Source organism: Sorghum bicolor, chromosome 8 (genome assembly GCF_000003195.3).
Source record: "Sorghum bicolor cultivar BTx623 chromosome 8, Sorghum_bicolor_NCBIv3, whole genome shotgun sequence".
In the NCBI taxonomy this organism is placed as follows: domain Eukaryota; kingdom Viridiplantae; phylum Streptophyta; class Magnoliopsida; order Poales; family Poaceae; genus Sorghum; species Sorghum bicolor.
This window is the reverse complement of record NC_012877.2, coordinates 11,579,006-11,651,094: the sequence shown is the minus strand read 5'-3', so window position 1 is coordinate 11,651,094 and position 72,089 is coordinate 11,579,006. Positions and strand designations below refer to the sequence as shown.

The following is a 72,089-nucleotide window of genomic DNA, read 5'->3' as shown; positions in this document are numbered from 1 at the left end:
GTGCTTTGATCAATCAAGCTGGTGTGCTGTCCAATACGGTTTTCAATGCCATGGCTAGAACTTTTAAGGAAGGACAATTGCCACCAAATTATGTGGGCCCTTCTCATCATCAGCCAGGATCACCGGTGGTCACAGCTCCATCGGCTGCTACAGCCGCTGCGGGCACAGAAACTGCTGTTCCTCCAAGCACGTTAGGAGTCACTAATGCACAATCTACGCCGATGACGACTAATCCACCGACTTCAGATGAGCAGATTAAGCTTACTACAGATCTATTGGCATCGGCAATGTCAAGACCAGTCCCTCCTCCTAACTGGTGGGGTTTTGGTATGCCCCCGGAGTTCACGTTGAAGACACCTGGTACGTCTCAGGCGGCTGATATGAGAGGCAAGGCTCCTATGGCATCGGCACCTCCAAATATGCCGATGAATCAGAGTCCCCAGTATACTACAACCACTACTGCAAGGCCTTACACTGGAAATTCTCAAGCTCCAATGTTCCAAATGCCTAATGCATCGGCAGACTCAATGCTGATGCAACAGAGATTTATGACTCAGCCAGGGTATGTCAATTCAATGATGATGCCCAATTACCAGTCATCGGCAGGACCTATGCCGATGAATGCTAATAGTGGATGGCTTGGACAGCAAGTCTTTCCGCAAACGCGCCAACATAATCATCAGGCTACAGGGTTTCAGCAAGGCCAGACCTACCCCGGGTTCCAGAATCAGGGATTGCCCAACCAGCCAATGAATCTTGGACAGCAAATCGGCGGACAGCAGATTGGCTGGCAACAGTTTGGCGGTCAACAGGTCGGTGGTCAGCAAATGGGTGGCCAAATGATTAACCCAATGTTCCATGCAGATCGTGCGCCGCACAGACATGTGGAAGCTTACCAGCAGGTGCCGGATCCGCAACCGCCTCATCGGCAAGATGCCGATGCTTATTGGGCCGATTAAATTGCTGAAGTGATGAGAGATCAATTTGGGATAAAACCCAAAGTCAACACTTACTCTTATCGGACACCATATCCTCCCGCATATGATTTAATCCCGCTTCCAAATCGGTACAAAGTGCCGGATTTTACCAAGTTTTCTGGGCGGGATGACACGTCAACCATGGAGCACGTCAACAGGTTTATCATCCAATGCGGGGAGCACGTCAAGCATGTATATATGGCTGTGGTAGGAATTTAAACTCTCATCATACAGGAACTCATCATGCAACATTTTAAAGATTTTCAAAGATAAAATTCTCCAGAATTCTAGCAACTCTAGGAACAAATAAACAGCAGCTCAACCTTCCCATATCGTATCCGTTAACAACTTAGACTTCAAATCAAGTTTTCATCCCACAAGTTTAGGTCTAGAGCAAGCTTTAAATTATAACAGTTATGTCTAAACTAGTGAGAGAACTTCAAATGTGCAAATTAGGCAGAGCAACTATTCATCATATCCATGCTAGAGTTTTATTTAGATACAGATTAGCATAGCCACTTTATTTATTTATTAAACACACTAAGCAAAAGATATATATATATAAGCATAAAATTTTTATTTGGTTTTCCATAGTTATGTATATGTAAATTCTAATATAATATAAGTATAAAGATAGATAGATAGAAATACTTATCGAGATAAATGGGGGTGCTCTCCCCCAAGCTGAATTTTGATGTAATTTCTCTTGATGTAGCTAGCAGGTGGTAGAGGTGTATTTGGAAGTCAGCAGTATTCTGACAGAGATTAGAATGTCCTCCGTCTGCTAGTCTTCTTGATTCTTGATTTCTGTGGAGCTCAAATAGACAACAAAGCTTGTGGAACTGATTAAGTGTTAGCATAAATATCTAGCCTTTATCATGTTGAGACTCCTTAATAATTATTACTCCCTATTTTTATATTTTCATTTTTATAGAGCAGAAAAGAAATATTTTTTTTATTTTTATGCCATCACAGTGAATGTACTTATGGGTTTCATGCCACTCGTATCCTCACATGGGGCTTACTATTTTTAACATTTTTATTTTCTTTTTAGGATAGTATTAACATAATTAACTAAGCAAACTATTTAAAATAATTAAAAGGGAAAGGATAACTACCAAGTTTACCTCTTGGCAAGGCGTTCGGTGTTTTTAAGTCCTCCGAACGGGACTTTCTATTTTCTCAGTTGTCCTGGGATTCGTTGGGTGGCGGAGTCGGTACTTCCGGCGGTGCCTCCTCTTCATGTATAGTTATCTTCTCTTTCCATACCTAACTCGGTACTTCGGTCTCCTCTGGATAATTCTGTTTAAACTGTACGGCTTCTGACCTTACAACTTCTCCTTCATAGTCTGCCCATCCGTCCTTGATGATCTGCCTCCTCTGGTTGCGGTTGCGTCTCTTTCTGACATGCTTAGATTCTTCAAAGATGTAGTCAGGGTTAATAAAATAACGGCGTACCTTCTCTCAGGGGAAGTGCATATGGACATCTCCGGTTCCAATGTGGATAATTGCTTTGACGGTGCTGAGGAACGGTCTTCCAAGGATGATGGGTGGATCGTACTCGTCTTCTCCCATGTCAATAACTTGAAAGTCTGTGTAGACAAAATGATCATCTATTTTGACTGGCACATCAGTTACTGTTCCTTTAACTTCTCGAAATGTCTGATCTGCCATCTGGAGCTGAATGTATGTTGGTCTTAGTGGCATGGTTCCGAACAAGAGCCGATAGGTGACTGCGGCCATTATGTTGACGCCCGATCCGGTGTCACAAAACGTCTTGTAGAAGCTGTATCCATTTATGGAGCAATAGATGCTTGGCATTCCTAGGTCGTCCTTCTTGGTCAAAAATGGTGACTTGAGTTGATGATCTTGGCCTCCATAAACTGCAGTGACCATCTTAGCTAACTCGGTCCATACTTGCTTTTTCCTGTTCCTCCTGTTGGTCCTCTTCCTTGATTCACGTCTGGATTGATCTGGGATTTGTGTAGTCTTGTTCTTGAAGAAAAACGTCTCCTTCCTCCCTTTGATGTAGAAACTGATCTTGGAAGCACTGGCGTAAATGACAGCTCCCGAGGTGTTTAAGAATGGCCTCCCTAAGATGATGGGTGCCCTCTCATCATTACCGGTCTCTATCACCACGAAGTCTGCTGGAGCATATAAGGTACCAACTCGGACACAAAGGTTCTTCAATATTCCTTTTGGAAAACTTAACGCCTGATCTGCAAACTGCAAACACATGGTTGTTTCTAATAAAGGATATGTAAAGAATTTTTCATAGAGTACCCTGGGCATAATGTTGACGCTGGAGCCAAAGTCACAGAGTGCTTCTCGAACGTCCACCATGCCGATGGAGATCGGGATGACGGGGTGTCCTGGATTGCCTCTCTTGATCGGCAGAAGGTCAGTAGTGAATTCAGTGACGGGGTTACTCCAATTACCTGCATCAAACATGTCTACAAGATTTGCAGATTCTAATCCTTCCAGTTGTGATGGTATATCGGGGTTAGTAGTAGGAACAGTAGCAGCTATTTGATTTAACTGAGATTCAATCATTTTATTAAAGCTAATTTGATTCTTGATGGCAGTAGAGAAATTATCCATTCTGTTATTTATATTTTCTAGCATTTTATCATTAGATGCCAATTTCTTAGATAGATTATCCATTAGCTTTCCTTGATTAGACACTAACTCTCTCAGAGGTGGAAAATTATTATTATTGTTGTAAGAATTGTTACCTTGATAATTACCTGAGTAGTTAGGCCTCTGTTGATTCCAACTTTGATTTTGTTGAGGACGGTTGTAGTAGTAGTAGTTGTTGTTGTTGATGTAGTTCACATCCTCAAGCATCTCAGGGCAGTGATTGCCTGAGTGTCCAGTATCTCCACACTCCTCACAAGTCATGTGAGAGTCATAGATGTGCATAGCTTCTTTCTTATCTCCAGCTCTATCATCGAGCTTCTTCATGAGCAGGTCTAGCTTTGCAGACAGCATGTCTACATCCTTGAGCTGATGCATACCTCCACCTCTCTTGCGTGTCTGGGTCCTCTCTTCATTCCAACCTTGATTGGACGCCATCTTCTCCACAAGAGCTATGGCTTGTGGTATGGTAAGTGATAAGAATGTTCCTCCAGCTGCAGCATCCATGGTCTCTCGGGCACTGTTGCCGAGCCCATGATAAAACGTCTGCATTAGTAGCCAGCTCTCCATTCCATGATGGGGACATTCTAGGATGTAGTCTTGGAAGCGCTCCCATGCTTCTGGAACAGATTCATCATTTTGTTGCTGAAAACTTGTAATTTTCCCACGGAGAGCATTGGTCTTGCCTATGGGAAAGAACTTAGCCAGGAAGTTTGTTGAGCAGAGTGCCCATGTAGTATTCTTCTCCTTTGTAGCGCAAAACCACTGCTTCACTCTTCCTAACAGTGAGAATGGGAAGAGGCGAAGTAGTATAGCATCTCTGGAAACTCCTGATATGGTGAATGTGTTGCATATCTCCAGGAAGTGTTGTAGATGAGCACTAGCATCTTTATGTGCCTTCCCATAGAAATGGTTGGATTGCACCATGTTGATAAGTCCAGGCTTGAGCTCAAAGTTGCCATCGATCTCTGCAGCAGGTCCAGTGCAGATGTTATCCGTAGTGGGAGCTGAGAACTCGCGGATTGATTTGTTCGTCATGGCTTCGAACTCTGAAGACAAGTTCCGGTGATCTTCTTGATTGGATGAAGCTTCTTGCTGAAGTGTTGATGATCTCTTCTTGAGCTTGGCTCTTGTTTTTCTGAATAACGCTTCGGGATTGTCAACAAATATTCCTGAAAGATGTCTTCTATTCATACATTCCCCTGCATAAGATAAAATAGAAAATATCGGGGTAAAACTGTATGAGAGAATAGATAAGCTCAATCATATTGGTGATGCGAATGATAACTCAAAATTCTTTATTCCATTCCTGATTAGTAATCAACCTTCCCCGGCAACGGCGCCAAAAATGTTTGTTGGGTATTCTTAACATCATTACCAAAAGTAGACAGTTTTCTAAATCTAGTAATGGTGCCAAAAACGCCAAACCTATCCCTCATACCACTTAAGCCAAGTTGTCATCCCCAGCATGACATGAGAGATGCGGTATTGAAATATGCAATTGCTCTTCTAAATAAATAATGAATGGGATCTGCAAGCGCACAGATTAATACCGATGCAGTATTTTAACCGGGAAGTATTCCAAGTATCGTTATTTATATTTTTACCACTGGGAAGGGATTAGCAATCATCAATATTGATTACAGAATAGAATATGAGATTGAGTATCTATCATTGCATGTATAATTGAGAACATTGTATCTAACTCTTTCATACAGGGGTAAGTGTCACATAAAAGATATATGAAATAATGAATAGTGACAAAGATAATTAATCTGATCATAACTAGCCAAATAATAAATATGATAAGCACCTCAATTAGATACTCTAGAAAGTCATTAGCATAGAATTAGAATGAACTACAAGAATATTCCCTAAGTTATTCTCAACTATATAGCCTAGCATTATCATAATTAGTGCAAGCATACTTAGCAATCATTGCTAGACAAGACTACGCCCATGCATAGTGATATTAGCAAGGTAAATGAGAAACATAGAAATCACTCCCCTGTAATAATATGGCTCTGCCAACCCAATACACGAGAGGGGGACTATATAAGAATCAATGAAGCTGTCACTATCACGAACTACCCCACGATCTCGCATATTGGGTACAATCGCAGATAAATACGGTGTAAGCACGACGCCTACACAATATCTATCATTTACCCATGGATCCGATGGATAAACGCTATACGATCCTAAGCATGTATATAGATCCAATCTAACTAAGCCAAGTACATAACTATGATAACCTAAGAACAATATAATCTTGAATATAAACAAGTAGAGCAAAGTCATAAGCAATATATTGAAGTAGAACAAAGTCATATTCATAATATTGAAGAACAAAGATGATTAGAAGACAATTAGAAGCACAATTAGAGATTTACCAAGAATCCTCTTGACAGATCCAGAAACCAATCAAAGATTGACTCCTTCTAGTTCTAATCCTATGTAGCTATGCTAATCTAGATATCTAATTGATGTGGTGGCTCTAATCTTGATCAGAGGCTTCTTCTCCCTTGAGAATAATGAATTAGGGTTGAGAGGCTCTCTCCTCCAGGGGCCAGGGGGTCTGGTTTTTTAGTCCCTTCAAGTGAATATGGGCCGTTGGATCAAACCGACATAGATTGAACGGTTATCCTTGATCCTTTAGGTCGGTGGAGATCTCCCATGAAACAGAGTCCTGATTGGCCTCCAAGTCAGGGCGGGCGCCCAGGGCAGGAGGGCGGGCGCCTTGCCTCTGGCCCCGTTCGGCCTCCGCTTTCTTCCCGTGGCTTCTGGAGTCTTCTAGATGTAAGATAATTGCGCGGCACATTAATATCTCTATGTAATCCCGACATGTGGGCCTTTCTTCCATATTTCCTTATAACCCCATGCAGAAATAGACAAACACCAAAACTCATGGAATTCTATCAGATAAAACCCTAAGTCTAGATGTTGATTTCATTTGGATCCTTTTCTTTGTTTATTTAATAATTAAATTTGATACTTAAACACCATCAACAACGTCTTTGTACGCTTGGTAGTGACTTTCTTCAGGCGCACACCTCAATGCATTATGGCAGCCAAAGTGGGAGCGTTGTTGCCGATTGAAGAGATTGGACCTGATGGGAAAAGATCAATCGGCTTGCTACTCCTGCTGACCGATGGGGGAACATTGTCAACCTGCAATATAATACAGAAAGTGAGTTACCGATGGAAATAGAATTGAAAGAATTGAGACATCGGTTTGGAAATACTTACAGTATTATCAGGAACTTTGTACTGGGGATCGATCATGCCGCGATACGTAAGAGCCGATTTGCAGAACAAATGCTCCTTCCATTCCTCCCACCATTGTTTGTACGCCTGAGTATTGAAGGCGGCCGGGATCCACTCTGATAAATCTGCATCTGTATCGGCACTCGGTGGCAGTTGGGCTACTCGAATCCACTCGAGGAGGTTAGTGATGGCTTCCCTGGGTTTTATCACGTCGGCATAACAGAGTGCAATCGGCAGCTGGCCGAAAGCTAATTGACGGGCTAGTGCCGATGGGTTGTAAAACTCATAGGTTTGGTTGGAGGTTTTCCCACTGCCAAAGAAGTTTACTGGTATAGCTCTGGGAGTGATCAGTGCCATCATCACTTCATGATCCTTGTTGAGAGCATCGTTGAACGGATGGAAGACCAAAGGAAACATGGTGTCTAGATCTTCATAAGGCATCCATGCTCGCTGTTCTCTGGTCAGGCCTTCATACAGGGTTTCGAAGAATCGGCTGACCTGGTCTGCATTGCCCCCTGTACCGGGCAGAGCTATGACAGCCTCGCCAAAGTTTAGAGGAGGGCGAGTTGGCGATTCTTCTTCATCCAGTTCATAATCCTCAGCTATATCCCTGGGGAAGCGCTGTGCGAAATGGTCAAACTCAAGACGCTTGTGCATGTGGAGGCTAAGCCACATATTGATAAATCACCAGGGACCCCCCAAGTTGCCGATGGACTGGCCGAGCAGGAGTTTCCTGGTTACTTGATGAAGGAGGTGGTAAGCCGCGCCAAGCAGGTATCGACCGAGGGGAAATCGGACACCATTGGCTAATCTTTCTGCTGCTGCTAAGTAGACGGAAGTTGGTCCTGCCGATCGACCACAAAATACGAATTTGTCCAACCACGTGTTCAGTGGTCTGTTCCTTTATGTTAACAGGGCCTGGTCGTTTGTATTTTTGGATGTACCCTGACCAACTGCCGATGGAGCGAGTTTCTACCTTAGCATTGGGTTTGGTATCGAAAAAGTGAGTGCTATCGGCAGAAGATACATCTAGGCCGGTGAGCATAACCACATCGGCAAGTGTAGGGGAAGCAGGGCCATGGACAAAGATGAAGGCATTGAGTGTGTCTGACCAGAAATATGATGCCGCTATCAGCAGTGACTCATTCCTATGCATATCGGCAATGGACAACCTGATGCATTGGTCTAGTTTCTCTCGCCCCACTGGACTTCATTTGAGTGGCTGACTCTCAAAAACCAATCCTTCCATCCCACGGTAGGACTGGGCCAGGAACAGAAGGTATCTTTCCATAGATCCAGAGAGAAATTTTTGGTTCTAAAGGGGATTCTATTTGTTTCTGCGTTAATAAGATCGGTGGGATCTGGATCCCCTAACGGACCAAGACATTGGAGGTGTGGCTGATCGGTAGGGATGACAATTTTATTGGACAGGTCCTAATGGTTTTGAAGGTAAAAAGAAGAACAAAGAAAGAAAAAGAAAAATGTTCAGTAAAATAAATTGCGGATGAACATTGATACGGTAAAAGTACAAGAGGTAGGGTGATGAACTGACCTCGGGGACAGCGAAGTTGATGGCCATCTCCTCGCAAGGAAGATGATCGAAGACTTTGAGTTTGGTGAAGAGAAGTCTTCGTTGGAGTTCTGGGAGCTCTCGAACAGCGCCGCCGCCAGGAAAATGGAGTTGGGGCTGTAGAATGATGTGATGGGGAAGGAGTACCCGAGAAGGAACTATTTATAGGACAAAACAGGCAGGGGCAAATCTGACTTATCTCTTCGCTGTATCCGTGAAATCCAAGGGTACTCAGGTAGATATGGTAACTGTTCGCATGGTAATCAAGGGATTGTGCAGGTGATTTGACAGGAAGCGGTCATAATCCAAAGATATTTCACTGTGCGGGATCTCCTGGTCGGTCCATCGGCAGCGCCTTGTAACGGTAATATTGCTGATGGGCGAATAAAGTGAAGATGTCCGTTTGGGAGGCTGAGATATTTCACTGTGCAGGACTTCCTGATCGGTCCATCGGTAGCTCCTTGTAACGGTAATATTGCCGATGGGCGATTAATGTGGAGATGTCCATTTGGGAAGTTGAGGAATTCGAGGAATCTGCGGAAGAATTGGACCAAGGTTGTTCAAATTTAGGTTGTCGGTTACCAAATTGGGAGAATTAACTACGGAAAGGCATCATTACTGCAGAGAATTTTGGAGCATTAATTTCATACTCCGAAATTGGAGGGCTGTTGGGTATTCTTAACATCATTACCAAAAGTAGACTAAGTTCTCTAAATCTAGTAATGGTGCCAAAAATGCCAAACCTATCCCTCACACCACTTAAGCCAAGTTGTCATCCCCAGCATGATATAAGAGACGCGGTATTGAAATATGCAATTGCTCTTCTAAATAAATAATGAATGGGATCTGCAAGCGCACAGATTAATACCGATGCAGCATTTTAACCGGGAAGTATTTCAGGTATCGTTATTTATATTTTTACCACTGGGAAGGGATTAGCAATCATCACTATTGATTACAGAATAGAATATGAGATTGAGCATCTATCATTGCATGTATAATTGAGAACATTATATCTAACTCTTCATACAGGGATAAGTGTCACATAAAAGATATATGAAATAATAATAGTGACAAGGATAATTAATCTGATCTAGCCACATAATAAATATGATAAGCACCTCAATTAGATACTCTAGAAAGTCATTAGCATGGTATTAGAGCGAACTACAAGAATATTCCCTAAGTTATTCTCAACTATATAGTCTAGGATATCATAGTTAGTGCAAGCATACTTAGCAATCATTGTGAGACAAGACTACGCCCATGCATAGTGATATTAGCAAGGAATATGAGAAACATAGCAATCACTCCCCTGTAATAATGTTGCTTTGCCAGCCCAATACACGAGAGGGGGACTATATAAGAATCAATGAAGCTGTCACCATCACGAACCACCCCACGATCTGGCATATTGGGTACAATCGCAGATAAATACGGTATAAGCACCACGCCTACACAATATCTATCATTTACCCATGGATCCGATGGATAAACGCTATACGATCCTAAGCATGTATATAGATCCAATCTAACTAAGCCAAGTACATAACTATGACAAACTAAGAACAATATAATCTTGAATATAAGCAAGTAGAGCAAAGTCATAAGCAATATATTGAAATAGAACAAAGTCATATTCATAATATTAAAGAACAAAGATAATTAGAAAGTAATTAGAAGCACAATTAGAGAATTACCAAAAATCCTCTTGACAGATTCGGAAACCAATCGAAGATTGACTCCTTCTAGTTCTAATCCTATGTAGCTATGCTAGTCTAGATATCTAATTGATGTGGTGGCTCTAATCTTGATCAGGGGCTTCTTCTCCCTTGAGGAACAATGAATTAGGGTTGAGAGGCTCTCTCCTCCAGTGGCTAGGGGGTCTGGTTTTATAGTCCCTTCAAGTGAATATGGGCCGTTGGATCAAACCGACATAGATTGTATGGTTTAGATTCATCCTTTAGGTCGGTGGAGATCTCCCACGAAGCAGAGTCCTGATTGGACTCAGGGAGGGGGCGGGCGCCCAGGGCAGGAGGGCGGGCGCCCTGCCTCTGGCCCCGTTTCGCCTCCGCTTCGGTCTCGTGACTTCTGGAGTCTTCTAGATGTAAGATAATTGCGCGGCACGTTAATATCTCTATGTAATCCCGACGTGTGGGCCTTTCTTCCATATTTCCTGATAACCCCCTGCAGAAATAGACAAACACCAAAACTCGTGGAATTCTGTCAGATAAAACCCTAAGTCTAGATGTTGATTTCATTTGGATCCTTTTATTTATTTATTTGATAATTAAATTTGATACTTAAGGACCGTCAACAAACTCCCCCAAGCTTACCTCTTGCTCGTCCCTGAGCAAGGATAGACTCAGCTATGGATCATAAGTTGTTGCAATATTTTTTTAAAAAAATTTGACGGTACACATGCTTTTTAAATAAGATCTCATCTCTGAGTTAGAGTAAACTGTCAAGACTTAAAACTTACTTACTTTACCTTCACCATGGGACTTGTAACCGTCACTTCTGTCTTGAGTAGTTAAAAGATAGAACAGTCTAGTCAAGTGCCATGTCTCTTATTCTTGATCAGCTATAGCTCTAGGGTTTTTGCAGATTTTCAAATAAAACTCAGAGATTCCTTGTATGATTCTCTCAGATCTCTCTTTTGTGGTATTTCTGGATCCTTACCAAGGCAGTAATGGTATATGCCTTCTCTCAAGATATGTAGTATTTGTGGTATAAAGCATAGTGACATTGTCTTCTCTCTCGCCCTACTCTAATAAGGCTTTAATATCTGGAGCTCATAGGTGGGAGATAAAGTATACATACTTACAAGACATTTATTGCATAGTCAAACCATGGATCCAAAGAAACAAATCAATAAGCCAAATCAAGATGTGCATGTGTGGCGAATGAATGGTGTATGGTGATGATGGTGATAACAATGGTGGAAGTCTAATTCTACTTTTGCTCTTTGAGGGGATACATACCTTTCTTGCTTTTTGAAATTTTATGAGGAGAATGAGATGCTCTTATATTTTTTTTCTCTCAGGTGGGTTTCTTGTACCCCTAATTCTACTGTCGGACACTTGTCCATTTTTTACCTCTCATCTCACTTTTTCTTTTCTTTCGAGGTTTCGAGCACTTGCTCCTTTTTATTTCCTTGTTTTTTTAGAGCACTCATCTCTTGAGATAATATAGCAAGTGGTAGTAACAAGATAACTTCAGCATTTATTTCACAAGGGAAAAACAGAAATATTTTTGGTTATTCTCTCCCGGATTAGGAGTAGAATATTTTTTTGGTGATTCTGGAGATGGAAATGGATGGATATATGTGGATGGTACTTCCGGAGTAGAAGTAGCATATATGAGTGAACGTGCAAGTGAAATCTTGATTTAACTACATGACAAGCTCCTAAGGGTCTACACAGCTTGACCACACTCAATGCTCATAAGCAGTAAATATTAAATATGTGGCTCAAAGTCTAGCAAGCATGTATATATGGCTGTGGTAGGAATTTAAACTCTCATCATACAAGAACTCATCATGCAACATTTTAAAAGATTTTCAAAGATAAAATTCTCCAGAATTATAGCATCTCTAGGAACAGATTAACAACAGCTCAACCTTCCCATATCGTATCCGTTAACAACTTAGACTTCAGATCAAGTTTTCATCCCACAAGTTTAGGTTTAGAGCAAGATTTAAATTATAACAGTTATATCTAAACTTGAGAGAGAACTTAAAATGTGCAAATTAGGCAGAGCAACTATTCATCATATCCATGCTTAAGTTTTATTTAGATACAGATTAGCATAGCCACTTTATTTATTTATTAATCACACTAAGCAAAAGGCAAATATATAAGTACGAAATCTTTATTTGATTTTTTCATAGTTATGTATATTTATATTCTAAAATAATATAAGTATAAAGATAGATAGAAATACTTATCGGGATAAATGGGGGTGCTCTCCCCAAGCTGAATTTTGACGTAATTTCTCTTGATGTAGCTAGCAGGTGGCAGAGGTATATTTGAAAGTCAGCAGTATTCTGACAGCGATTAGAATGTCCTCCGTCTGCTAGTCTTCTTGATTCTTAAATTCTGTGGAGCTCAAATAGACAACAAAGCTTGTGGAACTGATTAAGTGTTAGCATAAATATCTAGCCTTTATCATGTTGAGACTCCTTAATAATTATTACTCCCTGTTTTTATATATTTTTTTATTTTATAAAGCAGAAAAGAAATATTTATTTTATTTTTATGCCACCACAGTGAATGTACTTATGGGTTTTATGCCACTCGTATACTCACATGGGGCTTACTGTTTTTCGCATTTTTATTTTCTTTTATTTTTAAGATAGTATGAATATGATTAACTAAGTAAACTAGTTGAAATAATTGAAAGAGAAAGGATAACTACCAAGTTTACCTCTTGGAAAGGCGTTCGGTGTTTTTAAGTCCTCCGAACGGGACTCTCCATTTTTTCAATTGTCCTGAGGTTCGTTGGGTGGCGTAGTCAGTACTTCTGGCAGCGTCTCCTCTTCGTGTATAGTTATCTTCATTTTCCACACCTGACTTGGTGCTTCAGTCTCCTCTAGATAATTCTGTTTAAACTCTATGTCTTCTGACCTTACAACTTCTCCTTCGTAGTCTGCCCATCCGTCCTTGATGATCTGCCTCCTCTGGTTACGGTTGCGTCTTTTCCTTACCTGCTTAGATTCTTCAACGATATAGTTAGGGTCAGTAAAATAACGGCGTACCTTCTCTGAGGGGAAGTGCATATGGACTTCTCCGGTTCCAATGTAGATAATTGCTTTAACGTTGCTGAGAAACGGTCTTCCAAGGATGATGGGTGGATCATACTCGTCTTCTCCCATGTCAATGACTTGAAAGTTTGTGTAGACAAAGTGATCGTCTATTTTGACTGTGACATCAGTTACTATTCCTTTAACTTCTCGAAATGTCTGATCTACCATCTGGAGCTGAATGTATGTTGGTCTTAGGGGCATGGTTCTGAACAAGAGCCGATAGGTGACTGCGGCCATTATGTTGACGCCCGATCCGGTGTCACAAATTGCCTTGTAGAAGTTGTATCCATTGATGGAGCAGTAGATGCTTGGCATTCCTGGGTCGTCCTTCTTGGTTAAAAGCGGTGACTTAAGTTGGTGATCTTGGCCTCCATGAACTACAGTGACAATCTTAGCTGACTCGGTCCACACTTGCTTGTTCCTGTTCCTCCTGTTGGTCCTCTTCCTTGATTCACGTCTGGATTGATCTGGAATTTGTGTAGTCTTGTTCTTGAAGAAAAATGTCTCCTTCCTCCCTTTGACGTAGAAACTGATCTTAGCAGCACTAGCGTAGATGATAGCTCCCGTGGTATTCAAGAATGGCCTCCCTAAGATGATAGGTGCTCTCTCATCATTTCCGGTCTCTACCACTACGAAGTCTGCTAGAGCATATAAGGTACCAACTCAGACACAAAGGTTCTTCAATATTGCCTTTGGAAAAGTTATCGTCTGATCTGCAAACTGCAAACACATGGTTGTTTCTAATAAAGGATATGTAAAGAATTTTTTGTAGAGTACCCTGGGTATAATGTTGACACTGGAGCCAAAGTCACAGAGTGCTTCTGGGACATCCACCATGCCGATGGAGATCGGGATGACGGGGCATCCTGGATCGCCTCTCTTGACCGGCAGAAGGTCAGTAGAGAATTCAGTGACGGGTTACTCCAATTACCAGCATCAAACATGTCTACAAGATTTCCAGATTCTAATCCTTCCGGTTGTGATGGTATACCAGGGTTAGTAGCAGGAACAGCAGCAGCTATTTGATTTAACTGAGATTCAATCATTTTATTAAAGCTAATTTGATTCTTGATGGTAGTAGAGAAATTATCCATTCTATTATTTATATTTTCTAGCATTTTATCATTAGATGCCAATTTCTTAGATAGATTATCCATTAGCTTTCCTTGATTAGACACTAACTCTCTCAAAGTTGGAAAATTATTATTATTGTTGTAAGAATTGTTACCTTGATAATTACCTGAGTAGTTAGGCCTCTGTTGATTCCAACCTTGATTTTGTTGAGGACGGTTGTAGTAGTAGTTGTTGTTGTTGTTGTTCACATCCTCAAGCATCTCGGGGCAGTGGTTGCCTGAGTGTCCAGTATCTCCACACTCTTCACAAGTCATGTGAGAGTCGTAGATGTGCATAACTTCCTTCTTGTCTCCAGCTCTATCATCGAGCTTCTTCATGAGCAGGTCTAGCTTTGCAGACAGCATGTCTACCTCCTTTAGCTGATGCATATCTCCACCTCTCTTGCGTGTCTGGGTCCTCTCTTCGTTCCAGCTTTGATTGGACGCCATCTTCTCCACAAGAGCTGTGGCTTGTGGTATAGTAAGTGATAAGAATGCTCCTCCAGCTGCAGCATCCATGGTCTCTCGGGCACTGTTGCCGAGCCCATGATAAAACGTCTGCATCAATAGCCAACTTTCCATTCCATGATGGGGACATTCTAGGATGTAGTCTTGAAAGCGCTCCCATGCTTCTGGAACAGATTCATCATTTTGTTGCTGAAAACTTGTAATCTTCCCACGGAGAGCATTGGTCTTGCCCATGGGAAAGAATTTTGCCAGGAAGTTTGTTGAGCAGAGTGCCCACGTAGTATTATTCTCCTTTGTAGCGTAGAACCACTGCTTCGCTCTCCCTAACAGTGAGAATGGGAAGAGGCGAAGTAGTATAGCATCTTTGGAAACTCCTGATATGGTGAATGTGTTGCAAATCTCCAGGAAGTGTTGTAAATGAGCACTAGCATCTTCGTGTGCCTTCCCACAGAACTGGTTGGATTGCACCATGTTGATAAGTCCAGGTTTGAGCTCAAAGTTGCCGTCGATCTCTGTAGCAGGTCCAGTGCGGATGTTGTCCGTAGTGGGAGCTGAGAACTCTCGGATTAATTTGTTCGCCATGGCCTCGAACTCTGAAGACAAGTTCCGGTGATCTTCTTTATTGGAGGAAGCTTCTTGCTGAAGTGTTGATGATCTCTTCTTGAGCTTGGCTCTCGTCTTCTTGAATAATGCTTCAGGATTGTCAACAAAGTTTCCTGGAAGATGTCTTCTATTCATACATCCCCCTGCATAAGATAAAATAGAGAAATATCGGGGTAAAACTGTATGAGAGAATAGATAAGCTCAATCATATTAGTGATGCGAATGATAACTCAAAATCTTTTATTCCATTCCTGATTAGTAATCACCCTTCCCCGGCAACGGCGCCAAAAATGCTTGTTGGGTATTCTTCACATCATTACCAAAAGTAGACTAAGTTCTCTAAATCTAGTAATGGTGCCAAAAATGCCAAACCTATCCCTCACACCACTTAAGCCAAGTTGTCATCCCCAGCATGATATAAGAGACGCGGTATTGCAATTGCTCTTCTAAATAAATAATGAATGGGATCTGCAAGCGCACAGATTAATACCGATGCAGCATTTTAACCGGGAAGTATTCCAGGTATTGTTATTTATATTTTTACCACTGGGAAGGGATTAGCAATCATCACTTTTGATTACAGAATAGAATATGAGATTGAGCATCTATCATTGCATGTATAATTGAGAACATTATATCTAACTCTTCATACAGGGATAAGTGTCACATAAAAGATATATGAAATAATAATAGTGACAAGGATAATTAATCTGATCTAGCCACATAATAAATATGATAAGCACCTCAATTAGATACTCTAGAAAGTCATTAGCATGGTATTAGAGCGAACTACAAGAATATTCCCTAAGTTATTCTCAACTATATAGTCTAGGATATCATAGTTAGTGCAAGCATACTTAGCAATCATTGTGAGACAAGACTACGCCCATGCATAGTGATATTAGCAAGGAATATGAGAAACATAGCAATCACTCCCCTGTAATAATGTTGCTTTGCCAGCCCAATACACGAGAGGGGGACTATATAAGAATCAATGAAGCTGTCACTATCACGAACCACCCCACGATCTGGCATATTGGGTACAATCGCAGATAAATACGGTATAAGCACCACGCCTACACAATATCTATCATTTACCCATGGATCCGATGGATAAACGCTATACGATCCTAAGCATGTATATAGATCCAATCTAACTAAGCCAAGTACATAACTATGATAAACTAAGAACAATATAATCTTGAATATAAGCAAGTAGAGCAAAGTCATAAGCAATATATTGAAATAGAACAAAGTCATATTCATAATATTGAAGAACAAAGATAATTAGAAAGTAATTAGAAGCACAATTAGAGAATTACCAAGAATCCTCTTGACAGATCCGAAAACCAATCGAAGATTGACTCCTTCTAGTTCTAATCCTATGTAGCTATGCTAGTCTAGATATCTAATTGATGTGGTGGCTCTAATCTTGATCAGGGGCTTCTTCTCTCTTGAGGAACAATGAATTAGGGTTGAGAGGCTCTCTCCTCCAGGGGCCAGGGGGTCTGGTTTTATAGTCCCTTCAAGTGAATATGGGCCGTTGGATCAAACCGACATAGATTGTATGGTTTAGATTCATCCTTTAGGTCGGTGGAGATCTCCCACGAAGCAGAGTCCTGATTGGACTCACGGAGGGGGCGGGCACCCAGGGCAGGAGGGCGGGCGCACTGCCTCTGGCCCCGTTTCGCCTCCGCTTCGGTCTCGTGGCTTCTGGAGTCTTCTAGATGTAAGATAATTGCGCGGCATGTTAATATCTCTATGTAATCCCGACGTGTGGGCCTTTCTTCCGTATTTCCTGATAACCCCCTGCAGAAATAGACAAACACCAAAACTCGTGGAATTCTGTCAGATAAAACCCTAAGTCTAGTTGTTGATTTCATTTGGATCCTTTTCTTTATTTATTTGATAATTAAATTTGATACTTAAGGACCGTCAACAGGGGCATGTGTTGACACCGTTTTTGGACACGTACCCAGGATCGTTAGATTGTAGATCAGCAAGATAGGGCGACAGTAACTGGTCTGCAGGAGAGTTGCCGATGAGGGTGGTTGCCGATGAGGAGGTAGCCGGATGTGGCTAAGTCCCTGGGTGGTGATGTGTTTATGCCGATGACCAGCATTAACCTTTGCCAATGGAGAGTCTGCCGATGACGCGGAAGGAAGACTTGAAGGCTGCCGACTGGTCTATGGTGGTGTCCCAGTTTGTCGCGGGAGGATAGTTTTATGTTTTCCTTAGTTATTTAAATCGTTCTATATACGGATTCTGTTTAATTTGGAATTCAAGTTCTAGTCGTGTCTAGTTGTAGCTCTTTGAGCAGGGTATAAATGTGGACCCTAGGGCTTTGTAATAGACATCTATCTATCAATCAATCAAACACAAGTTTTTACTCATATTCCAGCATCTACTTTTTCGACGACTTCGTCATATTTTTCTTTTTATTATGAGTTCTTCGGAGTTCGTTGACTTAAGCTCATCGTATTCTCAAGTTCCGCGTGAATACCTCTTGGTCGTGGCATCCGAGCGCATCGCTGTTGTCGGGACCAAAGTATTCGAGTTATCACCTTTGCCGATAGTAAAGTCAAATCGGCTGGCACGCCTTAACGTTTAAATTGGGTATTAGCCCTTTGTGTTTGCAGATCAGCTTTTGCATCAACAACTACTTTTGTAAATTAAGTTACGTAATGCTTCCGCTGTTTTACTCTAAAATATTATTTTGGTCATATGTCGTCTGTTATACTGCAATGTCTTCGCAACGAATGATTCTGGTTTTATGGTGGCCACTCGCTATCCTGTAAGGGCGAGAAGAAGAAGTTCTCGTTAAGTGACCATCACGAGTGGTCAGGACGAGCTTGGGTGATACGCCACAGGTAGCGGTGGAATGAGCGTCCTGAGATGCTCATCGGACTTCTAGAGTGGGAGGATTCCCGGCATCACCGTCAGAGGTCCTTAGGACAATGACAGGTGTCGGTGGGCCCAAACACTTAGGAGGTTCTGCCACAGTTAACAAACTCCTCACAAAATTCTTGGTTAGTTGATCCAAATATGATATCATCAACGTAGATTTGCAACACAAACAAGTCTTTGCCAATCTTCTTGGTGAAGAGAGTGGTGTCAACCTTGCCCATCTTGAAACCTTTAGAGAGTTAGAAATCCCTCAATCTCTCATACCATGCTCTTGGTGCTTGCTTCAAACCATACAATGCCATTCTTAGCTTGTAAACATGGTTGGGTTTCTTGTCATCTTCAAAACCGGGAGGTTGCTCAACATAAACTTCTTCATTTATGTAGCCATTGAGAAATGCACTCTTGACATCCATTTGGTAGAGCTTGATGTTATGAGCACAAGCATAGGCCAACAAGATCCTAATCGCTTCTAATCTTGCAACCGGGGCATATGTTTCACCAAAGTCAAGACCTTCAACTCGAGTATAGCCTTGTCCTACCAATCTTGCTTTGTTTCTTACAACTATCCCATCTTGATCTTGTTTGTTGCGAAAGACCCATCTAGTACCAATGACATTGTGATCACTAGGCCTCTCAACTAATTCCCATACTTGATTTATCTTGAAGTTGTTAAGCTCTTCATGCATAGCATTGACCCAATCAACATCTCTCAATGCTTCATCAATCTTCTTTGGCTCAATGTGAGACACAAAGGAGAAATGCTCACAAAATGATGCTAATCTTGATCTAGTTTGCACTCCTCTTTGAATGTCGCCTATGATATGATCCAATGGATGATCTCTTGCAATATTTGTTGGTTGGAGTATTTGCACTTGATTGCTTGCACTTGGTTGATAATGAGATGATGTACTAGCTTGTTGATCTTGCACTTGAGTACCACTTGTACTAGCTTGATTTTGATCATGAGAACCACTAGCTTGCACATTAGAGGTAGGAAGTACTTGATCTTTGTCATCTTCAACATCAATCACCTCTCTAGGCCTTAAATCACCAATATCCATATTGTTCATTGCATCGGCCAATTGAGTGCCTCGCACATCATCTAGATTCTCTTCTTCCTCTTGAGAGCCATTGGTTTCATCAAACTCAACATCATGTACCTCCTCAAGAGTACCACTAGCCAAATTCCAAACTCTATAAGCTTTGCTAGTAGTTGAGTAACAAAGCAAGAATCCTTCATCATATTTCTTTTCAAATTTACTCAATCTAGTGCCTTTCTTCAATATGTAGCATTTGCAACCAAAAACCCGAAAGTATGCAATGTTGGGCTTTCTTCCATTCAAGAGCTCATATGGAGTCTTCTCCATCATTGGGTGACAATAGAGTCGGTTGCTATAGTAGCAAGCCGTGTTGATTGCTTCGGCCCAAAAGGAATGACTCACATTTTATTCACTCAACATTGATCTTGCCATGTCAATTAAGGTTCTATTCTTTCTCTCAACAAGACCATTTGATTGTGGAGTATACTTGGCCGAGAATTGATGCTTAATGCCAAATTCATCACAAAGCTCATCAACTCTTGCATTTTTGAATTCACTTCCATTGTCACTTATCACTTTCTTGATGGTTGTTTCAAACTCATTGTGGATTCTCTTGACAAATGATTTGAAAGTTGCAAAAGCATCACTCTTGTCACTAAGAAAGAATACCCATGTGTATCTTGTGAAATCATCCACTATCACAAATCCATATTTATTTCCACCAATGCTTGTGTATGTGGTTGGTCCAAATAAGTCCATGTGCAACTACTCAAATGCCTTACATGTACTCATGATGCTCTTCTTTGGATGAGTGTTGCCAACTTGCTTTCCGGCTTGACATGCACTACAAAGCTTGTCTTTCTAAAATTTGACATCTTTCAAGCCTCTAATAAGATCATGCTTGACTAACTTGTTTAATTGTTTCATTCCAACATGACCAAGCCTTATATGCCATAACCAACCCATGCTAGATTTAGTGAGCAAGCATGTTGATAATTGAGCTTCACTAGCATTGAAATCAACCAAGTATAGATTCTCATATCTAAAGCCTTTGAATATCAAGTTAGAGCCATCTACACTTATGATCTCTACATCATCAACTCCAAATATGCATTTGAAACCAAGATCACAAAGTTGAGCTACGGATAGCAAATTGAAGTTCAAGCTCTCTACTAGTAGCACATTGGAAATGCTCAAATCATTGGATATAGCAATTTTACCAAGCCCTTTGACCCTGCCTTTGCCATTATCACCAAATGTGATACTATCAACACCATTGTCATCATTTGGATTGATTGAATTTAACATTCTTGAATCATCGGTCATGTGTTGTGTGCACCCACTATCAAGCACCCAATGCCTTCCTCCGGCTTTATAGTTTACCTACAAAACAAATCAATGTTTCTTAGGTACCCATACTTGTTTGGGTCCTTGGAGGTTAGTGACTAAGCTTTTTGGTACCCAAATGGCCTTCTTCTTTGGACCCACAATTGGTGTACCAACAAACTTAACATGCACACCCTTCTCACCCTTGGTAAGCACATAACAAGAATCAAAAGGAATGTAAGGTACATTAGCAATTTTCTTGTTCTTGTTCATTTTGTTGCAATTAAGCTCTAGGTGCCCAACTTGCTTGCATTTGTTGCAATACCGACCATTGCTCTTCACAAAGCTAGGCTTGTGAGCTGCAAAGGCTTTCTTGCCCTTCTTGGGGTATAGCCTAATCCCTCTTTGTTGAGAGAAAACCTTTGGCTACCCAAGAATTTTAGCAAGCGGGCCTCACCACCATAGGCTTTGCCTAGGGCGTGAGTGAGCTCATCCACCTCTTTCTTGAGAGTCTCATTCTCATCCTTTAGTGAAGCAACACATGTGATACCATCACTAGAAGTAGAGGTAGAGTTGGTGGTGGTGGATGAAGACCTACAAGAAGAGTTAGTGGCAACAACAATAGATGGGTTGGGTGATTCTTTAATTAAGTCACATGTTATGCCCACATCACATGATACAACAACCTTTTCCTTGTTTTCTTCTAACAACAAGGAGTGACCTTTTTCAAGCTTGGTGTGAGCCTTGCCAAGCTTCTCATGGGCTTCCACTAGCCTCCCATGATTAGCATTGAGCTCATCAAAGGATTGCTCAAGAGCTTTTAACTTCTTGGCCAATTCTTTGCACTTCTTGTTTTCAGATTGAATGAGAGAATCGGCTTGTTCTAACATGTCCATGAGTTGTTCATTAATGAATTTATTTTCATCATCACTATTACTATCATGTTCATGTTCACTTTCACTTTCACTCTCATCATATTGTACCTTGTGGCCTTTGGCCATGAAGCATGAAGGAGTGTCGAAGAGTGATGGCTTGTTGATAGCAATGCTTGCAAGCGCCTTCTTCTTAGATGCCTTGTCATCATCACTAGAATCATCATCCGAAGAAGCATCACTATCCCATGTCACAACATAGGATCCACCCTTCTTCTTCTTCTTGAAAACTGCGAACACATAGTTTTTACATAACCATTGTGGAGTACCCTAGTTGTGTGATGAGCGATTGTCAACATGCCAACATTTTGGTGGGTTGTTGGTTCGGTGGTTCTACTGATATCCTGGCACAGGGTTATGTGTCGAAACGGTGTCTCTTGGCTTCGTGATGTGTAGGTGTGGAGTCTGGATGCGGTGGCAGCGGTCGGGTGAAGGTCAAGTAGGGCGTGCCGTGCTGACAGACTGGTTGCGGTGAAGGGCGGGCGTGAGGCTTGGACTGACGGACCAGACGACCGGGTGGCCAGCTGCGGTGGCTGACACTTGGGACATTGATAAGCGCAAAGTGTACACGGCGGGGGACGCGTACGGGCTACGCTACTCGCGGCGGGTTTCGCGGGTTTGGGCCTCAAAACCCGGGCGGAGGTCCCGATGCGGACGGATGGCACGTGGCGGCATCGGTGAGATCGCTAGGGAGCGAGGCTACCGGTGAGGAGGCGTGGTGGCCGTCGGATTTAGGTCATGTCGAGTTGGACTAGAATGCCCCTAGGGCTAGCTAGTTCGCTCAAAAATATCTAAGGACATCTGGGGAATATGTAATATGCCTGATAAATAAGCCGGAGAAGTTCCCCCATCTCTTCTATCTTCTTTTTCCACCTCTCCCTTCTCTCTCACAGTTTTTTCGTGAACCCTTTCTCCTCTCCCCGTAGCTCTCCTCCCCCTTCCTGGTTTCTTTAGCAGAGAGGGCTATGAACTGAAAAGTGTTTTTGTACTGGTTTTCGAGTTGGGAATGGAGGCCCAAATCCTTCATTTGTCCTCCGGGATTCAACATACTTTGCTGTGATTTTCGAGTATCAATGTGCTGTGTTTTTGTTCCCTTTTTGTTCATGGGTTCGATTTCGATTTCCCGGAGTTTGGGATCATCCCAGGCAATGATTTTTGGAGAATAGTTTTGTTTCTAGTTGAATTTAATTTGTGCAAAGTTTGGGCTTAACAGCTTCCGAATCAAGAGAGATCCGGTCGATTTTGTGTTCGTCTATCTCCTGTTCGTTCTTTGGCTCTGTGGAGAATTTTGTGCATGGAGCTTGCTGCAGTGCTACCAGCGCCGTGCGCACAGGCGCCGTGCGTGCTCTCTTGAGCAGTACTTGACCTTGGCCAAGGTGGACGCCCACTGTCCAGCGCTCTGCTCCAAGCACTCGTCCCCTCTTCGTTCGTGCGCTCGAGCCCTTCTGTTTTTCGTAGAGTGTGGATTGAAGCAGAGCAAACTCTTCTTGACTTCCTCACATACCGTTACGAGGGCACCAGCAGTCCGTCAGAATTTGAGCAGTCCAGGAGCGCCCTCAGTTCTCTGCACTCGTCTAGCTTCAAGCTTTGTTTGTCATGAGCCAAGAATTAGTACTGATTTTTGATTGGTCAAAAACAAACTTCCTGCCTTCTTGAGTTTACCAAGAGTCGATTTGTTTGGAGTATTTAATTACTTCATTTGCTCTAGTAGCTTTCACGGTGGTGAGTTGGTAGATTTTTTTTTCTCTGTGTTTGTCTTTTTGTACGGTGGTGTCCAGGTCTCACCGATACATGTTCATCTAAGCTTTGGTGTTTATCTGTGCTTTCGGTGTTTCATCAGTTTCAGTTTCAGTGTCAGTTGTTGGTTTTTGCCGGAAGCGATCCCTGCCATATGAGCTTCTGCCTGTGCTGTGCTTCTTTTTCCCCTGTGTGTGGAGAGCAATTCCTTCACAGTGTATAAGTTTCAGTTTGATGTGCATCATGTTACTGTGTATGTTCTCATCTTCTGCAGGTGTGGTTAGTGTTGTAGCTGACTGGTAGGCCGTGCACCATTGAGTGCCGAGCAAATCCAATTCAGTAATTTGTTTTACAGGGATCCAGTTCTCGCTGGTAAAATAGAGTGCTCTATTTTTAAGCCGTTACTCTGTCCGTTTTTCTTGGTGATTTTCTAATGAATTTTCTCTGGTCCTGATTTTCTGTTTTGTGCACATCTTGGTTATTTGGACTCCAATTTGTATTTCGTCTGTTGCTTCGAGTTTCTATAGTACTAAGGAATTTCTCTAGGTACTTCTGTCACTAGTTGGCGTGAGTATTCTAGTTCTGGAGTTGTTGCGCGTTTGATGGTGAACTCGGGACAGTGGCCAAATATTTTCGAAAGAAAATTTGAGGCTCCCATTCACCCCCCCTCTGGTCGCCATTTTTCGGTCCTTCAATTGGTATCGGAGCCGGTTAAGGATCATTCCACCTTAATCGGTCCGTGATCCACGAAGGCGACATGGAGCGTGGTTCGGTAAACCACCGTTCTTCGATGGAACAAATTATCCCTATTGGAAAATACGCATGTCTGCCCATCTCCAGGGTATTGATTGGCTTGTTTGGGAAATTTGCGAGGATGCTACTTTCGTTGTGCTTGAACCCCGTGCTCGAACCACGCAAGATCAAAAAGATCGGCACAACGCAAATAGCAGAGCAAGATCTGTTCTTTTCTCGAGTCTTTCGCTTCCTGAGTTTGAGCGTGTCTCTGATTGTGCTACTGCTCGAGAGATCTGGGTGAGGCTTCAGAGCTATCACGAGGGTACAGCCCATGTCAAAACCAGACTCTATGAGACGTACAAGAGAGAGTACGAGAACTTCACTCAGCTTGATGGCGAGTCCATCGATGCCATGTTTTCTCGTTTTCAGACGATCATTAACAAGATGCGAGCAAACAAGGCACAACTACCTTATGACGATCATGAGAGGGCTCTCAAGCTTCTATATGCCCTAGATCGGAAGGTATGGGATGTGAAGGTGTCCGCCATTATCGAGTCTTCGAACTACGACACCATCACTGTGGACGAGCTGTTCAGCAAGCTCAAGTCCACCGAGATCGACTACCAGACTCAAGCCAAGCTCAAGAATCCCTCTGCACCGACTATGGCTTTAGTCTCAGGTAACAGTTCAAGTTCTTCAGCTAACCCTTCACAGATGTCGTTTGCCTTGTCTTCTTTGGTGTCTGTTTCAGAGGAGCAGTTGGAGACCCTTGGGGATGACGAGCTGGCGTTGATCATCAGTCGGTTCTCGCGGTTCCACAACAACCGCTTGAACCGCCGCCGGGGCGGTGATCAAAAGGTGGGCTGCTACAACTGTGGAGATCTCGACCACTTCGTCGCCCACTGCCCCAAGAAGAACAAACACTCCTCCGACAAGTACGACTCCGGCAAGCGCAAGGACAAGCGCGACTACACCTCCAAGAAGTACAAGTCAAAGAAGGGCTTCGACAAGGAGGCGCTCAAGAAGATGTACCGCAAGAAAGCCAAGGCGCAAGAGCGTGCCTTCCTTGCTTCCCTCAGCGACCTCGACAACGACTCCGGCGATGACCGTTCCTCTTCTCCCTCAAGTGACGATGAGTCCGAGAGGAAGATGGAGGAGAAGCTGACCGGTCTTTGCTTCGTCGCCGACTCCACTCACGGAGGCTTTTGCACCATGGCGATTGATGAAGAGGTGAAGGCCAGCAAGGATGAGGTCTCCTTCGACGACGACACCTCCGAGGTATCTCCTTCTGTCGATGACCTTGTCGCTGAGCTTGATAGCATGAATATCACCTTGATTAGTCAAGATAAATTGCTTAAGCGTGCTGCACGTGAGAGGAAAGAGTTTAAGGACAAGCTAGAGTTGGCGCTTAAGGATCTTGAGGTTGCTAAGGAGTGTGCTGTGGTTGTGTCAGATGAAGTAGAGTGCGATGAGTGTGCTGTTCATATGTCTAACTTCTCTGAATTGCAATCTAAGTATGCTACTTTGCTTGATGAGTATGGTGAGCTGAAGGCTAGGCCTATATTGTTGGGTGCGTGCAAGTCCTGCTTGGGCTTGCAATCTGAGTTGGCAGAGAAGAATGCCAAGATCTGTGATCTTGAGAAGGCCAGTTTAGATAGCACCACTGCTAAGTGTGCACGGTGTGAGAGCTTGGTGCTAGAGCTTGAGTCTTGCAGGCACGATAAAATGAGATCCGAGGAAGACAACACATACCTTCGGTCCATCTTGAGCTGGGTGTCTAGCAGTGAGCCACAGTTGGGCATGATGATGAGCCAGTTCAGGCGGGGAACTTGCACATCGGGTGTAGGCTTTGCTATAGGTGGGAAGGGTGAAAATCTTTATGGCAAGGTTGGTGAGTTTAGTGGTTTGAGCCCAAGTGAGAAACCATCCACTACTCCCAAGTTGATCAAATTCACTCCACCTGAGCCTTCCAAACCCACTATCAAAGATGGAGTGTTTGAAGAACCTCCAAAATCCCCACCTCTGAAACAAGTGTGGATTCCAAAACCTAACCATCTCAGGAACCCACTTGACACTCTACCAAACATCTCTGAGGATCCCCTTCCTAAAGCCAAAAAGCCACCAAGAGTGAACCATACCCACAAGAGAGTGAACCAACAACCACCCAAGAGAGATGTAAGGTATCACTGTGAGTATTGCCATAGGGATGGTCACCTTGCTGAGTTTTGCTTTAGGAGGAAGAGAGATGAGCGGCGAGAGTACGAGTTGAACAACCGAAACATGTACCGCCCACCCCATGGCGTACATGTGCCGCCTGTTCAGAGGTGCAGTGCTAGGCCTAGAGGTGCAATGCCTCAAGGTGCTAGGTCTCAGGTTGCGAGACCACGTGGTGGTCGTGCCCGACGTGGTTCAGGTTATGATCAATATGACTTTGAACCTCGTGGCGGTGGCTTTGCTTCTCAGTCCCATAGCTCTAGCGGACCACGTTTTCCCTTTCGTGGTGATCGCTTTCCTCAAATGGGACATGGCATGCTTGGTATTTTTCCTAACACTTTTCCAGGGCAAATGAGCCAACACTGGTATCCTTCACAGTTTACTAACCCCAGTGTTGCGCCATTTGCTCACCCCATGTCTTTCTATTGATGCAGATCGGAGGCTTGGTGAACACATGGCTTGTTGATTCCGGTTGTTCGCGCCACATGACCAGAAGTTCAAAATGGTTCTCCAGCCTCGACCCCATGCAATGTAAGGAATACATCACATTCGGGGACAATAGCAAAGGTAAAGTGCTTTCTCGTGGGACCATTCGGGTCAATGAGAATTTTGTCTTGAAGGATGTTGCTTTGGTTTCGAATCTGCATTTCAATTTGCTTTCGGTTTCGCAACTCCTTCAGGATGGTTTTGAGGTGCGCTTTAAGACTGGTTTGTCTCGAGTTCTTGATTCTCAGGGAAATCTTGTTTGTCAGATTGTCCCGTTTGGTCGTGTCTTTCGAGCTGATTTTTCTCACTCTTTTGGCTCTTCTCGTTGTCTTGTGGCTGGATCCTCTTCTGATCTTTGGAAGTGGCATAGGAGACTTGGTCATTTGAGCTTTGACTTACTAGCTAGGTTGAGCTCACTTGACTTAATCCGAGGATTGCCCAAATTGAAATTTGAGAAGGATTTGGTTTGTCACCCTTGTCGTCATGGAAAGATGGTTGCCGCTTCTCATCCTCCTGTGACTCAGGTCATGACCAAGGGACCCGGTGAGCTACTTCATATGGACACAGTTGGTCCGGCTCGGGTTCGGTCAGAGGGAGGGAAGTGGTATGTTCTAGTGATTGTGGATGACTTTTCTCGCTACTCTTGGGTGTTTTTCATGGAGGGTAAGGATGAGGCTTTTTCTCATGTTCGAGATTTGATTCTTCGGTTACAAACTGAGTTGCCTAAGAATGCCATGAGAGCTATACGCAGTGACAATGGCACAGAATTCAAAAACACTCAGTTTGATACCTCCTGTGCTTCTTTGGGTCTCGAGCACCAGTTTTCCTCTCCTTATGTTCCCCAGCAAAATGGTGTTGCTGAGCGCAAAAATCGGACCCTTGTTGAGATGGCCAGGACGATGCTCGATGAGCATAGGACTCCAAGGAGATATTGGGCCGAGGCGATCAACACCGCCTGTCATGTCTCCAATCGCATTTTTCTTCGAGCCTTCTTGAAAAAGACTTCTTATGAGTTGCGATTTGGTAGACTACCCAAGGTAAGTCACTTCAGGGTGTTTGGTTGCAAGTGTTTCATCCTGAAGCAAGGTAATTTAGACAAATTTGAGTCTAGGTCCTCCGACGGTATTTTTCTTAGTTATGCTTCTCATTCTCATGCATATCGTGTACTTAACCTTGAAACTAACCGAGTCGTGGAGACCTGTGAGGTCACATTCGATGAGACTATGCCTTGTTCTTCTCCTGTATTTGAATGTGCAGGTGATCAGGAGATTGGTGAGAGCATCTTTGTTGAGGATGATGCAGAAGATGCCGATTGGGGTGATCCCGAGCCGACACCACTGGTTGCCCCTCTCGCGTCTTCGACGACTACTTCAGCTGACGGCCCCGATCCCTCTTCTTCCACTACTTGGGGTCCGTTCGAGCAGCCTCCTCAGCCTACACCGGCTGTTCCTGAGGAGGCCCCAGCTGCAGTTGAGGAGGAGGCGACTTCTTCAAGGGAAGCACCTCGACACATTCAGCGTTGCCATCCACCTCAGACCATGATTGGTGAAATTGACCAGTGAGTCACGCGGTCTAGGTCATATCACATCTCACACTTCGCTCATTCTGCTTTTGTTGCTTCTTTTGAGCCTCGAGATGTTGGACACGCACTATCTAATTCCGATTGGGTTAATGCTATGCATGAGGAGCTAGAAAATTTTGAGAGAAACAAGGTTTGGGTTTTAGTACCACTTCCACCAGATTGCCATCCCATAGGTACCAAGTGGGTTTTTAAAAACAAACAGAGTGAAGATGGGGTGGTGGTGAGGAACAAGGCTAGGTTGGTAGCTCAGGGGTTTTGTCAAAAAGAGGGGATAGACTATGAGGAAACCTTTGCCCCTGTTGCCCGTCTAGAAGCCATTAGGATCCTTTTAGCTTTTGCAGCTTCAAAAGGGTTCAAGCTGTATCAGATGGATGTGAAGAGTGCTTTCTTGAATGGGTATATAGAGGAAGAGGTTTATGTGAGACAACCCCCTAGCTTTGAAAATCCTAAGTTTCCTAACCATGTTTTTAAACTCCACAAAGCCTTGTATGGCCTAAAACAAGCCCCGAGAGCCTGGTATGAGCGTTTGAAAGCCTTCTTGCTTGCAAAGGATTTTAAAATGGGTTCTGTTGATAAAACTTTGTTTCTCCTCAAGCAAGGCACTGACACTCTTTTGGTTCAGATATACGTGGATGATATCATTTTCGGTGGCTCTTCTCATGCACTTGTTGGCAAGTTTGCAGAAACTATGAGCAGGGAATTTGAGATGAGCATGATGGGCGAGTTGACGTTCTTTCTTGGTTTGCAAATCAAGCAAACTAGAGAAGGGACGTTTGTGCACCAAGGCAAGTACACCAAGGACGTACTCAAGAAATTCGATATGGGCGAGGCCAAGCCTCTCTCGACGCCCATGTCGACCACGATGGCCCTGGATGCAGATGAAGAAGGAGAAGCTATGGACCAGAAGGAGTACCGAAGCATGATCGGGTCGCTACTGTACCTGACGACGACAAGACCGGACATCCAGTTCGCGGTCTGCTTGTGTGCACGCTTTCAGTCTTCGCCGCGCACATCTCATCGTCAAGCCGTCAAGCGGATCTTGAGGTACCTTCGTTTCACACCTGAGTTTGGTCTTTGGTTTTCAGCTTCCTCCTCTCTTTCTCTTTGCGGCTATTCTGATGCGGATTATGCCGGCTGCCGTGTAGAGCGTAAGTCCACGTCGGGGACTTGCCAGTTTCTTGGGACTTCTCTTGTGTCTTGGTCCTCTCTCAAGCAATCCTCAGTTGCCCAATCCACCACAGAAGTTGAGTATGTTACTGCTGCTGCTTGCTGCTCCCAGTTGCTTTGGATGATAGCTACTTTGAGAGACTTTGGGTTAGAGTTTAGGCGAGTGCCTCTGCTTTGTGATAGCACCAGTGCCATAAGAGTTGCTAAAAACCCAGTCCTCCACTCAAAACCAAGCATATAGATGTCCGCTTTCACTTCCTGCGTGACCACTATGAGAAAGGAGATATTGACCTACACCATGTTGATACCCAAAATCAGCTTGCAGACATCTTTACCAAACCCCTTGACCAAGCCCAGTTTGCTCGCTTGCGAGGGGAGCTTGGAGTTTGTTTCCCTTTTTAGTTGAGGAGAACTTTGTGTTGACACCATTTTTGGGCACGTGTCCAGGATGGCAGGACAGGGTGGCAGTACGATGCGGGTTGCTGGTAAGGATGGTTGCCGATGAGGGAAAGGTTGAATGTGACTAAGTCCTCAGACAGTAATATGGTGCCGATGACCAAGTAAAAGGGTCTGCCGATGACTATGGCAAGGGGATTGCCGATGACGCGAAGGAGGAGTCCGGAAGCTGCCAGTTGTCATGTGGAGGAGTTTCGGTTTGTCACGAAGGATGGTTTTATTATTTCCTTATGTTATTCTTATCGTTTTGTATACGGGTTCCGTGTAATTTGGAATTCGAATTCTAATCGTGTCTGGTCGTAGCTCTTTGAGCAGGGTATAAATATAAGCCCTAAGACCTTGTAATCAGGATATCTATCAATCAATCAAACACACGTTTTTTACTCATATTCCAGCATTTACTTTTCGACGACTTCGTCATACGTTTTCTTTTTGTTACGAGTTCTTAGGAATTCGTCGACTCAAGCTCGGCGTATCCTCAAGTTCCGCGTGAGTACCTCTTAGCCGTGACATCCGGGCGTATCGCTGTTGTCAGGACTAAAGTATTCGAGTTATCACCTTTGCCGATAGTAAGGTCAAATCGGCTGGCACGCCTTAACGTTTGGATCGGGTATTAGCCCTTTGTGTTTGCAGACTAGTTTTTGCATCAACACATCTTCTGGCACGCCCAGTGGGACAGATTCAAGATCAAGATCAACATGTCGATCTCTGACCTCGATCAAGACAACGTCATCCCCGTGACGGAAGCTAACCTCAAGGATGAGCAGAAGCAAGCTATTGCCCAAGCCATGGAAGAGTTCAAGCAGCAGTGCCTGAAGTCTTTCAGCATAAACAGGAGCGGCGAAGTGGTCCAGAAAGATGCACTGCCGGCACCACGGCAGGTCACCTTTGACGCTAATCCTGGCAAGCTTCAAGACATGGTTGACAATGCCATCAATCGAGCGCTGATCAACCAAGCTGGTGTACTGTCTAATACGGTTTTCAACGCCGTGGCAAGAACCTTCAAGGAAGGACAAATCCCGCCGGATTATGTGGGCCCTTCCCATCATCAACCCACGGCACCAGAGGTCACGGCTCCATCGGCTGCCTTGACGAGTGCAAGTGCACAGTCTGCCGTCCCTCCAAGTACATTGGGGACTACTGGTGCACTATCTATGCCGATGGCAACCAACCCACAAATTTCAGTTGGGCAGCATAAACTGACAACAGATATGTTGGCATCGGCAATGTCGGGGTTAACTCTTCCTCCCAACTGGTGGGGTTATGGTATGCCTCCAGAGTTGACTCCAGGAACATCACAGATAACTGACATGAGGGGCAAAACTCCTATAACATCGGCACCTTCCAATGTGCCGGTGAACCAGAGTCCTCGGTATACCACAACTACTACCGCAAGGCCTCACACTGGAAATCCTCAAGATCTAATGTTCCAGATGCCCAACGCATCGGCAGAGTCAATGCTAATGCAACAGAGGCCTATGGCCCAGTCGGGGTATGTCAATTCAACGACGATACCCAATTACCAATCATCGGCAGCACCTATGCCGATGAACGCTAATAATGGATGGCTTGGACAGCAAACCTTTCCACAGTCGCCCCAGCAGGGTTATCAGACTACGGGGTTCCAGCAAGGGCAGGTTTATCCCGGGTTCCAAGGTCAGGGAATGTCCAACCAGCCAATAAATTTTGGACAGCAACTCGGAGGACAGCCAATCGGTGGACAGCAGTTTGGTAGTCCGCAGATTGGAGGACAGGTGACCAATACGATGTTCCATACAGGTCATGTCCCAAACAGACACGTGGAGGTTCGCCACCAAGTGCCGGATCCGCAGCCGCCTCATCGGCGAGATGCCGATGCTTATTGGGCCGATAAGATTGCTGAAGTAATGAAGGAACAATTTGGGATAAAACCCAAAGTCAACACTTATTCTTACCGGACACCGTATCCTCCAGCGTATGATTTCATCCCGCTTCCACATCGGTACAAGGTACCAGATTTTACAAAGTTTTCCGGACAGGACGACACGTCAACCATGGAGCATGTCAACAGGTTCATTATTCAATGTGGAGAAGCTGGTAACAGGGACGAATTAAGGGTTCGTCTATTTTCATCATCATTGTCTGGATCGGCCTTTACTTGGTTCATATCATTGCCTCCCAATTCAGTAATTACTTGGGCCGATCTAGAGAAGCAATTCCACAGATACTTCTTCTCGGGGGTTCATGAGAAGAAGATCACCGACTTGGTCAAGTTGAGGCAACGTAATGATGAGTCGGTCGAGGGATTTGTGCAGAGGATACGAGAGGTCAAAAATAAATGCTATAGCCTGGTTCTGGATGATCGGCAGCTAGCCGATTTGGCTTTCCAGGGTTTGTTGCCACACATCAGGGATAAGTATGCCTCTCAGGAGTTTGAAAGTTTAAGTCACTTGGTGCAGAGGATATCCGATCAAGACATCAAGCCTTTCGAGCCTAAGAGGGCATGGAATAAGAAAGTCTCATTTGTTGATGAAGCAACAAGCTCAGATTCCGATGAAGAACCAGTAATCGGTTTGGCAGAATGGGTAAAAAACAAGAAGCCGATGTCTTGTCCTTTTGGGCAGAAGGAACCAGAGAAGTTTGCATTTGACACCGCCAAGGCCGATAGGATATTTGACTTTCTACTTCAGGAAGGTCAAATCAAATTGTCACCTAACCACGTGATCCCGTCGGCAGAAGAGTTGAAGAGGATGAGGTATTGCAAGTGGCATAATGCAACTTCACATGATACCAATGAGTGCAAAGTATTCAGACAACAGCTGCAATCGGCCATAGAGTCAGGGAGAATCAAGTTTGATAGTTCCAAAGCCCAGAAGCCGATGAAGATAGACCAACATCCTTTCCCGACGAACATGTTGGATGCTAAGGGGAAGGCTAAGGTCTTAACGTCGGAGACAGCTGAGAAGAGTGCATCGGTAGATCCTCAGCATCAAGTTACTACCGCCGATGCAAGAAGTAAGGGCTTGGTCCAGGAAGGAGCTAGCTCAGGAAGAATTCCTCGATCTGGTATTGTCATAACTCATAGAAGGCCTCGAGAGAGATGGCAACAACGGGAAGATCGGTACCGGCGCCAGTAGGAAGATTATCAATGGGAAGAAGAGAGACGCCGACAGGAGTGGAATCGGCACAGGGATCATTGGAATTGCCCATTCTTCATCCATTGTTGGGAGGAAAATATCAAGCTTCCTACTGTCAGAGACTGCCCTGAATGCAACGGTTATGATCGGTACGACAGGAACGATCGGCGTTATCATGATGATGAACGACGATTTAATGGGCCGATCAGAGGAAGGGCGTCAGTTCATGATCGGCTGGGGGGCAGGCTTAGCATTCACGATCGGCTCGGTGACCGTGTCCAGTATTTTCCCAGGAACCAAGAGGAGCTTGAAAGAATGGCTGATGCGCGGGTTCCCGATGAATTCATATTTTGCAGGGATACTAACACGCATCGCATGGAGTCAATAGAGAACCAACGCCCGACGGCAAGACAAAGGCCACTTCCTCCATGGTGCCCTCAAGGATTAACCAAGACACAGAAAAGGAGATTGCAACGTGAAAGGCAGGAAGAGCTAAATAAAGGAGAGAACTCTGGGAGTCGGCAGCCGTCAGACGCTAAGAAAGAAGGTCCATCGGCAGGCGTCAACATGGTATTCATGTTGCCGATGGAGTTTCTTGCACCGGCCAGTGACGATGAGTTGGGATTTTCTGATCAGATAGCTCAGTTGGCTCTGGATCCAATGACGGCTATCTTTGAGAAACCTGCCGATAACGAGAGGCAGCATCTTAAAGCTTTGTTCCTCAAAGGAAGGGTTGATGGGCAGCCAATGACTAAGATCCTAGTTGATGGTGGGGCTGCTATTAATATTATGCCATATGCAGTATATCGGAAGCTTGGGAAAGGGGATCAAGATTTGACCAAGACCGATATGATGCTCAAAGACTTCGAGGGAAACGTGTCTCCGGTCAAGGGGGCGATATGTGCGGAGTTGACCATCGGCAGCAAAACCTTGCCGACAACCTTTTTCGTGATCAGCGGAAAAGGTGCCTACAATTTATTATTGGGGAGAGATTGGATTCATGCCAATTGTTGTGTCCCATCTACAATGCATCAGTGCTTGGTTCAGTGGGTAGGTGACAAGATTGAGATCGTCCCAGGGGATTCTTCTTATGTTATCGCATCGGCAGAAGCGGATACTTATGAAAAGACTAGGTGCATTTCAGGAGAAGTTTGGGAGAAAGATTTTCTCAGAGTTGCCGATTATGAGATTCCACCGATCCAAGCAGTCGGTTCTGACGATGGTTTTTAATGGATAGATTCGCCGATGATGGAAAATTAGGCCAGGGATTCACATCGGCCGATGATTTGGTAGAAGTAGATATAGGTAGTGGTGATAGGCCTAGGCCTACTTTTATTAGCGCTAAACTAGATCCTGAGTGTAAACGGCAGTTAACTAGTTTGTTAAAGGAATATAAAGATTGCTTTGCTTGGGATTATACAGAGATGCCTGGTTTAGACCGATCAATTGTTGAACATCGGTTACCCATTAAGTCTGGATTTCGGCCACATCAGCAACCAGCCCGCCGATGTAATCCTAACATTCTACCTGATATTAAGGCCGAAATCACTAAACTTATTGAAGCTAAGTTTATTCGGCAGTGTCGGTATGCTGAATGGATTTCCAATGTCGTCCCGGTTTACAAGAAGAACGGGAAGCTTCGGGTGTGCATTGATTTCAGGAATCTCAATAAAGCTACGCCGATGGATGGATATCCAATGCATGTCGCCGATCTACTGGTTGATGCTGCGGCTGGCCATCGGGTCATCAGCTTCATGGATGGTAATGCGGGTTACAATCAAATATTCATGGCAGAAGAGGATATTCCAAAAACCGCATTCAGGTGTCCTGGTCATGTTGGACTATTTGAATGGATAGTCATGACTTTTGGGTTAAGGAATGCCGGTGCTACTTATCAAAGGGCTATGAATTTTATATTTCATGAGTTCATCGGCAAGATCGTAGAAATTTATATTGATGATGTGGTGGTCAAGTCTGGAGATTTCTCAAAGCATCTTGCCGATTTACGAAGAGTGTTGGAGTGCACAAGGAAGCATGGATTGAAGATGAATCCCAACAAGTGTGCATTTGGTGTATCAGCAGGGCAGTCTCTTGGTTTCATGGTACATCAGAGGGGTATTGAAATTAGTCGAAGATCTATTGATGCTATCAATAAAATAGTGGCCCCTACCAATAAAACCGAGCTCCAATCTTTGATCGGCAAAGTGAATTTTATCAGAAGATTTATATCGAATTTATCTGGGAGAATTCGTGCTTTCAGTCCTCTTCTTAAATTGAAAGCCGATCAGGAGTTTGTTTGGGGAAAAGAACAGCAGTTGGCTCTAGATGAAATCAAAAGGTATCTAGTAAACCCTCCAGTTTTAGTTCCACCTCAACAAGGGAAACCCTTCAAATTATATTTATCTACCGATGGATCGGTTATCGGTTCAGCTTTGGTTCAAGAATTTGAAGGGAAAGAGAGGGTAATTTATTATTTGAGTAGGAGGTTAATTGATGCTGAAACCAGGTATTCGGCCATTGAGAAGCTGTGCTTATGCTTATATTTTTCATGTATCAAGCTAAGACATTACCTGTTGTCGGCCGAATGTGCTGTTGTTTGCAAAGATGACGTGGTCCGATACATGCTATCTATGCCGATTATGAGTGGTAGGATCGGTAAATGGATTTTGGCGCTGTCGGAGTTCGATTTGCGTTACGAGTCGGCTAAGGCGGTCAAAGGGCAGGTTATGGCCGATTTTGTGACTCAGCATTGCGGTCTAGTGGAAACCTTGGAAATTGCACCCTGGACGCTCTTCTTTGATGGATCTACCTGTGACCGGGGAGCAGGAATCGGCATTGTATTAATTTCTCCTAAGGGGAGGAAGTATGAATTTTCCTTGCCGATTGTTGCTACATCAACAAATAATCAGGCTGAGTATCAAGCTCTGATCAGGGGATTGGAGTTGTTAAGAGAAGTTCGTGCTGATGCTGTTGAAGTATTCGGAGATTCCATGTTGGTTATAAATCAATTGGCCGGAAGCTATGAATGCCAGAGTGAAGTTCTCATAACCTATTTCGAGAGAAGTATACAACTGTTAAAGGAATTCAAGAACTTCCGATTGGAGCATATTCCCCGATTGCATAATGAAGACGCTAATCGGTTAGCCCAGCATGCCTCGGGATATCAGCCAATGATTAATGCGACATCGGTAGTCAGTGCCGGTGATTGGAGGGAAGAAATTATTGATTATCTAAAAGATCCATCCAAAAAAGTTGAAAGACGGGTTCGATTTCAAGCAACCAAGTATGTGATCCTTGAAAATGAATTGTATTATCGAACTATCGACGGAATTCTTCTCCGATGCTTGGGTGATGATGAAGCCAGAAGTTTGATGGGAGAAATCCATGAAGGAGTGTGTGGAGCGCATCAGTCAGCTTTTAAGATGAAGTGGATGATTCGAAGGAATGGATATTTTTGGCCAACCATACTTGAAGATTGTTTTAAATATTTTAAGGGATGTCAAGGTTGTCAAAAGTTCGGTAATATCCAGAGAGCACCCGCATCGGCTATGAATCCTATAATAAAACCTTGGCCGTTCCGGGGGTGGGCCATCGATCTGATCGGCCAGATTTATCCACCATCTAGCAAAGGGCATAAATTCATTCTAGTTGCCACTGACTATTTCACCAAGTGGGTCGAAGCTATTCCTTTGAAGAAAGTCACATCGGCCAATATGATTGATTTTGTGAAGGAGCATATTATTTACCGATTTGGGATTCCCCAAACGATTACTACCGATCAGGGCACCATGTTCACGTCGGGGGAGTTCGATGAATTCGCAATCGGTATGGGAATTAAAGTGTTGAATTCTTCTCCTTACTATGCTCAAGCCAATGGGCAGGCCGAAGCGTCTAACAAGGGAATTATCAAGCTTATTAAACGAAAGATTGAAGAAAATCCTAGGCGGTGGCATACATTGTTGAATGAAGCACTGTGGTCTTATCGGATGGCTTGTCATGGATCAACCAAGGTGTCACCTTATCAATTGGTGTATGGACATGATGCAGTTTTGCCTTGGGAGATTAAGGCTGGATCTAGGCGATTATCTTTTCAAGATCAATTGGCTGCCGATGATTATGCCACTTTAATGACCGATGAGTTAGATGATTTAGCAGGGCATCGGTTAAAGGCTTTAATGAGTATAGAAGAAAATAAGAAGAGAGTTGCCAGATGGTATGATAAAAAAGTGAAGGCTAAGGAGTTTGCCGATGGGGATTTGGTATGGAAGTTGATTTTGCCAGTCGGGACTAAAAGTTCAAAGTTTGGGAAGTGGTCTCCTAATTGGGAAGGTCCTTATCGGATAAAACGCTCAGCTCCTGGTAATGCCTATATTCTAGAAACTCTCGAAGGAGTTGAATTTCCCAGAGCGTTAAATGGCAAATATTTGAAGAAGTACTACCCCAGCATATGGATCGATGCATAAAAGGTTAAGTGCCGATAACACTCCTATCGGCTGAATTTAAATGTTCAAGGGCAGACTTAATGTTTCAAAAGATGCCGATAACAGTCTTATCGGCTAGACTGAAAGCTAAAAACGGAGAAACAAAGGTGTGTCGCCGATGAAAGCTTCAGATGTTCAGCAGCGCTTGGATTGCAGATATGGCGCGCAGCCGAATCTGGTTGGCTGTCTCTATCTCTTTGATATCGTCATCGGCAGAACCTTCAATCGGCTTCAGCTTCCTCTTCAGTTGCAGCGCTTTACGGCCATGGACGTTTCGTTCCTGTTCAAGATGCTTGATGGTCTCCGGCAGTTGACTATCTTCTTGCTGGGCTTGGGACAGGGCGTCTTCTACTTGCTTGAGTTCAGCCAGCAGAGCTTCTCTTTTTGCCGATAGATCAGACATTTTCTGCTTCAGTGCATCACCTGAGGACTTTAAGATGCCGATGTTCTTATGTTTCTCATCGGCTAAGAGTTTTTCTTTCATCATCTCCTCAGAGAGCTGGATTTGAGCAGCTCTGTCGGCAAGGCATCGAGTAGCTCTCTGGTACTGTAGCTGGCGGCTTTCTAGATGTGCAGCGTGGAAGAGTGCTTCTTCGGCATCGGCAGGAATTTGGCCTCTAAGAGTCTTGAACAGGGCCTTGGCTGGGTCAGAATCGTCGACCAGTTGAGTTGTGTCTTGATGAAGTATGGCCGATAGCTCCTCCAGCCTAGCTCTGGTTTCTGCCGATACAATTCCAACTGCCCGAGAGGAGCTTGCTTCCTCGCCTTCTTCTTCGAAGATATCAATAGCGAAGGAGAACAAGCTGTCGGGAGAATCTTGTTCCTGAAAATGAAAATGAAATAGGTCAATTTTATGGTCAAAACTTCGGCAGATGATACCGATGGAAAAGTGGATGACTTACTTGCTTCAAGGCGATTTCCTGCCTTTGACTCAGAGAGGCCGATGGAGCTGCAGGTTGATCGGCAAATGTTGCCGATAGAACGATATCGCCTGAAAGAAGACAGGAAGGATTATAAAAATAAATGAAAATAAGTTTATCGGTAGGAGTATTGTTGGGATATGTTACCCGGAAGAGGAACAACAGTTGTTTGAATTGAGGAAACCGCCGATGATATAACTGGACCTGCCGGGCCAGTTGTTTGTTCACCTACGTCAGCTGACGTACCTGCCGTTTGAGGTTCTTCTTGCTGAGGTTCTTCCATCTGTGGTGCTTCCTGTATTGATTGAGGAGATGGTGCTTGCTGTGCCTGGACTTCTGGAGGAGAAGGGGAAGATTCCACCGGGATTGGAGACACCGGAGGAGGAGGAGGAGTTGCCACTTTCTGACGCTTTGTTCCAGTCTTAGCACCTTGGACGCCTTTCCTCTTTGGCTGGCTAGACTGGGGGGGATCGGCACCTTGGCGTTTGGCTTTTGCCGATGCACCAGTTTGCTGCAACAACGATAAAGAGTTTATGAGCACAGATAACCGATATAAAGATAGTCAGCATAAATAAAAAAGTGTTTTAACAGATTGCCTTGAAAGCTTGCGCCAGAGTGGAAGCAGTTACCGTTGGTGATGTCTGAGTTTTCCTGGTGGTAACTTTCTTGAGACGCGCACCCCGGTGCACGATGGAAGCCAGAGTGGGAGCATTGTGGCCGATTGAGGAGATCGGGCCTGATGGGAATAAGTCGATCGGCTTGCCACTCCTGCTAACCGATGGGGGGGTGTTGTCAATCTGCAAAAAGAATACAGGGGTAAGTTACCGATGGGAATAGTATTGGGAAATGAGACATCGGTTTAAAATACTTACAGTGTCGTCAGGGACTTCGTATTCGGGGTCGATCATGCCGCGGTATGAGAGGGCCGATCTGCAGAATAGATTCTCCTTCCATTCTGCCCACCATAGCTTGTATGATTGAGTGATAAAGGCAGCTGGAACCCATTCTGACAGATCTACATCTGTATCGGCATTTGGTGGTAGCTGGGCTACTCGAGTCCACTCGAGGAGGTTAGCGATGGGTTCTCTGGGCTTTATTACATCGGCATAAGGAAGTGCGATCGGCAATTGGCCGAAAGCTAGCTGGCGAGCTAATGCCGATGGATTATAAAATTCATAGGTTTGGGGAGAGGTTTTCGTGCTGCCGAAGAAGTTCACTGGTATGGCTCTGGGAGTCACGATTGTCGTCATCACCTCATTGTCCCTATCAAGAGCTTCGTCGAACGGATTGAAGGTCAGAGGGAGCATGCTATCTGGGTCGTCATAAGCCAGCCATGGTCGTTCATCTCTGGCCAGACCCTCATACAGCGTTTCGAAGAATCGGCCGATCTGATCCGGAGTGTTCCCTGAACCGGGTAAAACTATAACAGCTTCGCCAAAGTTCAGGGGGGCACGTGTTGCCGATTCCTCTTCACCCAACACATGGTTCTCGGCTATATCTCTTGGGAAGTGCTGAGAGAACAAGTTGAGATCGAGGCGCTTGTGCAGGTGCAGATTGAGCCACATATTAATAAACCACCAAGGACCTCCCAAATTGCCGATAGGTTGGCCGAGCAGGAGTTTCTGGACTACCTGATGAAGAAGGTGATAAACAGCGCCGAGCAAATAACGGCCGAGAGGAAATTGACCACCGCTAGCCAGTCTTTCTGCTGCCGATAGATAGACAGAAGTCGGTCCTGCCGATCGACCACAGAATACAAACTTGTCTAGCCACATGTTCAGAAAAGTGGTTTGTTCCTTTATGGTGACAGGCCCTCTCCCGCGGTACTTCTGGATGTACCCTGACCAGCCGCCGATAGCGCGAGTCTCCACTTTGGCACTGGGGGCGGTATCAAAAAAGTGGGTGCTATCGGCAGAAGATATGTCTAACCCAGTAAGCATGGCTACATCGGCAAGGGTAGGAGAAGCAGGGCCGTGGCCAAAAACAAAAGCGTTGAGAGTGTCTGACCAAAAGTAAGATGCGGCTATCAGCAATGACTCGTTCCTGTGCATATCGGCAATGGACAGCCTAATGCATTGAGCTAATTTCCTCTCACCCCATTGAACTTCATAAGAGTTGCTGACCCTCAAGAACCAGTCTTTCCACCCTACAGTAGGGCTAGGCCAAGAGCGAAAGGTGTCCTTCCATAGATCTAGAGCAAAGTTTTCAGCTCTAAAGGGAATCCTGTTGGTTTCTGCGTTGATAAGGTCGGTTGGATCTGGATCCCCTAGAGGGCCGAGGCATTGAAGATGTGGTTGATCGGTAGGAATGACAATTTTGTTGGATAACTCCTGGTGTTTTGGGGAATAAAGATACAAAGAAAAAGGAGAAGGAAAATATTCGGTAAGGTAAATCGCAGATGAACAGGAATGCAGGAAAAAGGTACAGCAGATGAGATGGAAGTCTGACCTCAGGGACGACGAAGCCAACGGCCATCTTGTCGTGAAGGGGACGCTGGAAGACGCCGGAGTTGATGAAGAAGAATGCTTGTCGGAGATCTTGAGGATTGAGAATGGCGCCGCCGCTGGAAAAGTGAAGTTGGATGGCAGAATGATGTAATGGGGGAGGAGTACCCAAGAAGGAACTATTTATAGGGCAAGATGGATAAGGGCAAATCTGACTTATTTCTTTGCCGCATCCGAGAAACCCGAGGGTACTCAAGTGGATATGGTAACTGTTCGCACGATAATCCAGGGATTGTGCAGGTGATTTGACAGGAAGCGGTCATTATCTAAAGATATTTTACTGTGCGCGATCTCCTGGTCGGTCCATCGGTGATATTCTATAACGGTCATCCTGCCGATGGGCGGATAGAGGGGAAGTAACCGTTTTTGCGAATATCCTGGGCAGAGCATCGGCAGATCTTTGTAACGGTATTGTTGCCGATGTACGACTAAGAGAGATGCCCGTTTGGGAAGTTGTGGATTTCGAGGGATCTGCGGAGGATTAGGATCAGAGTTGCCCAGATTGAGGTTGTCGGTTACCAGATTAGGAGCATTAATTGCGGAGAAGACATCATTACTGCAGAGAATTTCGGAGCATTAATGGTTTTATACTCCGAAACTGGGGGGCATGTGTTGACACCATTTTTGGGCACGTGTCCAGGATGGCAGGACAGGGTGGCAGTACGATGCGGGTTGCTGGTAAGGATGGTTGCCGATGAGGGAAAGGTTGAATGTGACTAAGTCCTCAGACAGTAATATGGTGCCGATGACCAAGTAAAAGGGTCTGCCGATGACTATGGCAAGGGGATTGCCGATGACGCGAAGGAGGAGTCCGGAAGCTGCCAGTTGTCATGTGGAGGAGTTTCGGTTTGTCACGAAGGATGGTTTTATTATTTCCTTATGTTATTCTTATCGTTTTGTATACGGGTTCCGTGTAATTTGGAATTCGAATTCTAATCGTGTCTGGTCGTAGCTCTTTGAGCAGGGTATAAATATAAGCCCTAAGACCTTGTAATCAGGATATCTATCAATCAATCAAACACACGTTTTTTACTCATATTCCAGCATTTACTTTTCGACGACTTCGTCATACGTTTTCTTTTTGTTACGAGTTCTTAGGAATTCGTCGACTCAAGCTCGGCGTATCCTCAAGTTCCGCGTGAGTACCTCTTAGCCGTGACATCCGGGCGTATCGCTGTTGTCAGGACTAAAGTATTCGAGTTATCACCTTTGCCGATAGTAAGGTCAAATCGGCTGGCACGCCTTAACGTTTGGATCGGGTATTAGCCCTTTGTGTTTGCAGACTAGTTTTTGCATCAACACTTTGGTTTTTTGTACACTAGTTTTGTTTCTTTTAGTTTCGCTTTTATTTTATTTTTTGTATCATATTGCATTGCATTTCATCTCATCATGTATATTAGAGCATTTTGAGCTTCATGATTATAGTTGTTAGATTGAGATTATGCTCTTTGTGATATGTCTTGTATGTACATGATGGTGCTTGTCGCTTAGGCTCTTTTTGATCACTTGATGCATGTTATGAGCTAAGCTGTTTTACAACTAGTGAACTTGACATAAACCTGTTGAAACCTGAAAATTGTTCACCATTGTCATTGGCAACTAGCATGTGTAGGATGTGTTGAGATCACTTGAGCTATCATTTATATGCTAGGTTGCTATGTCTCATGCTTTGAGTTATACACTTGCTTGGACAACTTGCAAAATCTTGTGCTAAAAATTGAAAATCAAGCTAAGTGAAAAGAAAAGATCGAGATGGGTCTGTACTGTCCTACGTCAAGGTATCGAGACTGCTTCCAATTGCACTTATGGATGAACTTGAGCCTTGTAGTGGATGCCGAGATCATTGTCTTAAGCTTGCGATTGTCTCTGACATAGGCTTGGCATGGTCGATAAGTTGGTTTGATGGTACAGATAACCTCTCGCACTCACACATGTTTTGACTAAACCTTGTGATATGCTGCAAACTCCGATAATATGAAAATTTGATGAAAACACAAGTCTAAAGTTAGTCTTTGACATGATGTATGAACGCTGCTTGGGGTAGTTCACCTTGTATACACTTGTTAGCACTAGGTTGATTTCCTACTTATACCTGCTATGTGCTAGCACTTGTACTTATTGCTATACACACATGACAGCACCACCAAGAGCATCTTTTCAATATGATTGCTATACTCCTGAAGCTTCTGCATTTGTGCATTTCTTGCATTCATAGCATGATTTGAGGGGGAGTTGCACTCCTTTGGGCAAATCTTGATAAGTGCATGTGTCAACAAGGGGGAGAAAGTTACACACAAAAAGAGAGACATGCATTCATTTGAGAGAGATTGCATTTCCTCAGGGGGAGTTGCATTTGAGTTGTTTTTGCTAGATGTGTTGAGCCTTTGCCTCTTCTGGAGGGTCTAGTTGTTTTCTGGCTTTTCAAGTTTTGCTAGCGGTGTTGAGCCTCTTTGCCTCTTCTTGAGGGCTAGCTGTGTTTTACTTGGTTGTGTCGAGCCGTTGCCCATGTCTTTGGGGACCAAGTTGTTGGCTTTGCGTTACTCATTGTGAGTGACCCGTTTCGAGCTTACACTTGAGTTGGTTTTCTCTGGCTTTGTGTTGATGTTGACAATGCACTCATCAAGGGGGAGATTGCGAACACATAGTTTTTACATAACCATTGTGGAGTACCCCTGTTGTGTGATGAGCGATTGTCAACATGCCAACATTTTGGTGGGTTGTTGGTTCGGTGGTTCTACTGATATCCTGGCACAGGGTTATGTGTCGAAACGGTGTCTCTTGGCTTCGTGATGTGTAGGTGTGGAGTCTGGATGCGGTGGCAGCGGTCGGGTGAAGGTCAAGTAGGGCGTGCCGTGCTGACGGACTGGTTGCGGTGAAGGGCGGACGTGAGGCTTGGACTGACGGACCAGACGACCAGGTGGCCAGCTGCGGTGGCTGACACTTGGGACATTGATAAGCGCAAAGTGTACACAGCGGGGGACGCGTACGGGCTACGCTACTCGCGGCGGGTTTCGCGGGTTTGGGCCTCAAAACCCGGGCGGAGGTCCCGATGCGGACGGATGGCACGTGGCGGCATCGGTGAGATCGCTTCGGAGCGAGGCTACCGGTGAGGAGGCGCGGTGGCCGTCGGATTTAGGTCATGTCGAGTTGGACTAGAATGCCCCTGGGGCTAGCTAGTTCGCTCAAAAATATCTAAGGACATCTGGGGAATATGTAATATGCCTGATAAATAAGCCGGAGAAGTTCCCCCATCTCTTCTATCTTCTTTTTCCACCTCTCCCTTCTCTCTCATAGTTTTTTCGTGAACCCTTTCTCCTCTCCCCGTAGCTCTCCTCCCCCTTCCTGGTTTCTTTAGCAGAGAGGGCTATGAACTGAAAAGTGTTTTTGTACTGGTTTTCGAGTTGGGAATGGAGGCCCAAATCCTTCATTTGTCCTCCGGGATTCAACATACTTTGCTGTGATTTTCGAGTATCACTGTGCTGTGTTTTTGTTCCCTTTTTGTTCATGGGTTCGATTTCGATTTCCCGGAGTTTGGGATCATCCCAGGCAATGATTTTTGGAGAATAGTTTTATTTCTAGTTGAATTTAATTTGTGCAAAGTTTGGGCTTAACATCTTCCAAATCAAGAGAGATCCGGTCGATTCTGTGTTCGTCTATCTCCTGTTCGTTCTTTGGCTCTGTGGAGAATTTTGTGCATGGAGCTTGCTGCAGTGCTACCAGTGCCGTGCGCACAGGCGCCGTGCGTGCTCTCTTGAGCAGTACTTGACCTTGGCCAAGGTGGACGCCCACTGTCCAGCGCTCTGCTCCAAGCACTCGTCCCCTCTTCGTTCGTGCGCTCGAGCCCTTCTGTTTTTCGTAGAGTGTGGATTGAAGCAGAGCAAACTCTTCTTGACTTCCTCCCATACCGTTACGAGGGCACCAGCAGTCCGTCAGAATTTGAGCAGTCCAGGAGCGCCATCAGTTCTCTGCACTCGTCTAGCTTCAAGCTTTGTTTGTCATGAGCCAAGAATTAGTACTGATTTTTGATTGGTCAAAAACAAACTTCCTGCCTTCTTGAGTTTACCAAGAGTCGATTTGTTTGGAGTATTTAATTACTTCATTTGCTCTAGTAGCTTTCACGGTGGTGAGTTGGTAGATTTTTTTTTTTCTCTGTGTTTGTCTTTTTGTACGGTGGTGTCCAGGTCTCACCGATACATATTCATCTAAGCTTTGGTGTTTATCTGTGCTTTCGGTGTTTCATCAGTTTCAGTTTCAGTGTCAGTTGTTGGTTTTTGCCGGAAGCGATCCCTGCCATATAAGCTTCTGCCTGTGCTGTGCTTCTTTTTCCTCTGTGTGTGGAGAGCAATTCCTTCACAGTGTATAAGTTTCAGTTTGATGTGCATCATGTTACTGTGTATGTTCTCATCTTCTGCAGGTGTGGTTAGTGTTGTAGCTGACTGGTAGGCCGTGCACCATTGAGTGCCGAGCAAATCCAATTCAGTAATTTGTTTTGCAAGGATCCAGTTCTTGCTGGTAAAATAGAGTGCTCTATTTTTAAGCCGTTACTCTGTCCGTTTTTCTTGGTGATTTTCTAATGAATTTTCTCTGGTCCTGATTTTCTGTTTTGTGCACATCTTGGTTATTTGGACTCCAATTTGTATTTCGTCTGTTGCTTCGAGTTTCTATAGTACTAAGGAATTTCTCTAGGTACTTCTGTCACTAGTTGGCGTGAGTATTCTAGTTCTGGAGTTGTTGCGCGTTTGATGGTGAACTCGGGACAGTGGCCAAATATTTTCGAAAGAAAATTTGAGGCTCCCATTCGCCCCCCCTCTGATCGCCATTTTTCGGTCCTTCAAAAACCATCTTCTTGTCTTTCTTTTCTTTCTTCTCCTTCTTGTTCTTCTTCCCATGCTCATCATGATCACTATTGTATGGACAATTCGCCACAATATGATCGGGGCTCTTGCACTTGTAGCATAGCCTCACATATTCCTTGTTCTTGGAGTTGTCCCTTCTCTTTCTTGTATGGTAGCCCTTCTTCTTCATCATCTTGCCAAATTTGTGGACAAAGAGTGCTAGTGCTTCATCATCACTATCATCATTGGAGCACTCCTCATCACTTGATTCTTCCTTCTTGGCCTTGCCCTTGTTCTTTCCTTTGGATGAAGAGCTAGCTTTGAATGCTACACTCTTCTTCTTGTCATCATCATCCTTCTTCATGACCTCATCATCATCATTGTCATTGTATTGATCTTCGGTCATGACATCTCCAAGTACCTCATTGGGAGATACACCAGTCAATCCACCTCTAAAGATGATTGTTCTCAATGTCTTGAACCTCTTGGGCAAACACATCAAGAACTTGTGAATGAAGTCCTCATCCTTTACTTTTTCGCCAAGGCCCTTGAGATCATTGATGATGACTTGGAGCCTATAGAACATCTCCGGGATTGACTCATCATCCTTCATCTTGAAGTTGGATAGCTTGTCCTTGAGCATGTACAACTTGGCACTTTTTACCGTTGTAGTGCCCTCATATATTTCTTCTAATCTTGTCCACACTTCACTTGCTTTCTCAAGATCTTTGACTTGTTCAAACACCTTTGAATCAATGCCATTATAGATTGTGTTGAGAGCCATAGTATTGCATTGCTTGTTTGCTCTCTCATTGTCGGTGGGGTTGGCGGGGTCAAGGATCACAAAGTCATTCTCTGTGACTTCCCACACTCTATCATTGATTGATCCAAGGTACATCTTCATTTTTATCTTCCAATAGTCAAAGGAACTTGTGCCATCAAAGAACGGTGGTTTGCCCCCAACATGGTTGAACACTATTTGAGCCATAATTTGTGCACCGAGGTTGTTAAGCCTTCACAAAATGGTGACCACGGCTCCGATACCACTTGAAAGGTCCTAATATGGCTAGAGGGGGGTGAATAGCCTATTTAAAAATTCTACAAAACTCACTAGAGCAAGTGGTTAGTAAATAACAAAGCAAAGATTTTTTCTCTAGCTCTAATGGGGTGTTTGCAAGCCACCTATCCAACAATTCTAGTTGATATGATCACTAGGCACACAAGAGCTATGTCACTACTTACACTAGAGAGCTATCTAAAGTATCTATACAAGTAAGTAAGCTACTCTAGTTTGCGGGAAAGTAAGAGAGATGGTTTGATCATTATACCGCCGCGTAGAGGGGATGAACCAATCAATAAAATGAAGTCCAATCACCAGGAGAAATCCAATGAATAAACACAATGGAGACAAACAATTTTTCTCCCGAGGTTCACGTGCTTGCCGGCACGCTATGTCCCCATTGTGTCGACCAACACTTGGTGGTTCGGTGGCTAAGAGGTGTAGCACGAACCTCGTCCTCACTAGGACACCACAAGAACCTACCCAGAAGTGAGGTAGCTCAATGACACGAGCAATCCACTAATGTTGCCTTTGGCTCTCTGCCGAGGTAGGCACAAACCCCTCACAATCACCGGGAGATGGCCACGAACAATCACCAACTCGTGTCAAAACTCCTCCGCAGCTCCAAGCCATCTAGGTGGCGGCAACCACCAGGAGTAACAAGCAAACCCACTGCTCAACGATCACTAGTGCCACTAGATGCTCAAACTCTAAGCAAATGCAACTAGGATCTCTCCCAATCTCACTTTGGATGAACAAATCTTGAACAAGGTGAGTGGGATGTGTAGGAGTATGCTCACAAGGTGTATCAACAAGTTAGAGAGTCAAGAGAGTGAGCAAGAACCAGCCAAGGCATATAAATAGAAGTCCCAAGCTTCAACTAGCCGTTGGCAGTTTACCCTACTGTCTGCGTCCACACCGGACGCGTCCTAGTTCACACCGGACGCGTCCGGTATGAGCCAGACCAGCGTCCGGTGCTCCTGACCGTTAGAAAAGTAGCCGTTGCCTCTGACACTGACAGGGCACCGGACTCTCGCTTTTGATCATACCGGACGTGTCCGGTGTCACACCGGACAAAAACTCAAGGAGCGACGCAAATTGTCACACCACCGGACTCACACACTGGACGTGTCCGGTGTGCACCGGACGTAAACCCAGGGAGCTCTACACGAAGAGTTTGCACCGGACGCTAACTCGGACGCTTCCGGTGTGCACCTGACGCAAACTCAGAGAGTTTTCACCGAGAAACGAACTCACCGGACGAGGCAAACCGGACTCTACACGAAAACTGTTTCGGCGTCCGGTGCCTCAACTCGGACACGTCCGACCTCATACCTGACGCGTTCGGCTTGAAAGCACTGCGCAAAACGATCTCAACTACTTCCCTTGCTTCCATGCGCTAACACCAAAGTGTCTCCACACTTGTGCACGTGTGTTAGCATATTTCAAAACATTTTTCAAGGGTTACTTAGTTAGTTCACTAGGTCCTAATGCACATGCAAGGAATCCAATCACCTAGTGGCACTTAGACAACCGTTTTCACGACGAGATTACCCCTCTTAATAGTACGGCTATCTATCCTAAGTGTGATCACACCCTCTATGGTGTCTTGATCACTAAAACCAAAACCCTAAGCAATACCTGTGCCTTGATCTCCATAGGGTTTTGTTTTTCTCTTCCTTCTTTTCAAGTTGAGCACTTGATCACCTTGTGGTCATCACCATCATCACCATGATCATCTCTTGCTCCATCACTTGGCACGTACCAACCTCATTAAGTCTACACATACTTAGCATAGAGGTTAGTACTAGGGTTTCATCAATTATCCACAACCAAACTAGGGCTTTCACGAGCGCCTCCGATAAAAGGCACTCGGCAAAGGGAAATTTTTTTTAAAAAAAATCCTTTGTCGAGCGCCTCTAGCTTGGCGCTTGGCAAAGGATTGCCTTTGTCGAGGGCCAAGTGTTTGGCACTTGGCAAAGTTGGATAAGCTGCCATGGTGCAGTGCCAAACATGGCAGCTTTGCTGAGCGCTGCGCCAAAAAGCGCTCAGCAAAGGCTCTTTGCCTAGCGTTGCGCTAGGCAAAGCTGAAATCCAGATTTTGTTTTTTTTTTGTTTTTTTGCTTTTTATCGCTACAAACACAACAAATCATATATATACATCACATGGATATCACCATGAACACAAGTAGCACCATTTATATCACAATTTCATCACTTTTATCACCACCGTCACTATATATATCATAATAGCACATATATCTCATAATAGCATCACTTATTCGGCGATAAAGTCCATTACAACAACTTGATGTTCATGAAGTTCAATACAACAAGTCCAACACAACAAGTCCAAGTCCATGCCATGAAGTTCAACACAACAAGTTCAGGTTCATCACCAAGAGAAGGAATACATGACAACTTCTTCGACGTTGCTCACTGAGGCGACGGTGGAGGTGGGTACTCGAGCCACCCATGTGACGGCGGCGACGGTCCCCCGTGCTCATTCGGCACGTGGTTCAAACCTGCCGACTGAGGCTACACACAGGAGCAGTGATTGTATGAGACAAAGTTAAATAGCTAAATAACATGCATGTGTGATATATATTACTCACTGGAGTAGTGTGGAGAGCAACGAAGGGAGGAACAATGGGAGGAGGCTAAGGTGGACCCATCAAGTTGGGTGGCAGAGTAACACCCAGAGAACTCTGCAGAGCAGACCATGGAAACTAAACTCGTCTACGCATTCGCGGGCTATCAAAAAAAGTGGACAATTCGAAACAGATATTGTTATACATAAGCAAAGATCGCATACTACCAACCGTATCCGTTTTGGACGGGAGACGCCTAACTAGGTAACACGACCTACGACCACATGTGACAGAAAGAGGGGTCATACCGTAGGTGCCGGTGAAGACAGGCTAGCGGGGCAATGCCGAGTCGTGCTCCTCCGACTATCCTCCAACGGGAGCCCTCCTGAAAAAAAACCAATTAGTGAGAACGAAAAATTTCGGCAGCACCTCCCCTGTACTCTCATTACCAAACTTGCAAAAAAGACAGCACGATGACCGACAACCACAAATACATCACCGGCACGATAGTTGACAAGCACATATGTATTTTCAATCCATGCAGAAGATTATATGCAAGTATTAACAAAGTAAACTACTACTATAACCACTACTAGTAGTACCACTACTCACACTACCACTACTACTACGCCTACTACTCCTAGTCCTAATCCTTCTACTACTACTACCTGAAAGAGCATCTAGGCCCCTAGTGATTTCGGTGATTAATGACATTATTGATTACTATGACTAACATGTGTTTTGCAGAGGCAAAGTCATAGGTAAGGTCATGGTAAATAGGTACTCGATGGACAGGGACGTATATGCCAACTTAGTAGTGGAAATCGTTTCGGTTTTTGAAGGATGGATGGACATCGTCAAGACTAGACTAGGTCTAAGTGCCATATGGTGAAGAAGGGCACTTAGAGTAGTTTAGGAATTTGTTTTTCCTTTGACCGTACTATTAAGAGGGGCTTTGATCTAGTAGCTTGACTTAGGCAAGGCTTTAGGTTTAGGTGTGGTGCACACTTGGTAAACCTAGCACTAGGCAGCTCAGAGATAGTCCTTAGATCGAGAGGAACCAACTTCGTTTTGGAGCGATCACGTTTCGACGAAGTTTGGGTGCCCAAAGGGGCACCGGACGCTGCACCGGACGCTCTGTGAGTGCGTCCGGTGAGGTCCTTAGCCGTTCGAACAGTGCCGTGCTTAGGGTTAGGCACCGGACGCACCGGGTAGCGTCCGGTCCCATACCCAAGGAGCATGTAATGTTTCCCTGAGCACCGGACGCACCGGGTAGCGTCCGGTCTCATGCGCAGGGAGCATGTAATGTTTCCCCGAGCACCGGACGGTGCACCGGACGCTGGAAGTTAGCGTCCAGTGACCTGTCAGAGAGAAGTACAGTTAGCCGTTATGAAGCACCGGACGCTCGGTGCAGTGCGTCCGGTGCAACATAATGTGCGTCCGGTGACCCCGTTTTCAGTGGACAACGGTTGGCCGACCTTTGGACTTGGTGGATAGTATTTATACTCCTCCACCTCGTCCATGAGAGCTCTCTTGCCCATTTGAACATCAGAGAAACTTGTTGTGGAGCAAGAGAGAAGCAAGAGCCTAGAGAGGATTGAAGTTTGAGTGAATTCTTGAGAGAATCCTTCTCTAGTGAGTTCCAAGAGTCAAGTGTGCATCCACCACTCTCTAGAGCCTTGTTTGGGTCAAGTGAGAGTTCTTTGCTTGTTACTCTTGGTGATCGCCATCACCGGTGGTGATTGGAGGCACGAAGACCGCCCAGAGTTCTTGTGGGTGGCACGTGTCAAGCTTGTGAGCGGTTTTGGGCGATTCACCGCGACGGAGTGTCGAAGAATCAGCCCGTAGAGAGCACTTGGTCCTTGCGAGGACCAAGGGGGAGCAAGACCCTTGCGCGGGTGCTCCAACGAGGACTAGTGGAGAGTGGCGACTCTCCGATACCTCAGCAAAACATCGCCGAGCACTTTCTTCCACTACTCCTTTACATTCTAGCATTTACTTTGTGCTTTTGCATTCTTAGAATTGCCAAGCTAGAATAGGATTAGAACTAGGTTGCAAAAATTTTATCCGGTAGCTCTCTAGGACACTCTAGGCACAAGGGGTTGAATTGGAGCTTATAGGTTGCTTAAATTTTTAGAGAAGCCCAATTCACCCCCCCCCCCTCTTGGGCATCTTGATCCTTTCAATTGGTATCGGAGCCTAGTGCTCATTATTTAGGCTTCACCGCCTAGAGAAAGATGTCTAACGGGGATGGACCGCCACCCATGTTCGATGGGGATGACTTCCCGTATTGGAAAATACGGATGGAGTCATACCTTGAGGCATGTGATGTAAAGTGCCTAAAAGTCGCGACCGAAGGGTTTGCCCCTCCGGAAAGGGCCACCGCTCTTACTCCACAAGAGCAAGAAAACGAGAAGTGGAATGCGAAGGCCAAAAACCACATCTTTAGAGGCCTTTGCAAAGAGGTGTTCAACCGCGTTCGGAGCCACAAAACCGCCAATGAACTTTGGAAGGAACTTTGTGCGCTCCATGCGGGATCAAAGAGTGAATGTGAGGAACGCTATCACCTAGTGATGAACAAGCTTAATACATTTGAGATGCTTCCAAAAGAAAATGCTAATGAAATGTATTCTTGCTTGAATGTCATTGTAGAGGAGCTTAATGGACTTGGGCTTACTCAAATGAGTACGGCGGATGTATCAAGGAAGATACTATGTGTGCTTCCCATTGAGAAATATGGGCACATAGTAACGGTGCTTCATCAAGGAGATCTTTCCACCACTACACCAACCGCCATATTGGGAAAGATCAATGCTCATGAGATGTACATGCACATGAACCCTCAAGATGGCTCCTCATCGGCCAAGAAAGAGAAGAAGGACTTGGCTCTCAAGGTTTCTCACAAGGGCAAGGCTAAGAAGATTGAAGTTGAGTCATCAACTTCAAGTGATGATGATGCATCTATTGCCCTCATGGTGAGAAGAACCACCAAGATGTTGAAGAAGCTCAACAAGAATGGAGTTAACTTTGACTCCAAGAAGAAGAAGTTCTTCACAAGTAGCAAGAGAAAGCCCATCTCCGAGATGGATTGCTACAATTGTGGTGAACTTGGTCATCTTGCTCACCAATGTCCAAAGCCCAAGAAGGACAAATACAAGAAGAAGAACAAAGAGCAAGATGACTCAAGTGATGATGACAAGAATGGGAAGAAGCAATACAAGAAGAAAGGTGGCAAGAAGAAGGAGCACTACAAGAAGAAGAATGGCAAGGCCTACATTGTTGGTGATTGGCTCACCGACATTGAGAGCTCAAGTGGTGACTCCTCCGGCAATGAAAATGATGATGAGAAGGTTGCCGCCATTGCCATCGATGCTCCATCACCATCATCTTCACCACCATCTACATCCTCTACACACCTATGCCTCATGGCTAAGGGTGACCGGAAGGTACAAAGTGAGGATGAGAGTAGTGAAAGTGATAGTGAATATGAATCACCTTCTTATGATGAACTTGTAAAATTACTTAACAAGTACACAAAAGTCATAAGAAAGACTAGAAGTGAAAATGAAAAGCTTGAACTTGAAAATGACACACTTCTAGCAAAGCTTAAGTCTAGTGATGAGCTTAGAGATCAAAATGAGATCATGACCACTAAGCTCAAGGAGCTCAAACTCTCTCTAAAAGAGCTCAAACAAAAACATGATAAACTTGAGAGTGTTCATGATGAGCTTATCACTAGATATAGAGCAATGAAAGAAGAGTTAACAACTCTAAAAGCAAACTATGACAACCTTGAGATTGCTTATGAACTTGCAATTGAAACACATGTTGCTACTAACAATGTTGCTAAGCTTGATGTAGCCACATCTTGTGATGACTTACTTGTGGAGAGCACAAGCAAATGTGTTGATTGCAAGGGCAAGAAAGTGGTAGTGGCCGAGAGCTATGAGGACACTATCAAGCTCAAGGATGAAATTGTTATGCTCAAGAAAGAGTTGCAAGAACAAGCCAAGCACAAGACCGTTATGATTGAGTCACTTGATCAAGACAAGAAGCTTTCATATGAGAACAAGTTGCTCAAGGAAGAAAATCGATATCTCAAGCTTGGTTTGATGTATGACAAGCAAGAAGAAGATGAGACATTCATCTTGGATAAGGTAGCTAGCAACAATGACCCAATCATCAAGAAGCTAACTCAAGAGAACAATAAGCTCAAGAAAGAGAAGGAACATCTAACCATGGGGTTAGCCAAGTTCACAAAGGGGAAGGACCTTCAAAGTGAGCTTTTCATGAACACCATCATGAAGATGGACAAGAGCGGGATTGGCTACAAGGCTCATCAAACAAAGCTCATCAAGTCTCTAGCCACTGATGATCAACCAAGTAAGCCCAAGCCAAAGAGATGCTTTGAATGTGGTCAAGAAGGACACTTTGCTCATGAGTGTAAGGCACCACTACCACCACCCTTGCCCAAGCATGCAAGACCATTTGCTTTCAATGCTCACTACATTGTAAGGAAAGACAAGTGTGGCAAGGTCAAGGTTAGCTTCATGGGGCTGCCCAACAAGCAAAGGCCAAAGAAGATTTGGGTGCCAAAGCAACTAGTAGAGAAGGTCAAGGGCCCTAAGCAAATGTGGGTCCCTAAATCTCAAGCTTGATCTCTTGTGTGTAGGTGAACTACAAGACCGGTGGATCACATTGGGTAATTGATAGTGGTTGCACTCAACATATGACCGGAGATCCCCGGATGTTCACCTCTCTTGATGAAGATGTTGACAACCAAGAGAAGATCACATTTGGTGACAATTCAAAAGGCAAGGTCGAGAGATTAGGAAAGGTTGCTATATCAAATGACAACTCCATCGCCAATGTGCTCTATGTGCAATCATTGAGTTTCAACTTGCTCTCGGTTGGACAACTTTGTGATCTTGGATTTGAATGCCTATTCAATAAGAAGGAAGTAATTGTGACCAAGGAAGATGACAATGAAGTGATATTCAAAGGCTTCCGGCACAACAACTTATATGTAGTTGATTTCTCATCCGATGAAGTTGATGTTAAGACTTGCTTATTCACCAAGACTTCACTTGGATGGTTGTGGCATAGAAGGTTAGCACATGTTAGAATGGGCACACTCAAGAAGTTGATGAATAAATAATTGATTAGAGGCTTGAAGGATGTGACATTTGAGAAGGACAAGCTTTGTAGTGCATGTCAAGCGGGCAAACAAGTTGCAAACACTCATCCAACAAAAGCCTATCTCTCTACTTCAAGAGTGCTTGAGCTACTTCACATGGATTTGTTTGGACCAACCACTTATGCTAGTCTTGGAGGCAACAAATATTGCTTGGTCATAGTTGATGATTTCTCCCGGTACACTTGGACATTCTTCCTGCAAGACAAGGCCGAAGTTGCATCAATATTCAAGAAGTTTGCAAAGAATGCCCAAAATCAATTTGATGTGAAGATCAAGAAAATTAGAAGTGACAATGGCAAAGAATTTGACAACACCAACATTGAAGAATATTGTGATGAAGTGGGAATCAAGCATGAGTTCTCCTCAACATACACACCACAACAAAATGGGGTTGTAGAAAGAAAGAACCGGACATTGATCACCTTGGCAAGAACAATGCTAGATGAGTACAATACTTCGGAGAAGATGTGGGCCGAGGCAATCAACACCGCATCCTATGCTTCAAACCGGCTCTTTCCTCACAAGTTCCTAGAGAAGACACCATATGAGTTGCTCAATGGGAAGAAGCCCGATGTCTCATTCTTTAGAATGTTTGGATGCAAATGCTACATCTACAAGAAGCGCCAACACTTGGGAAAGTTCCAAATAAGATGTGACATTGGTTACCTGGTTGGCTATTCATCAAATTCCAAGGCATATAGAGTCTTTAACCATGCCACAAACATGGTTGAAGAAACATTTGATGTTGAATTTGATGAAACTAATGGCTTCCAAGGAGCAAGTGATAATCTTGATGACGTAGGTGGTGAACCATTGAGGGATGCCATGAAGAACATGCCGGTGGCAGACATCAAGCCTAAAGAAGATTATGATGATGTGCAAGTCTGTTGACACCGTTTTTGGGCACGTGTCTAGGATGGCAGGATAAGGTGGCAGTACGATGTTTACAAAGCGGGTTGCCGATGAGGATGGTTGCCGATGAGGGAGAAGTTGAATGTGACAGGCAGTAATATGGTGCCGATGGCTAGATAAGAAAGTCTGCCGATGACTATGGCAAAGGATCTGCCGATGATGCAAAGGAGGAGTCTGGAAGCTGCCGGTCGTTATGTGGAGGAGTTTCGGTTTGTCACGAGGGATAGTTTTATTATTTCCTTAATTATTTGCATCGTTTTGTATACGGATTCCGTGTAATTTGGAATTCGAATTCTAATCGTGTCTGGTTGTAGCTCTTTGAGCAGGGTATAAATATAGACCCTAGGGTCTTGTAATAATGAATCAAGAAATCAATCAATCAAACACACGTTTTTACTCATATTCCAGCATTTACTTTTCGACGACTTCGTCATACTTTTTCCTTTTGTTACGAGTTCTTAGGAATTCGTCGACTTAAGCTCGACGTGTTCTCAAGTTCCGCGTGAGTACCTCTTAGCCGTGACATCCGGGCGCATCGCTGTTGTCAGGACTAAAGTATTCGAGTTATCACCTTTGCCGATAGCAAGGTCAAATCGGCTGGCACGCCTTAACGTTTGAATCGGGTATTAGCCCTTTGTGTTTGCAGATCAGTTTTGCATCAACACATCTTTTGGCACGCCCGGTGGGACCAGATTCAAGATCAAGATCAACATGTCGATCTCTGACCTCGATCAAGAGAACGTCATCCCCGTGACGGAGGCCAACCTCAAGGATGAGCAGAAGCAAGCTATTGCCCAAGCCATGGAAGAGTTCAAGCAGCAATGCCTGAGGTCTTTCAGCATAAACAGGAGCGGCGAAGTGGTCCAGAAAGATGCACTGCCGGCACCACGGCAGGTTACCTTTGACGCTAATCCTGGCAAGCTTCAAGATATGGTTGACAATGCCATCAATCGAGCATTGATTAACCAAGCTGGTGTACTGTCTAATACGGTTTTCAATGCCGTGGCAAGAACTTTCAAGGAAGGACAAATCCCACCAGATTATGTGGGCCCCTCCCATCATCAGCCAACGGCACCAGAGGTCACGGCTCCATCGGCTGCCTTGACGAATGCAAGTGCACAATCTGCCGTCCCTCCAAGTACATCGGGGACTACTGGTGCACTATCTATGCCGATGGCAACCAACCCACAAATTTCAGTTGGGCAGCATAAACTGACAACAGATATGTTGGCATCGGCAATGTCAGGGTTGACTCTTCCTCCCAACTGGTGGGGTTACGGTATGCCTCCAGAGTTGACGCCGGGAACATCACAAATAACTGACATGAGGGGCAAAACTCCTATGGCATCGGCACCTCCCAATGCGCCGGTGAACCAGAGTCCTCGGTATACCACAACCACTACTGCCAGGCCTCACACTGGAAATCCTCAAGATTCAATGTTCCAGATGCCCAACGCATCGGCAGAGTCAATGCTGATGCAACAGAGGCCTATGGCCCAGTCGGGGTATGTCAATTCAACGACGGTACCCAATTACCAATCATCGGCAGCACCTATGCCGATGAACGCTAATAATGGATGGCTTGGACAGCAAGCCTTTCCACAATCGCCCCAGCAGAGTTATCAGACTACAGGGTTCCAGCAAGGGCAGGTCTATCCCGGGTTCCAAGGTCAGGGGATTCCCAACCAGCCAATGAATTTTGGACAGCAACTCGGAGGACAGCCAATCGGTGGACAGCAGTTTGGTGGTCCGCAGATTGGAGGACAGGTAATCAATACGATGTTCCGTGCAGATCACGTCCCGAACAGACACGTGGAGGTTCGCCACCAAGTGCCAGATCCGCAGCCGCCTCATCGGCAAGATGCCGATGCATATTGGGCCGATAAGATTGCTGAAGTAATGAGGGAACAATTTGGGATAAAACCCAAAGTCAACACTTATTCTTATCGGACACCGTATCCTCCCGCGTATGATTTGATCCCGCTTCCACATCGGTACAAGGTACCGGATTTTACAAAGTTTTCCGGACAGGACGACACGTCAACCATGGAGCATGTCAAAAGTTTCATTATTCAATGTGGAGAGGCTGGTAACAGGTACGAATTGAGGGTTCGTCTATTTTCATCATCATTGTCTGGATCGGCCTTTACTTGGTTCATATCATTACCTCCCAACTCAATAATTACTTGGGCCGATCTAGAGAAGCAATTCCACAAATACTTCTTCTCGGGGGTTCATGAGAAGAAGATCACCGACTTGGTCAAGTTGAAGCAACGTAATGATGAGTCGGTTGAGGGATTTGTGCACAGGATACGAGAGGTCAAGAATAAATGCTATAGCCTGGTTCTGGATGATCGGCAGCTAGCCGATTTGGCTTTCCAAGGTTTGTTGCCACATATCTGGGATAAGTATGCCTCTCAGGAGTTCGAAAGTTTAAGTCATTTGGTGCAGAGGATTTCTGATCAAGACATCAAGCCTTTCGAGCCTAAGAGAGCATGGAATAAGAAAGTGTCATTTGTTGATGAAGCAACAAGCTCAGATTCTGATGAAGAACCAGTAATCGGTTTGGCAGAGTGGGTAAAAAACAAGAAGCCGATGTCTTGTCCTTTTGGGCAGAAGGAACCAGAGAAGTTTGCTTTTGACACCGCTAAGGCTGATAGGATATTTGACTTTCTACTTCAGGAAGGTCAGATCAAACTGTCACCTAACCATGTGATCCCATCGGCAGAAGAGTTGAAGAGGATGAGATATTGCAAGTGGCATAATGCAACTTCCCATGACACCAACGAGTGCAAAGTATTCAGACAGCAGCTGCAATCAGCTATAGAGTCAGGGAGAATCAAGTTTGACAGTTCCAAAGCCCAGAAGCCGATGAAGATAGACCAACATCCTTTCCCGACAAACATGTTGGATGCTAAGGGGAAGGCTAAGGTCTTAACATCGGAGACAGCTGAGAAGAGTGCATCGGTAGATCCTCAGCATCAAGTTATTACTGCCGATGCAAGAAGTAAGGGCTTGGTCCAGGAAGGAACTAGCTCAGGAAAGCTTCCTCGATCTGGTATCGTCATAACTCATAGAAGGCCTCGAGAAAAATGGCAACAACGGGAAGATCGGTATCGGCGCCAGCAGGAAGATTATCGACGGGAAGAAGAAAGACGCCGACAGGAGTAGAATCGGCACAGGGATCATTGGAATTGTCCATTCTTCATCCATTGTTGGGAGGAAAATATCAAGCTTCCTACTGTCAGAGACTGCCCTGAGTGCAACGGTTACGATCGGTACGGTAGGATCGATCGGCATTATCATAATGATGAACGGCGATTTAATGGGCCGATCAGAGGAAGGGTGTCAGTTCATGACCGGCTGGGGGGCAGATTTAGTGGGCACAACAGACTTAGTGACCGTGTCCAGTATTTTCCCAGGAACCAAGAAGAGCTCGAGGAAATGGCTGATGCGCGGGTTCCCGATGAATTCATATTTTGCAGGGATGCTAACACGCATCATATGGAGTCAAGGGAGAACCGACGCCCGACGGCAAGGCAAAGGCCACTTCCTCCATGGTGCCCTGGAGGATTAACCAAGACACAGAAAAGGAGATTGCAACGTGAAAGGCAAGAAGAGCTAAACAAGGGAGGGAACTCTGGAAGTCGGCAGCCGTCAGACGCTAAGAGGGAAGGTCCATCGGCAGGCGTCAACATGGTCTTCATGTTGCCGATGGAGTTTCTTGCACCAGCCAGTGATGATGAGTTGGAATTTTCTGATCAGATAGCTCAGTTGGCTCTGGATCCGATGACGGCTATCTTTGAGAAACCTGCCGATGACGAGAGGCAGCATCTTAAAGCTCTGTTCCTCAAAGGAAGGGTTGATGGGCAGCCAATGACCAAGATCCTAGTTGATGGTGGAGCTGCTATTAATATTATGCCGTATGCAGTATACCGGAAGCTTGGGAAAGGGGATCAAGATTTGACCAAGACCGATATGATGCTCAAAGACTTTGAAGGAAACGTGTCTCCAGTCAAGGGGGCGATATGTGCAGAGTTGACCATCGGCAGCAAAACCTTGCCGACAACTTTTTTCGTGATCAGCGGAAAAGGTGCCTACAACTTATTATTGGGAAGAGATTGGATTCATGCCAATTGTTGTATCCCATCTACAATGCATCAGTGCTTGGTTCAGTGGGTAGGTGACAAGATTGAGATTGTCCCAGGGGATTCTTCTTATGTTATCGCATCGGCAGAAGCAGATACTTACGAAAGGACCAGGTGCATTTCAGGAGAAGTTTGGGAGAAAGATTTTCTCAAAGTTGCCGACTATGAGATTCCACCGATCCAAGCAGTCGGTTCTGACGACGGTTTTTAATGGATAGATTCGCCGATGATGGAAAATTAGGCCAGGGTTTCACATCGGCCGATGATTTGGTAGAAGTAGATATAGGTAGTGGTGATAAGCCTAGGCCTACTTTTATTAGTGCTAAATTAGATCCCGAGAGTAAGCGACAATTGACTAGTTTGTTAAAGGAATATAAAGATTGCTTTGCTTGGGATTATACAGAGATGCCTGGTTTAGACCGATCAATTGTTGAACATCGGTTACCCATCAAGTCTGGATTTCGGCCACATCAGCAACCAGCCCGCCGATGTAATCCTAACATTCTACCTGATATTAAGGCCGAAATCACTAAACTTATTGAAGCTAAGTTTATTCGGCAGTGTCGGTATGCCGAATGGATTTCCAATGTTGTTCCGGTTTACAAGAAGAACGGGAAGCTTCGGGTGTGCATTGATTTCAGGAATCTCAATAAAGCTACGCCGATGGATGGATACCCAATGCCTGTCGCCGATCTACTGGTTGATGCTGCGGCTGGTCATCGGGTCATCAGCTTCATGGATGGTAATGCCGGTTACAATCAAATATTCATGGCGGAGGAGGATATTCCAAAAACCGCATTCAGGTGTCCTGGTCATGTTGGGCTATTTGAATGGATAGTCATGACTTTTGGGTTGAAGAATGCTGGTGCTACTTATCAAAGGGCTATGAATTTTATATTTCATGAGTTCATCGGCAAGCTCGTAGAGATTTATATTGATGATGTGGTGGTTAAATCTGGAGATTTCTCAAAGCATCTTGCCGATTTACAAAAAGTGTTAGAGTGCACAAGGAAGCATGGATTGAAAATGAATCCCAACAAGTGTGCATTTGGTGTATCGGCAGGGCAGTTTCTTGGTTTCATGGTACATCAGAGGGGTATTGAAATTAGTCGAAGATCTATTGAAGCCATCAATAAAATAGTGGCCCCTACCAACAAAACCGAGCTCCAATCCCTGATCGGCAAAGTAAATTTTATCAGGAGATTTATATCGAATTTGTCTGGTAGGATTCGTGCTTTCAGTCCTCTTCTTAAATTGAAAGTCGATCAAGAGTTTATTTGGGGAGAAGAACAGCAGTTGGCTCTGGATGAAATCAAGAAGTATCTGGTAAATCCTCCAGTTCTAGTTCCACCTCAACAAGGGAAGCCCTTCAGATTGTATTTATCTACCGATGGATCGGTTATCGGTTCAGCTTTAGTTCAAGAATTTGAAGGGAAAGAAAGGGTAATTTATTATTTGAGTAGGAGGTTGATTGATGCTGAAACCAGGTATTCGGCCATTGAGAAACTATGCTTGTGTTTATATTTTTCATGTATCAAGCTGAGACATTACCTGTTATCGGCCGAATGCACTGTTGTTTGCAAAGATGACGTGGTCCGATACATGCTATCTATGCCGATTATGAGTGGTAGGATCGGTAAATGGATTTTAGCGCTGTCGGAGTTCGATTTGCGTTACGAATCGGCTAAGGCAGTCAAAGGGCAGATTATGGCCGATTTTGTGACTCAGCATTGCGGTCTAGTGGAAACCTTGGAAATTGTACCCTGGACGCTCTTCTTTGATGGATCTACCTGTGACCGGGGGGCAGGAATCGGCATTGTATTAGTTTCCCCTAAGGGGAGGAAGTATGAGTTTTCCTTGCCGATTGTTGCCACATCAACAAATAATCAGGCTGAGTATCAAGCTCTGATCAAGGGATTAGAGTTGTTAAGAGAAGTTCGTGCTGATGCTGTTGAAATATTCGGGGATTCTATGTTGGTTATAAATCAATTGGCCGGAAGCTATGAATGCCGAAGTGAAGTTCTCATAACTTATTTCGAGAGAAGTATGCAACTGTTAAAGGAATTCAAGGATTTCCGGTTGGAGCATGTTCCCCGATTGCATAATGAAGACGCTAATCGGTTAGCTCAGCATGCCTCGGGATATCAGCCAATGATTAATGCGACATCGGCAGTCGGTGCCGGTGATTGGAGGAAAGAAATTATTGATTATCTAAAAGATCCATCCAAAAAAGTTGAAAGACGGGTTCGATTTCAAGCAACCAAGTATGTGCTCCTTGAAGATGAATTGTATTATCGAACTATCGAAGGAATTCTTCTCCGATGCTTGGGTGATGATGAAGCTAGAAGTTTGATGGGGGAAATCCATGAAGGAGTGTGTGGAGCGCATCAGTCAGCTTTTAAGATGAAGTGGATGATTCAAAGGAATGGATATTTTTGGCCAACCATACTTGAGGATTATTTTAAATATTTCAAGGGATGTCAAGGTTGTCAAAAGTTTGGTAATATCCAGAGAGCACCCGCATCGGCTATGAACCCTATAATAAAGCCTTGGCCGTTTCGGGGATGGGCCATCGATCTGATCGGCCAGATTTATCCACCATCTAGCAAAGGGCATAAGTTCATTCTAGTTGCCACTGACTATTTCACTAAGTGGGTTGAAGCTATTCCTTTGAAGAAAGTCACATCGGCCAATATGATTGATTTTGTGAAGGAGCATATTATTTACCGATTTGGGATTCCCCAAACGATTACTACCGATCAGGGCACCATGTTCACATCAGGGGAGTTCGATGAATTCGCAATCGGTATGGGAATTAAAGTGTTGAATTCTTCTCCTTATTATGCTCAAGCCAATGGGCAGGCCGAAGCGTCTAACAAAGGAATTATCAAGCTTATTAAACGAAAGATTGAAGAAAATCCTAAGCGGTGGCATACATTATTAAATGAAGCATTGTGGTCTTATCGGATGGCTTGTCATGGATCGACCAAGGTATCACCCTATCAATTGGTGTATGGACATGATGCAGTGTTGCCTTGGGAAATTAATGCTGGATCTAGGCGATTATCTTTTCAAGATCAATTAACTTCCGATGGTTATGCCACTTTGATGACCGATGAATTGGACGATCTGGCAGGGCATCGGTTAAAAGCTTTAATGAGTATAGAAGAAAATAAGAAGAGAGTTGCTAGATGGTATGATAAGAAAGTGAAGGCTAAAGAGTTTGCCGATGGGGATTTGGTATGGAAATTAATTTTACCAATTGGGACCAAAAGTTCGAAGTTTGGAAAGTGGTCTCCTAATTGGGAGGGTCCTTATCGGATAAGTCGATCGGCTCCTGGTAATGCCTACATTCTAGAAACCCTCGAAGGAATTGAATTTCCCAGAGCATTAAACGGCAAATATTTAAAGAAGTACTACCGCAGTATATGGGTCGATGCATAGAAGTTTAGGTGCCGATAACACTCCTATCGGCTGGATCCAAATGCTTGGGGACAAGACTTGGTGTCTCAAAAGTTTAGGCGCCGATAACAGTCCTATCGGCTAGACTAAAAGCTGAGGAAGCAGGAAAGCGCAGATACAATGCCGATGGAAACTCTATGTGTTAAGCAGCGTCTGGATTGCCGATATAGCGCGTAGCCGGATTTGGTTGGCTGCTTCTATCTCCTTAATGTCATCATCGGCAGAACCTTCTATCGGCTTCAGCTTCTTCTTCAGTTGAAGTGCCTTGCGACCATGAACGTTTCGCTCGTGCTCAAGAAGCCTGATGGTCTCTGGCAATTGGCTCTCTTCCTGTTGGGCTTGGGATAAGGCGTTCTCCACTTCCTTGAGTTCCGCCAACAGGGATTCTCTTCTTGCCGATAGATCGGATATCTTCTGCTTCAGCGCATCTCCTGAAGATCTCAGGATACCGATGTTCTTGTGCGTCTCATCGGTCAGGAGTTTCTCTTTCCTCATTTCATCGGAGAGTTGAGTCTGAGCGGCTCTATCGGCAAGACGCCGAGAAGCTCTCTGGTACTGCAGCTGGCGACTCTCCAGATGAGCGGCTTGGAACAGGATTTCTTCGACGTCGGCTGGGATTTGGCCTCTGAGAGTTCTGAACAGGGTCTTGGTAGGGTCGGAGTCATCGACCAAATGCGCTGTATCCTGGTGGAGGAGAACTGACAATTCTTCCAGCCTGGCCCTGATCTCTGCCGATGTAATGCCAACTGTCTGAGAAGAGCTTGCTTCTTCGCCTTCTTCTTCAGAGAGATCGATGGCGAAGGAAAACAGGCTATCGGGAGAATCTTGTTCCTGGGAGGGAAAGCAAGGTTAGCTCATATTCGGAGAATCGGCAAATAATGCTGGCGGTAAATAGTGACTTACTTGCTTCAAGGCGATCTCTTGCCTTGGACTGGGAGGTGCTGACGGAGCTGCGGGCTGATCGGCCAAAGATGCCGATGGAACTACACATCGATCGGCTAAGGTTGCCGATGGGACGATATCGACTGAAAGAAGACAGGAAGGGTTATGAGACTAAATGAAAATAAGTTCATCGGCAACGGTATTGTTAAAGTATGTTACCTGGAGGAGGAACAACGATTGTCTGAATCGGGAGAACCGCCGATGATATAATTGGACCCACCGGACCAGTTGTTTGTTCACCTACAACTGATGTACCTTCTGTTTGAGGCTCTTCCTGCTGGGATTCTTCCATCTGTGGTGCTTCCTGCATTGGTTGGGGAGATGGCGCTTGCTGTGTCTGGACTTCTGGAGAAGAAGGAGAAGACTCCACTGGGATTGGAGATACCGGAGGAAGAGGGGGAGTTGCCACTTTTTGGCGTTTCTTTTCGGCCCTGGTGCTCTTGACACCCTTCCTCTTTGGCTGGCTGGACTGGGTGCCATCGGCACCTTGATGTGTGACCTTTGCCGATGCACTGGTTTGCTGCAATAACGAACAAGGGTTTATAAGTATAAATAAAGCCGATATAAAGATAGTCAGTGTAAAAGATAAGGATTTGACAAATTGCCTTGAAAGCCCGCGCCAGAGTGGGAGCAGCTACCGTTGGTGATGTCTGGGTTCTCCTGGTCGTAACTTTCCTGAGGCGCACACCCCGATGCACGATGGAAGCCAGAGTGGGAGCATTGTGGCCAATTGAGGAAATCGGGCCTGATGGAAACAAGTCGATCGGCTTGCCACTCCTGCTAACCGATGAGGGGATGTTATCAACCTGCAAAAGGGATACAAGGGTAAGCTACTGATGGAAATAATGTTGAAAAAATGAAACATCGGTTGGAGATACTTACAGTGTCATCGGGAATTTCGTATTCGGGGTCGATCATGCCGCGGTATGAAAGGGCCGATCTGCAGAATAGATGCTCTTTCCATTCTGCCCACCATAACTTGTATGCCTGAGTGATAAAAGCAGCCGGAACCCATTCTGATAGATCTACATCTGTATCGGCGTTTGGTGGTAGTTGGGCTACTCGACTCCACTCAAGAAAGTTATTGATAGTTTCTCTCGGTTTTATCACATCGGCATAAGGAAGTGCGATTGGCAACTGGCCGAAAGCTAACTGGCGAGCTAATGCCGATGGATTGTAAAATTCGTAAGTCTGGGGAGAAGTTTTTGTGCTACCGAAGAAATTCACTGGAATGGCTCTGGGAGTCACAATTGCCATCATCGCCTCATTGTCCCTGTCGAGAGCTTCATCAAATGGATTGAAGGTCAGAGGGAGCATGCTATCTGGGTCATCATAACCCAACCATGGTCGTTCATCTCTGGCCAAACCCTCATACAGAGTCTCGAAGAATCGGCCGATCTGATCCGGATTACTCCCTGAACCAGGTAGGACTATGACGGCTTCGCCAAAGTTCAAGGGGGCACGCGTTGCCGATTCCTCTTCACCCAACACATGATTTTCGGCTATATCTCTTGGGAAGTGCTGTGAGAACAAGTTGAAATCAAGGCGCTTATGCAGGTGCAGATTGAGCCACATATTAATAAACCACCAGGGGCCTCCCAAGTTGCCGATGGATTGGCCAAGCAGGAGTTTCTGGGCTACCTGATGGAGAAGGTGGTAAACAGCGCCAAGCAAGTATCGGCCGAGAGGAAATTGGCCACCGTTAGCCAGTCTCTCTGCTGCCGATAGATAGACGGAAGTCGGTCCTGCCGATCGACCACAGAATACAAACTTGTCCAGCCACATATTCAGAAAGGTGGTTTGCTCCTTTATGGTGACAGGCCCTCTCCCGCGGTACTTCTGAATGTACCCTGACCAACCGCCGATAGCGCGAGTCTCCACTTTAGCACTGGGGGCAGTATCAAAAAAGTGGGTGCTATCGGCAGAAGATATATCTAGACCAGTGAGCATGGCTACATCGGCAAGGGTAGGAGAAGCAGGGCCGTGGCCAAAAACAAAGGCATTGAGGGTGTCTGACCAAAAGTAGGATGCAGCTATCAGCAGTGACTCGTTCCTGTGCATATCGGCAATGGATAGCCTAATGCATTGGGCTAGCTTCCTTTCGCCCCACTGGACTTCATAAGAATTGCTGACCCTCAAGAACCAGTCTTTCCACCCTACGGTAGGGCTGGGCCAAGAGCGAAAAGTGTCTTTCCACATATCTAAAGAAAAGTTTTCGGCTCTAAAGGGGATCCTATTGGTTTCTGCGTTGATAAGGTTGGTTGGATCTGAATCCCCTAGAGGGCCGAGACATTGAAGGTGTGGTTGATCGGTGGGGATGACAATTTTATTGGACAACTCCTAGTGATTTTGGGGGAATAAAAATACAAAGAAAAAGGAAAAGGAGAATATTCAGTAAGATGAATCGTGGATGAACAGGAATAAAAAAAATACAGAAGATGAGATGGAGATCTGACCTCAGGGACGACGAAGCCAATGGCCATCTTGTCGTGAAGGAAGCGTGTGAAGGCGCCGGAGTTGATGAAGAGGGGTACTTGTCGGAGACCTTAGGAGTTTTTGGTGGCGCCGCCGCTGGAAAAGTAAAGTTGGGTAGTAGAATGGTGTGATGGGGAAGGAGTACCCAAGAAGGAACTATTTATAGGACAAGATGGGCAAGGGCAAATCCGACTTATCTCTTTGCCGCATCCGAGAAACCCGAGGGTAATCAGGTGGATATGGTAACTGTTCGCACGGTAATCTAGGGATTGTGCAGGTGATTTGACGGGAAGCGGTCATTATCTGAAGATATTTTACTATGCGAGATCTCCTGGTCGGTCCATCGGCGATATTCTATAACGGTCATCTTGCCGATGGGCGGATAGAGGGGAAGTAACCGTTTTTGCGAATATCCTGGTCAGAGCATCGGCAGATCTTTGTAACGGTATTGTTGCCGATGTAAGACTGAGAAAAATGCCCGTTTAGGAAGTTGGGGATTTCGAGGAATCTGCGGAGGATTAGGATCAGAGTTGTCCAGATTGAGGTTGTCGGTTACCAGATTAGGAGCATTAATTGCGGGAGAAGACATCATTACTGTAGATAATTTCGGAGCATTAATAGTTTTATACTCCGAAACTGGGGGGCATGTGTTGACACCGTTTTTGGGCACGTGTCTAGGATGGCAGGATAAGGTGGCAGTACGATGTTTACAAAGCGGGTTGCCGATGAGGATGGTTGCTGATGAGGGAGAAGTTGAATGTGACAGGCAGTAATATGGTGCCGATGGCTAGATAAGAAAGTCTGCCGATGACTATGGCAAAGGATCTGCCGATGATGCAAAGGAGGAGTCTGGAAGCTGCCGGTCGTTATGTGGAGGAGTTTCGGTTTGTCACGAGGGATAGTTTTATTATTTCCTTAATTGTTTGCATCGTTTTGTATACGGATTCCGTGTAATTTGGAATTCGAATTCTAATCATGTCTGGTTGTAGCTCTTTGAGCAGGGTATAAATATAGACCCTAGGGTCTTGTAATAATGAATCAAGAAATCAATCAATCAAACACACGTTCTTACTCATATTCCAGCATTTACTTTTCGACGACTTCGTCATACTTTTTCCTTTTGTTACGAGTTCTTAGGAATTCGTCGACTTAAGCTCGACGTGTTCTCAAGTTCCGCGTGAGTACCTCTTAGCCGTGACATCCGGGCGCATCGCTGTTGTCAGGACTAAAGTATTCGAGTTATCACCTTTGCCGATAGCAAGGTCAAATCGGCTGGCACGCCTTAACGTTTGAATCGGGTATTAGCCCTTTGTGTTTGCAGATCAGTTTTGCATCAACAAAGTCATTGAGCCACCATCCACCTCACAAGGTCCACAAGATGAAGACAAGGATGTGAGAGATGCCCATGAAGACACTCAAGTCACTCATGAGCAAGCGGTGGCATAATCACAAGATGTGGATGCTCCCCAACCGACCCCTCAAGTGGCACTAAGAAGAACATCACATCTCCTCCAAGATCACTCTCAAGATCTCATCATCGGGAGTCCATCACGTGGTGTAACTACTCGTTCTAGACATGCTTTATTTATTGAACATCACACTTTTGTGTCTCTTGAGGATGAACCAAAGACCATAGAGGAAGCTCTTCGTGATGCGGATTGGATCATGCCCATGCAAGAGAAGTTGAACAACTTCTCTCGCAATCAAGTATGGACACTTGAAGAGCGACCCAAAGATGCAAGAGTGATTGGAACAAAGTGGGTCTTCCGGAACAAGAAGGATGATCAAGGCAAAGTGGTGCGCAACAAGGCAAGACTTGTGGCAAAAGGCTTTTCACAAGTGGAAGGTCTTGACTTCGGTGAAACCTTTGCACCGGTGGCAAGACTTGAAGCAATCCGTATCCTACTTGCATATGCATCTAGTCATGATATCAAGTTATTTCAAATGGATGTGAAAAGTGCCTTTTTAAATGGATATATTAATGAGCTTGTCTATGTTGAGCAACCCCCCGGTTTTGAAGACCCTAGGTACCCCAAGCATGTCTATCGGTTGTCCAAGGCTCTCTATGGTCTCAAGCAAGCTCCTAGAGCTTGGTATGAGAGGCTTAGGGACTTCCTCATTGAGAAGGGCTTCAAGATTGGGAAAGTTGACACAACACTCTTCACCAAGAAAATGAATGGGGAAATCTTCATTTGCCAAGTTTATGTTGATGATATTATCTTTGGCTCTACTAATGAAGATTTTTGCAAGGAATTTGGTGATTTGATGTCCAAGGAGTTTGAGATGTCCATGATTGCCGAGCTATCCTTCTTCCAAGGATTTCAAGTCAAGCAAATGAAGGAAGAAGTTTTCATCTCTCAAGAGAAGTACACTCAAGATCTTCTCAAGAGGTTCAAGATGATGGGTTGCAAGCCAATCAAGACTCCCATGGCATCAAATGGGCATCTCGACTTGGATGAGGGAGGTAACCCAATTGACAAGACTCTCTATCGCTCCATGATAGGAAGTCTACTCTACCTCACCGCATCTAGGCCCGATATCATGTTTAGTGTGTGTATGTGCGCTAGATATCAAGCAATGCCTATGGAATCTCACTTGATTGCGGTCAAGAGAATTCTTAGGTATCTAAAATACACACCTTGCCTAGGCTTGTGGTATCCCAAAGGTGCAAGATTCCAACTTGTAGGCTATTCCGATTCGGATTATGCCGGGTGCCAGATTGATAGAAAAAGCACATCCGGAGGGTGCCACTTCCTAGGTAGATCACTTGTCTCTTGGATGTCAAAGAAACAAAACAGTGTTGCCTTGTCAACGGCCGAGGCGGAATACATTGCCGCCGGTGCTTGTTGTGCACAAATACTCTACATGAAACAAACTTTGCTAGACTATGAAGTAGTACTAGACAAAGTACCTTTGTTGTGTGACAACGAAAGTGCCGTAAAACTTGCAAACAACCCGGTTCAACACACCCGCACAAAACATATTGACATCCGCCACCACTTCCTTAGGGATCACGTTGCTAAAGGTGACATATCCCTAGAGAATGTGGGAACGGAAAATCAATTGGCGGATATCTTCACAAAACCCCTAGATGAAGCTAGCTTTTGTATGTTGAGAAATGAACTTAATGTGCTTGACCTATCCAACTTCACTAAAAGATAAAAGTTGTGTGTTGAAGCTTGTAAATAACTTTTGCTTTGCATATCATGCATACTAAAACTAAAATACAACTTGCATGTAGGGCTTGTCTAACATGGTTAAGATAACCCCCTTGTGTGTGTGAAAAAGCTTAACCTTGGATCAAACTTGACAAGCATTAGTTTACTTTCAAGTATTGCATTATAACTCATATCATGTGCATGCTTGTTAGTTGACCGTTCTTTTCGGTTATTCGTTGAGCATCTGTTGTGTTCGTCCATAGATAGGGGGAGCATTCAAAGCTCATTATGATTCAAACCCCTAGCTTTATGGCCATACGATGCTCCTTGGTGATTTTCTCGAATTATTTTCATAAAAACTACTAAGCCTATGGCTAAATATTTGTGAAAATTTGAGGGTTTGAGAGAAGTCACTCATACCAGTTCCATTTGGTGTTTATTTGTGTGCTTTTGGAAATGGAACTTGGTTGGGTCAAAGTCGGGCGTAGTGCTTCGTTGAAAAAGTGCTCAGAGGAGCACCGGACGATGCACCGGACGCTGCCTCCGTGCGTCCGGTGCGGTGAGTGTGCCAGACTGCACTCACCGGACACAGGAATAGTGTCTCTGCAGCGTCCGGTGAGGTGCGTCCGGTGCTCACCTGGCGTGACCTGAAGCACCGGACGCAAAAGCCAGCGTCCGGTGCCCATCGTCTGGTGCGATGCCAAATTGCATCCTTCTCTGCGCATGAGTCCGGTGGTCACCGGACGCGTCCAGTGCCACATTAAGAGCGTCCGGTGACCCCGCGACGGGCGGATATAACCCGTGCCCAGGGTATCCCGCGAACAGTTTTCCTCTCTGCCTCACGATTCCAGCCGCGCCAGCGCCGTGCCCTAGCCCGCCGGAAATCGCCGCCACCGTCGAAGGTCGTAATCCGGGCGCCCTTGGTGTCCTCCCCGGTGCCCAGATCCGCTCCGTCTCCTTCTCCCTTCCTTCTCCATCTGCGTAGATTCAAATCGCGCGGGGATTTGAGGGATTGGGTGAGTTTCTCGAGTTCTTGCCCTCAAGGTGTTTGATCTTATGTGTCAAAGGCATTCGATTTAGGTTGTGATTCCAATCTCGATTGTCTTCTCGCTGCAGCACCTTGAGGAGAAGTGCGTACTCTGGTGGTTGTCGATCGAGAGATTTCATCCGGAACGCGTCTCGTCCGTGGATCGTAAGCCGTTCGCGCCCGATTCTTTATCTCATCTTGCGATCTATAGGGTTTTCTCTCCTCTAGCTATTATGAATTTCTTATATATATCTTATCTTGTCTATTCTCTGCAGCGCGTTAATCTCCGTTGTCAGTTGGTTGTTTGTCGGACGTTTGATCAGTCGATAGTTCTTGCAATGGCTAGATGCAAGAATGTCAGCGGTCCGGCAGCCGGCACTGGAGGTTCCTCAGGTGGTGATGGTGGAGGTGATTCTCCCCGTCGCCTTTCAGCGGCAGAGAAAGGAAAAGGCAAGAAGCTGGCCACCAAGAAGCGCAAGGCCAGTGACAGAGATGCAGAGGTGGCAGAGGCAGTTGCAGCAGCGGCCGAGGCAGCTAAGAGAGGTGGACGCTCTGGTGCTTTGAGGATTGGGGATGACCTCACGCCACAGTAGAGGCGTGCAGTTCTTCAGGCAGAGGCCCTTCATGGATCCCCTCCACGCACCGTGACGATTGGAGGACAGAGGATTAGGCTCGTGGTTAGGGATCTGGCTCAGGAGGATCCAGACACTGAGACAAAGACCCAGGCAGAGGGTACAGCACAGGAGCAGGAGCAGGAGCAGGAGCAGCCCCTCCGGAGGTCGACTCGCGCTCGTACCCAGGCCACTCCTCGGACTGGTACGCAGGGTCAGTCCACCTCCACTGCTCGTGCTACACCAGCTAGAGGCACTCCAGCTTCTCGACCGAGGCCAGTCAGGATCCACAGGGATCTCACTCTTATGTCAGCCAGAGAGATCCAGCAGCTGAGGTTCGTTCCATTTCCCACCTGGTTTCCAGCTGCTAGGGATCCCAGAGCCGGTGCTAGGTTCTACACTGTCGTCCAGGAGGACATCCACGAGGCACTGGTTCGCTCTCAGGCTCAGTTCAGGGAGCACAGAGTCATAGACCTAGAGATACTGGGGAACGTGGTTGGAGCAGACATTCGTCAGTATTTCACCTACCTTCACGGACTTCCAGAGTTACTAGCACTCCCCGGCACTTACTGTGAGCAGTGGGTCAGAGAGTTCTATGCGTCAGTGTGGGTTTCTCGAGATCACAGT

General features: G+C 45.0%; 1 protein-coding gene across 1 annotated transcript; it reads left to right on the top strand.

The window, feature by feature from the left end:
* On the top strand, positions 28,960-45,487 carry LOC110437508 (uncharacterized mitochondrial protein AtMg00810-like). Its single transcript, XM_021465976.1, has 3 exons — positions 28,960-29,548; positions 45,288-45,374; positions 45,459-45,487. Exons 1-3 carry the CDS (start codon positions 28,960-28,962, stop codon positions 45,485-45,487), a joined length of 705 nt encoding a protein of 234 aa, XP_021321651.1.

Coding starts and splice junctions, on each gene's coding strand:
- LOC110437508 (XM_021465976.1), top strand. CDS start 28,960: ATGGGTTCTGTTGATAAAACTTTGTTTCTCCTCAAGCAAGGCACTGAC. Junction 29,549..45,287: donor TGCCGGCTGCCGTGTAGAGC/GTAAGTCCACGT, acceptor GTGTTTCATCAG/TTTCAGTTTCAGTGTCAGTT. Junction 45,375..45,458: donor GCTGTGCTTCTTTTTCCTCT/GTGTGTGGAGAG, acceptor CATCTTCTGCAG/GTGTGGTTAGTGTTGTAGCT.